This window comes from Folsomia candida, unplaced genomic scaffold (genome assembly GCF_002217175.1).
Source record: "Folsomia candida strain VU population unplaced genomic scaffold, ASM221717v1 Fcan01_Sc046, whole genome shotgun sequence".
NCBI lineage: Eukaryota > Metazoa > Arthropoda > Collembola > Entomobryomorpha > Isotomidae > Folsomia > Folsomia candida.
This window is the reverse complement of record NW_019091238.1, coordinates 702,229-755,014: the sequence shown is the minus strand read 5'-3', so window position 1 is coordinate 755,014 and position 52,786 is coordinate 702,229. Positions and strand designations below refer to the sequence as shown.

General features: G+C 37.4%; 3 protein-coding genes across 6 annotated transcripts; all 3 read right to left on the bottom strand.

The window, feature by feature from the left end:
* Nucleotides 1-8,971: 8,971 nt before the first annotated feature.
* Nucleotides 8,972-12,463, bottom strand: LOC110861876. Of its 2 annotated transcripts, none has more exons than XM_035845062.1 (7): nt 12,296-12,463; nt 12,165-12,219; nt 11,875-11,964; nt 11,698-11,805; nt 10,800-11,156; nt 10,169-10,443; nt 8,972-9,749 (listed from the first exon to the last, which is right to left on the bottom strand). In XM_035845062.1, exons 4-7 carry the CDS (start codon nt 11,773-11,775, stop codon nt 9,119-9,121), a joined length of 1,341 nt encoding a protein of 446 aa, XP_035700955.1. In that variant the 5' UTR covers nt 11,776-11,805; nt 11,875-11,964; nt 12,165-12,219; nt 12,296-12,463; the 3' UTR covers nt 8,972-9,118. The 2 variants fall into 2 exon arrangements, with proteins under 2 accessions (XP_035700955.1, XP_021966703.1); XM_022111011.2 differs by having other exon boundaries at nt 8,975-9,749; nt 11,881-11,964.
* A 6,331-nt stretch (nt 12,464-18,794) lies between these two features.
* LOC110861845 (SEC14-like protein 4) lies at nt 18,795-31,266 on the bottom strand. Of its 3 annotated transcripts, XM_035845065.1 has the most exons (12): nt 30,069-31,265; nt 29,747-29,822; nt 29,613-29,656; nt 29,056-29,100; nt 28,899-28,968; nt 28,611-28,817; nt 26,855-26,935; nt 26,555-26,774; nt 22,852-22,912; nt 22,659-22,769; nt 21,196-21,848; nt 18,797-20,674 (listed from the first exon to the last, which is right to left on the bottom strand). In XM_035845065.1, exons 1-9 carry the CDS (start codon nt 30,192-30,194, stop codon nt 22,894-22,896), a joined length of 888 nt encoding a protein of 295 aa, XP_035700958.1. In that variant the 5' UTR covers nt 30,195-31,265; the 3' UTR covers nt 18,797-20,674; nt 21,196-21,848; nt 22,659-22,769; nt 22,852-22,893. The 3 variants fall into 3 exon arrangements, with proteins under 3 accessions (XP_035700956.1, XP_035700958.1, XP_035700957.1); XM_035845064.1 differs by lacking the exons at nt 18,797-20,674; nt 21,196-21,848; nt 22,659-22,769; nt 22,852-22,912 and adding an exon at nt 25,318-26,294 and having other exon boundaries at nt 30,069-31,266; XM_035845063.1 differs by lacking the exons at nt 26,555-26,774; nt 26,855-26,935; nt 28,611-28,817; ... (3 more) ...; nt 29,747-29,822; nt 30,069-31,265 and adding an exon at nt 23,340-23,578 and having other exon boundaries at nt 18,795-20,674.
* A 5,050-nt stretch (nt 31,267-36,316) lies between these two features.
* On the bottom strand, nt 36,317-39,634 carry LOC118433280. Its single transcript, XM_035845056.1, has 4 exons — nt 39,483-39,634; nt 37,642-38,743; nt 37,205-37,411; nt 36,317-36,830 (listed from the first exon to the last, which is right to left on the bottom strand). Exons 1-4 carry the CDS (start codon nt 39,513-39,515, stop codon nt 36,586-36,588), a joined length of 1,587 nt encoding a protein of 528 aa, XP_035700949.1. The 5' UTR covers nt 39,516-39,634; the 3' UTR covers nt 36,317-36,585.
* Between the last annotated feature and the right edge of the window lie 13,152 nt (nt 39,635-52,786).

The window sequence follows — 52,786 nt, the reverse complement described above, 5'->3', positions numbered from 1 at the left end:
TTCTTGAATTAAATTTCTTCTCCCAACCCAATTCCCGTTTTTCTTTATCTCATGGAAAGTGAATAATCGATAAAAACCGTGAGTTTAAACAGAGACATTAAAGAAGAATTTGAGGTGAAAATATGTTTCGTTTCACGTGATGGCTCTCATTTATTATGTTTCGTGTCAGTAGTACACGAAAGGCTTAAGTACGTAGAATAATTTCCGATATTCCTGTAATTTTGAGACAATCGTCATGTCCTGGACAATTCGGACAGGGCAAATTATAAACATTTTCCCCTCACAAATAACCACTCTTTCACTACAGGGTATATAAATAAATGGCTTTGCCTTGCTTACACAAATTTCATAGGACAGAATATTCATTTCATATCCTGTTTTGAATTTTTGGCATTTAAATTATTTTTAAAATGTGTAAATGTCGTGTAAATTTTGAAATGTTTTGATTTCCAGATATGCATAAAAAAACAACCTGAATTGCATACGTTTTTCCAAAAAATGGGAACTTTGGTATTAAAGTTATTCAAAAAACGTACCAATGTCGTGGAAAACTTTAAATCTTTTAAATATATAAAATAGTCTGAATTTCATACCTTTTAAAAAAATATTCCTAGAAATCTACAGAAAATTTTGGTGTTACTTTAGAAAAGTACAAATGTTGTAGAAAATCTGATTTTTTTCACATATGGTATATCCCGAATTTCATATCGTTCCCCAAAACACGGAAATAAAATCTATTAAAATTTTCTTATACAATTGTTCAAAAAATGTACAAATGACGTTCAAAATGTGCAATTTTTTTTATTTTCCCGTATAAAAAACCTCTCGCATCATTTCACTTTGAACCAATTGAACTAGTCAATTTCTCGCAGAACGCCATTATTTTCCGAATTTCATGTCATTATTTTGTGTCATAAATTGAGTAACGTGATCCTTCCCACTTTCACCACCACGGATGACGAACGCAAAACACACCTCGCTCCCAGTGCCCGCGGAAACTTGAAGGGACAGAGGGACAATGACCCCACGGGTGTTCGATGCCCCCATCATCTGCCCATCTTATATAAACCACTCCCTCCCATATGCTACAATATTAATGTCCCCACGGCTTCCGCGGGCACTGCTCGTTCCCCAACACGAACATCGACACCGTCACGACGGCAAATAAACCTTTCATCCATCCATCACCAGTTCCAACCAGTTTGTACTTTCTCCCCACCAAAGACCAAACCAAATCTCACATCATTTCAGCCCATTTCAAATTTTTCTTTAATTCACCTTTACATGAAAAATGTATCAAAGCTTTTGACTCAAAACTTTCAAACAAAAATCTTATTGTAAAAATTGCCGTCACGAAATTCTTCACAGTTTTTTTCTATTTAATCTTAAAAATCTACCAAACCGTTCAACATAAAATTTTGAATTTTGAATTTCAAATATCACACAAAACTAACACAAGTTTTAGTATTTGGTCTTAAAAATGTATCACAAAAAAACACGTTTTATCATTAAAATTGGTCTCCCTTCATAACAATTTTTGTACAAAGGACGGTATCTACTATGGTGATCGTTTTGGGTCGATTTTTCTCCCTTGCACATTTATTCACCACAGAAATTAAGGGCATTTTTTGGGTGGTGAATAATTAACAATTTCTGAAGAGTTTCCAAGCAAAATATGTTGGTTGTGATGCAAGGACTTCAGTGTCATGTCGTCATGCAGAAACATTGATGATGAAAATATATTAATACTGGCGTATAAGCCCGTCCCCCGGCGGGGGAGAGCTTATTTCATTTTTATGAAAATTGAGTGGGATTGTGCATAATTCCACCGGATTAATTTTTAGGCCTTTTAAGACGGCCTTATAGATTTGTCAAGATGTCTGTCTGTCCGTCCGTCTGTAGGCACGATAACTCTCTTTAAACAAAAGCTATCGATTTGAAATTTTGCATGCTTTATCTTCAGGTAAAAAGTAAGGATGAGTTCGGAGATGGGCGTGATCGGTCAAGTGGTTGGCCGGTGGGGTCTTTTCCACCCAAATGTGTTGGCGTTAACTACCAAGATGGCATTAATGCCATATTAAAAGGCCCCGCAAAGTTGCTTGGAGTAGGTTTTTATTGTATAAATCAATACTATAAGCTATATAATGTTTGACGGTATGGGAAGTGAAGATAAATTTTCTACAACGGAAACGAAAGTGGGTTCTTCCCTCATTATTGCAAAGACAGTATCATCCTGCAATTTCTTCTAGTCTGCGTCCCCATGGGGTGAATTTAATCCACATGGCGTGATAACGACATTTGCTAAATCGAAATTGCAACTTCATTCTTATAAAATCCGGCATGTCCTCATGGATGAAAAATTCGATTGTGGGCCAGAAAAAATGGGGAAATGTATGAAAATTATACTCCTCCATCAGTATCATGTGGCGGAGGGGTTATCCAAATTGAATGTGGGGCACTCATAACCAATCATAACATCATAAAATCATAACCAGTTGGCGAATGTGGACTATTTTTGGACGCTAAAAAAAGCCCGATCCGATTAATACGGATCAGATCGGGCCAAGAATAACCCGAAAAAATGGGCACCCGACTCAACCTGGCTATTCCTCAAGGGACCTTCACAATGTGTGAGTAAGACTTGTGGTAAAATAAGTACAATGATTCAACTCGACGGTTGCAAATCAACTGATGCTTTATTGTTAACTCATAACATGATTATATAGGCATCATGAGTAATAAAATAGATATTAATAAATGTATGGAAAGTAGTTCTTCGCTTCAAACGACACTTTCCAAGTGTCTGACCTGATTCGAAAGGAAGTGTTAAATCCTACTCCCAAGGATGGGAATGTACAGAATTAGCTGACAGAGGTCCAATAAAGTCGGCGCCATCAACATCCGTTATGGAAAAAGGACATTGGAAATATCTAACCTAAATTCCTAATATTAGATCATGCATTTATCCAACAAGACTTAGACTGGTCATGGACACTTCTAGTTACATCTCATAATCTGAGTTGATTAGTATCGATCTTGGGGAAGTCTATGAGGAATTCTTCTCTGTTACAAGTTTTCTTACGGTAAACCATCTTAACTTGCTTCCCTGTTAGCGTCGAGTAAGTCTTTTCAACTTCAATTGAATCCATGTCCTCTTCCAATTTCAAGATTTCATTCTCCAGATGTTCTTTGCATTTCACGAAATTATATGCAAATCATGAATGAGGACTTTCAGCGAATCAACCGCTGCAAACGAAATGCAGTAATGGGGTGAAGGGACACGGTCACGGCACATCACAACCATGCAGAAAATCCCCGTTCAAAACTACGTCAAACAAAACAATTTCGACATTCTCGACTTTGGGGTCGTTTACACGGTCATGGCACTTCAAAACTATTTCTGAAAACTAAACTGATTTCTAAAATCCCCGCCCAAAACTACGTCTAAAAGGATCAAAACAAAAATTCGATATATTTGACCGTTTATCTCATCACCGTGGCGCTATGGCCTACTGACCTGCAACGCCCATCTTCGAAATTATATGTACTTGAAAAATTAGAAACACGTTGGCGAAAACTGCATGTCGAAATTCGAATCCGTTCTAAAGTTACAGTGGATACGGACAGACCGACAGACAAGACAATTTTTATAAAGGGATGCCATCTTAAAAGGCCCCTGCTCGGAGTAGTTTTTTTACATGTCATCAAATGGTGACATGGTTACCTTACTTTAATAGTTTTGATCAAAATGACGACGATTTTCATGATTTTGTGTGCATTTACGTATGTTGCACCCGAACCAGGCATGCCTCTTTCACCAAACTTTGGCAAAATATGCTTACTTAAATAATAATTAATTGTGCAAAGTTTGAAGAAAATCGTTGGAGGTCTTCCATGACTTTGTCCTATCATGATTTTAGTACATGCATTTCTCCCATTTAAATGCATGTAAAAACCCCCACCACTAAAATAATTAGTACGGGAGTTCAAGGCATGCCTCTTTCATGAAATTCACGGAGATGACACTTCGATACTTGCATCACACCATATAAAAAATTTAGCAAAATCGTTGGAGGTCTTCATTGTTTTTATGACCCACCCAAAAAGAGGGGCTACCCGGATTTAATCTTTTACATAGATTTTCGCATTTATGATTATGAGACTTTAATAATTAAATTAATAATTTTCATAATTAAAACATTAAATCAATAATTTGATTTATGATTTTCGCATCCGCAGAGGAGAAATGGACAGTAAATATAGAAAGTGTAAAATTTGTCAACTTTACGGCGCGTTTTCTCCTCTTGGGATGCAAATATCTCCGCCAAACCGTTTGGCTGAGATAGCTGCACTGCAGCTATCTCAGCCAAACGGTTTTAATTTCAATTGTAGCGACACAGTCTGACTGTGTCGCTACAATTGAAATCGCCCGTCCACATGCGTAAATTATTCCCACCAGGATCAAGAGTGGGAACATGGTTTGTACTGTGTCCAATTTTCGCGTGACACGCACCATGTGCAGCCGACCTTTCCCCATGCGAATAAAAAATGGAGGTTTGTATAAAAATGGGTAGTGACTGATGTAAAGTTTTTGAAATAGGACAGCCAGGCTGTAGTGCTTATCCATAATTATTATGAGAAGCTTATCAAAATTCGTGGCTGAATTTTTAATCGTGAGGCGAGCTTTACAGCGACAAGTACAGAATATCCAGCGGTTAGAAAATGTAGTCGCGTCCCTGAAAAAATTTCTATCTTTGAAATTATTTCGTCTTATGTAAACACACATGAAGAGCCCGAGTTATTAACCAAAATGTACCCATAGAAACACATTTATATTTTTAGTTAATTACTCGCAAATCTCAGCGAAAAGCCAGTTGCACAAATTTTAGACTAAATTTTTATGCAAATTTTAAGGGTAGTATGATCAAAATCGGTTAAAAAATGACGAAGTTTTTCCTATAAAAGGTTCAAAAAATGGGATGAAACAACAACGCAATGCCATAAATTTAGTGAGGCAAATACCTAACAACTTAAAAAATTTACTAACAACTTTGTAAGCATGCATTTACCCTACCCCAAACAAGTCGATTTCTCAGCCATTTCTCAACCGATTTTTATGAAATTTTGCACAGCTCATTGCTACGGAATTTAGAAACGATGTACTACTTGACTTGGCAAATTTATGATTTTTACCCGAGTTATGGGCGAAAAAAAAAGTTTCCACTCCTAGTCACGTTTCTGTTTATTGTTCCATTTTGAAGCATCGCATAATCGTAAATTATTTGGAAAAGAATTAGTGGTTCCTTCTGATCATTTTAAGACCAAGTTGACCGAGATCGGTTAAGGAATCACAACGTTATTCAATTTTGAAAACTACACATTTAGTAAAATTGTTCTCGATACAAATACAATGGCCATAGTGCAGTGAGTGTAATAATGTCATTGATAACCCAATTACAAGTTTTAAATAAACAAGGTCCCAAAAATGGACCTGAAACTCCACTTGAAATTCGACTTGAAATTTTTACCACATGTATATCAGCCCAAACGAAAGATCGAGTTCGAAAATGAGTCAAATTGGTCCAGCGGTTGACCGGTGGGGGTCATTTGAATAACACGTGTACGGTTATTCTGCACCAAAGTTTCAAAGTTGGAATTTGGCTTTATTTACCACCAAATATAAAAAATTTCACTCGGTTACAGAAAAGAAATGTTTCGCAAAAAATAACGAAGTAAAAACTTCAAGTTTCATGTTTTCGAAGAATATTGATTTTGGAACTGTCAATTTCAGTTCCAAAATGCAATTTTTCTATTTCACTATCTATTCTATTTTTGTATTTTTGCTATTTGAAATAGTGGGACACTATTTCATTAATTCTGTACTATTGAAATAGGCTAGTCTCTGGTTAGGACCCTGGCTCGGGCTAAGCAAAGCTGTATACGGAGGTTTTGGGACCTTGTTTATGTATTTAAACAAATGCCCACGGCGAGGTAAAATTCTATCAATACGAAATTTTTAAATTTGCTCAATGATCTCGTTTTAAAGTTTTTAGTCGCACCCTCACCGAAGAATGCTGTTTTTTAAATGTAGTTTTATTTATCAAGCAACTCCTCAATTCCTTCATGAAAAGATTGCCCGCGATTGGAAACAAGTTTAAAACCCGGGCAAACTTGGCATCAACTTTCCCCCGGTTAGAAGTCTTGAACATATCGATCAGAATCGTCCGGGAACCTTTTTACTACGAGATCGTATGGATAATAAAACCAGAGTACCTACACAATTTATTACGCATACGCAAACTTCTTAAATGTTACTAATCGCACTCTTCAAAAGTAAAAATACGCATTTAAATTTTATTCCACTGTATTAAACAATTAAAACAATATCAACGCATTCACACAGAGCTCGACAAACAAGCTGGACAATCTCACATTCAGATTTCCATTCACCGACGTAAACACTATGTCCCCCTCACCAATCGGAATTCTCATAACCGACAACCTGCCGACATTCTTCAAGTAAATCTTGTTTTCGTCACGGCGCATGCCCAATAAATATCTACGTCCTTAAAAGATCTCAACAACTTCGAATTTTTGAATGCCCCACCCGTCTTACTCAGCACGGTTTTTGCAAACAAGAACATGCAAACTCCTACAAATACTAAGAAAACTAGCATAGAACCGGACATTAAATGTCCTAATCGTACCGAAACATATGTAATCGTCACCAGGGTAACCCTTGTGACAAGTATTTCCACTAACGCAGTCACCTTATGCATATCCTCCGCGATTTGCACGGCAATTTTGATTATAACGTAGTACATAATACGGCCATGGAACAGCCCAGCTTGAATTTTCTGTCTATTAAGAGTCACAATTTTTGTCAGAAGCTCGACAATCGTGGTGGCAGAATTGATCGTGATATACACGGCTGCACACAAGATGGCCATTACACGTTCGGCATTGTAAAGTGCTACCGTCATGGCGCATAATCAGCCCATCAAGAGACTAACGTGGAGTAGGAGTCGTCTCTTGAAGGTCACCGCGCGAGCAAGAAAGGATATCAATGGATAAGTCCTCATTACGTATTCGACGAAGTAGAATTGTGGATCTAGTCCGTTGACCATCAGTATTACAGAGAGTAGTGGTGTAAGGAAGTATCCGATAAAGAGAAACAGTTTTAGACCGAGGAGGATAAAGTTGTCAAATATGGTATTCTTCTGACCTTCAGGTTGCTTCAATAGTTTGGTCGCTAGAAGTAAGATGCGTCACGTTAATTAGATTTTTTGATTACCGAAGACTTAAGAATTTATGATCTTAATGTTTAGAAAGTTATGTGCCAACATGCACATGCTCCGATGCCATACCCGTGAGAAAACATTGACATATGTACATAAGTAGGTTCCTATGATAGCGTGTTATTTAAATTTACCATTTTTTAAATCCAGTTCAATTTGCAGCATTTGATTCACCACGAAAAGTGTAGTTTGCTTCCCCTTAATAAGCCACAAATAATCGAAACAAATGGAAATGACCGTCATAAATGAATTGATGATGACGATATCGAATGGATATCGTCATCATCAATCTAGACAAACTTTAGTTTTAAATTTAAGGCGATTTGGATAACCGAAATTTGCTTATCTTAAAAATCAATAACTATAATGATAAGCCTCATAGCGCTAATTTTTGAATGAATGTCGTCTTCATGAGAATAATAAGCTGAAGTTTTAAATTTGGGGCCATTTGGATGAACGCGATTTGCTTATCTGAAAAATTAGTTAAGCCCCGTAGCGTTAATTTTCAGGTAGATATCATAATTATAAATTCAGATAAACTTCAGTTACAAATTTTGGGGGATTTGAAACTATTTTATTAATTTCAGTAACTACAATTATTTACATCATTACTTTATAAGCGGCCATAAGTTTGTTACGGCTTTTGCCATATAAACCCCTCCCTCCGAAACTTTGACCTCAAAAATCTCATGGTCCCGGTCATTTTGACTCGGGCAACAAAAGCTGAAAACGTAGCTCTTACCAAGGAGTAAATTCTGGCATTAGGTTGTCAGACTCAAAATGACCGGGACCATGCCTTTTTTAAAGATTTTTATGTAGATCAAAAAACCGCCAATTTTCGAATTTTGAAATTCTTAATGCATCAAAATTTTCGTATTCAAGGGGGAAATCAAATGTCAAATGCAAGTATAGGTCTAATTCTTACATAACCATGTGTACATTTGATTTCTCATTTTTCCCAATTTCTTTCCTGAATTTTTGAAGGGGGAGTGGTCGCATACAAATCAAAAATATATACATATGCTACATTGACGGTTGCATCCGGAATTCTACTAGAAAATTTTTATATTTAATTCGGAGAAATCGATGCGACGTGGAATGGAACATTTCCAGTAATACGTCTCTGATAATATGTATGTATGTAGTGTCTAGACGACAGGTGCTAAGTGCGGGTCTAGAAAATCGAGACTTTTGTATTACATAATTTATGAACGGCCCCTTATTACTCTAGAGTTAATTATTCTTCTGGTCAATTATTTACCAATGTGCCTTTAACCTAGTAACGTTCGGTAATAATTCCTACATAAAAAGATTGCCCACATTCGGGAACAATTTTAAAATCCGGTCAAAGGGGACGTTCATAAACTTCATAACGCAATGAGGGGTGGTCAGGGCCCAATGATATCGTGCCTATGTGACACATGTTAAAGGGGGGTGGGTGGGTGTCCAAAAAACCGAAAATTTGCGTTACGAAGTTTATGAACGTCCCCAAACGTGGAGAAAAATTTTCTCCCCGTTTTCTCGTTAAATAATTGTCATTTTTCATACACGTCCAGTTCCGTGATGCTTTCGGAAGAAATTGGATTTTTGGATGATTTTTAACGCATGTCAACATATTAAACTAAACTACTGGATTGCTAGATAAGTAAATATTTCATTTAATAACTTCTCAAAATTAATTTCAAGAGAAGAATTACAACTTTAAATTTCAAGTCGAAAAAAATATATATAAATCCAAATTTTTATAAATGCTAAATCAGAACTCACTTATATATACATAAATCCTGTAAATTCTACAGACATTATTTAATCCTAGTTAATTACTTATAAACTCCTTTCTTCGCCAAGTAACGCTTCAACTCCTGCATAAAAACATTGTCCGCATTTGGAAACAAGTTTAAAATCCGGGCAAACTTGGCATCAACCCCGTCAAAAGCCTTAAACATATCGATCAGATTGTCATATTCATAAAATTTGAAATTATCCGAAATGTCCAGTCTCTTCACACTTTGACAGATTGCAGCATTCGCATGGAAAAAAGGCTGAAAACAACGCGTCCATCGTCCATCCCATGGAGTGAAGTTTAGCGATTCCAACTTCGGAAATGTCGTGGAATAATTTAAAATTCTGGAACCATCAAATTCAACGGAAAAGCCGTAGCCTTCCAGATCGCTGAGAAAATTTAGTCGTTTTAGGTTCGGAAAAGGTGGAAATTTCCAGTCACATTTGGCTGACAAGCCGAGGTCGAGGTATTCCAAAGTGTGGCGATGCTTGGAAAGGACTTCGTACAAAGAGGGGACCACGTCGACTTCCTCGTCCCAGTCGTCCTCGTCGTCGGAGGGGTTGTGGGCTCGCTCGATGTTTAAATGTTTAAGGGGCTGGGTCAGATTTAGTAATGCGGCGCACTTGGAGCCTGTCATGCCACTAGTGACCCATAATTTTGATAGGAATCTGTAAAAAATAAGAGTTGGTACCGGTTTTTTGTGGAAAAAAACGTGATGGAGGTCTCCCCGCGTATGCTCTCCGATTTTGACGAAATTAGCGTCAGTCGAGCACAACTTTAATTAATGTTTAAATTTTCAAAAAGGCTTATGTTCACGCTTGACGGAGATGGATATTTGCATTCGAGAAGATAAAACGCACAGGAAATTTGCAAAGTGTGAAACTTGTCAATTTTAAGACGGATTTTCTCATATCGGTGCCAAATATGACCATAACCTCTGAAAGATATTATATTTGAAAATTTCATATTAATTAAATTAAATTTTGGCCAAAATCGGAGAGCGTATTAATTACGCTAGAAGATTACCTCTCCATTAGTGTTAGGATTAATTAATATTAAAAAAGCTGAATCTATTTAAATAACTTGCCTTGGGGATGAACCCCTCTCCACGAACAGAACTGGGAGCAGCTCCGCACTAACCCGTAGTTCCTCGATATTTGGAAAAGCGGCCAAAATTTGTGGTACCCTGACCGTCCCGAGCGACCAATTCGTGGCGGAAAACGGAAGTTCCAGCCTTTTCACCGTGGCGAATATCTTCCCGCCACAAAATTCAATGAAAGGGTCTTCGCCTTTCATTAAATGGCCATAAACATAAAGACCCAGCTCGACCTGGACCAAGTTGGGGGAGGCATTGACGAGAATCTGTGCAAAAAAATATTTATTCATTTAAAAATTCATTTGATTTAAAAATTTTGAGAAATTATTACTTCAGTATTCACTTAAATATTGAAAATTTGTATATACATTTTGATATTTGCAGATGTATTTCGTATTAAGTATAACTTCAAAAATGAAAAATGAATAAAATTAGTCACTCATTCTATTTGAGTATATAATGAAATGAAGAACTATATTCATTCAGAAATCTTCAACAAATTATTCACTCACTATTCATATTCCTGAATTTATTGAATAATGAATCAATAATTTGTTAATTTACTCATTTTCTTTTGAATTAATGAATACGAACAGGCATGAATTAGTTAAGAAGCACCAACCTGTTCCAAAAACTGGGACATCCAGATCGAACTGATTTGCGAGGATATCCCCAACTTTTGCACGGAGAGGTCCTTCGTGAAAAACTTGACATGGTCGAGGTAAAGTTTACTCTTGAAGTCGACTATGGCGAATTCGTCGAGGGAAATGTCCACGTGGTTGAGGGGTCGTCCGAAGGAGGCCATTTCTCTCTTGAACTTTGCATTTCGAGCAGTTTCGCCCTTATGGAAGGAGCATTCCAGGTTGATAACACTTTTCTGCTTGAGGATAGGTTTCGCGGCGACGTTCCAAGTTCGGGACACGAGGCGACAGTTTTTCACGTCTGGGACCGGAAGCCAAGAACAGATGGAGGAAATTACCTGTGGAAATTGGATAATGCGTTATTTCTAAGGCACATGGGTTCGAGATACATGTTTTTTTAGAAAAAAATCCCACATATTCCCACTATGCATATTTAAACACAGCCGCAAAAAATGTCAAAAAATTACGAATTAGTAATTGTCTCGCTGCTTTCATGTTCAAAGTTTGCATCACAGTTCGAACCCTTATCGTCAAAATCAAAACCAGCACATTTTTTACACTCCTGCTTGAAGGATTTATTTAAAAATTCAGGACAACGAATTTGTAAAGCGGATTTGTTCCTGCCATTTAAAAAATATAGGCTCCCTATTTTGAAAGTTTTTGAAGGAGTAGATTTCAAGTTTAGGAAACAGTAGTAGCTGTTTCCTAAACTCAGTAGCTGGCTTAAAAATCCCACAACCCTTTCATTAATCAAGTTACGAACTGGCGACAAATCTGTCGTCCTGAATATTAAAATGACGAAGTGTTAAATATGTGCTGATTTTTGTGAAGTAATTCTACGTTAAAAATTACGATTTTTTTTGTTTGGCTTGATCTTACGTCTGTGTTAAGCGTGGGAAGAATTTCGACGTTCGAAGTGGGGACCGATTTTTGTCCCGATTTCTTCTTTCGTGGCATGCTTAAAATCCTGTTTTCTCAGGCAAATATCTGATAACGAAAATGTTATGTTTGTTATTTCGAAAATTTAGAAATTATTTTTGTTTAATATGTACATACGTGTACCTGTACCAAATCGCCTTTACTAAAATTTTTGAACTTTTCGCGAGCTTTTTATAGTTTTATGTGTCGTTTTTACTTCGTTAATATCTGAAACATACAAATTATGCATAAATATCAAATCTAATCTTTTGATATTTAAAATACAATGCATATGTACAAATAAATTATTTAATTGTTTCGAATCGAATCATTACGCAACGCAATAAATAATTTATTTTAGAGCAGAGCATAGTCAAATAAGTGAAATAAATACATTCGTCACAACACAATTCTGCATTTCTTCTTACCTGCTGCGCCTTTGGTAAGTCTGTTTCAGCCAGATAAATAATAATCCCAATAATTCTGTAGTTTCCAAAGTATAAAAACATCTGTATTTGCTAAAATACTTAAATGAAAAAAGGATAATTGTTCCACTTACAGATTCCTTGAAGTTGAAAAAAATACGTTTAAACCGCTTAACTTTGTTCAATTTATGTATTTTAACAAAAATTGAAGCCCGTTTTTTTAAGAAACAAATTCTGTAATATTTATGTAAACAAATTCTGCGTAGTTGACAAATGCAGCCGGCTGTTTTTGTTGTGGAAAGGACGAGGAACCCGGTTCACTCGAAGTTGATTGAGAAAATTTGAGACTGATGCAAGCGCACGGGAACGTCCATATATTACGTCATCAATTTAGTGAGTGGGTGATTTAGGTCCTCCTATCTTTCCCATGTTAAAATTCCCTATCCCTTAATGGAAGTAATTAAGTAAAAAAAATATTTAAATCCAATTTTAACTGCTTAATTAAATCGTGAAAAGTCTACAGATACGAAGTCGTTAATTACATAAATATTTACGTATATCTGCCTTTTTCAAAATTATCTTCAAAGTATAATTCTTTTTTATTTAGACTTTAATTTGACATTGATAAAATATATTGATATTAATCAAAATTGATAAGTCAAGAGCCGATAAGTTATCAGTTCTTATCAGTACATAAATTCGAATTATTTACAAATGCGTTTCTTCTTAACCAAATATTTCCTCAACTCCTGCATAAATAGGTTATCCGCATTAGGAAACAATTTCAAAATCCGGCCAAACTTGGCGTCAATTCCCCACCCCCCCCCCGCTTTCACTCTTGGATAACATGTCGGTATAATTGTCCGGTTCAAACTCGTCCGAAATTTTCCGTCTCGTCACAGTTTGACAAATTTCCGCCCTCGCGGGAAAATAAAAGATTTGTAACAAGGCATCCAATCTCCATCCCATGGAGTGAACCCGAGCGATTCCAGGTTTGGAAATGTTTCCGAATAATTTATGATTTCCGAGCCCTCGAACGTCACCACAGAGTAAATGTCGCCCATAAAATTAAATCGCTTCAAGTTCGGGAGTTTCCAAACACTCGATTTGTCTACATCTAGATCAAGGTATTCCAGTGTGTGACGATGCTTGGAGAGGACGTCGTGCAGCGCAGGTGCCACGTCGACGTCGTCGATACCCTCGCCATATTTGGCGCCGCGTGGGTTGAAGGCTCTCCCGATGTGTAAATGCTTAAGGGGCTGGGTCAGATTCGGAGGGCGGCGCACTGGGAGCCTGACATGTCCTCGGTGACCCAAGGCTTGGACAAAAATCTGTAAGCAGGAGAGGATTAAAAAAAGATGTATATAGGGTGTACATAAAATCAAAGAACACCAAAAAAATCTTCGCTGTGGTAAATAAGTTAGTAGGATATCCGACTTAACCGTATTAATCCAATCCGAATCCGGCAGACTCGGATTGGATTGGATGTTTTATGACTCGACGAAGTCGGATCGGATTGATTATTTGTACGACCCTACCAAGTCGGATTGAATTTCAAAAACATCGATCCGGACGGACTCTCGATATAGCTATACAAGCCGAATCCATGACATTTTTTTATTTGAAAGTCGATAGCGGGAATAGGTTGGAAATTAATTTAAAAAATCGCAAAAATATTTTTTTTTCGAATTGCCCCACCCCCTCGCCCCCAGGGGGTAATTTAGCTTCCCCCAGATTTTTCTTGGCCCCCAAAAGCGACAAATTCTCCAAACTTGTCATGACCTATCATTTGGGGTCGGTCTACGTGTGCGCAAAAATCAAGTCCCTAGGTCAAAGGTTGTAATGCCCTTTACCTGAAAATTTTGACCTTTTTTTCGTTTTTCCGACATATTGTCCATGTTTATGAAATGTTAACTTCCCCACTTCAAAACCGTACAGAAACCATATATTCTGCGTCGAATACCGGTAGCTTGGACCTCCTAGGTCAAAAACCAAGGGTACTTTGTACCACGCCCCTTGACAGGACTTATTTTCGGGTGTCCAAACGTAACGCGCAAGGTACTTTGCTGTCCTTGACTTGCGACCCAGACCTTTTCAGCGGTCCAATTGACGGTCAGGTGGATGCTACTAATTGTTGTGAACAAAATAAGCCCAACCACATTCACATGCATTGGGGATCTGGCTCGAAAAAAATTGGTCAAAATCGAGCAAAACATCGAAAACTCATCCATGTGCTGTTGGTATCAGTCCGGTCGGTTGTCAGACATTATTGCGACAGGATCGGGTTTCACTCTCGAGCAGTTATCAGATATCAAAGCCTGATATCAGAGGGACTGATCGGTTATCATCATTATCGGCTGCCACCCTTGCGGATATCAGACTCTTAATATTTTTAATGCCCTCTCACCCCCTTTAGGGGTGGGGTATACCCTGCCTCAGATTACCCCAATGCTTGTCTCACATTACCCCTAAAGTTTCTTAAATCACCCCATAACTAGTCTCATGTTACCCCTAAACATTCTCATATCTTTTTAAACACCGTCTCCGGTCGCCCATGACGCATTTCGCGTTAGCCGAAAACTTTTTCGTATCACACCTCAGAAGTTGGCAGTGACGAACTAATTAATAAGTGAGGAGAGAATGTCGTCGCAATGGGACACATTTCACAGGGGAGAGCGGAGAAAGTCGCGTTCCGTGGGATGAGAGGCGGGTGAAAAGCGCACTTTCCCTTCCCACTCCCTTCGGAAAAATAGCATACGTTTATCACGCAAATGCATGCTATTTTGAGCAAATGAGCATACAAATGAGCAAACATTGTACACAAAATGTGCAATCCATATTAATTTGATTTTGGTGAGAGGTCCGACAATGTAACAGTTGGGACTAATGATGATGATGATTACTTAAATTTTGCAGGTAAAAATTGCAATGTGAGAAAGGTGATTCATAATTTGTCCATGGTTTTTAATTAAGTGTTAAGAGTAGAGTGCGAAGAAGAGGGCTAACCTCTCAACCAAGATGCCGCCCCAGCAGCTACTTGTTTTTATTAGGATTAATTCACTGAAAATATGATTGTATTTGCAGATATTTCGATGGATTGATACTGGGAAATACCATAGTAAGTACTAATACCCGGTATAATCGTTTTCAAGGACAGTTATTACCGGGTATTGAGAAAATATTAGGAGTTCATGATCTAACAACGGGAATGGAAGAAGTGGAGTTGGACCATCTTTGAGTGGAAGGGTTCGGTTGTGCTGCATTCCCATCGGAAAGACGTAATATTAGATTACCGTGTGAGGGGAAAATCATTAAAAATCGCACATTCCCATCAAGCGGGTCCATCTCTCCAATCTCCATACGTTGTTGGGAGAATGGGGATGAACTAAGAGGTGATGGGGGATGTGTAGTTCATCAGATGACGAAGTATCACTCTGCTATTATTTAAAATATTTATTAGCATTAAAATATTTAATTGCAAATCATTGAACTGCACGGTCGGGCACTGTCCCAGCCTCGTAAGACCAACGAAAACGCAAACAGATGTGAGAATTAATGTATTCATTACAAAGTGCGTCTCCTCCTCGTTTGTTGTTCGTGGTGTCGGTGTTAAGGTGGGTTCGCCTCTGCAGCATCTTTCCCTTCGTCGTCGTCATACTTGCATGCGATATTTTCTTTGTATAGAATTCTTGAAGGTCTTCTGCTCATATGTTAGACAGAGGTATATTAGATACGATTATTTGCATCAATAAATTCTTACCTGTTTACTGATGTACAATCCAATCGATTACAAATAGCGTCCTTAATGGTCGCATATCGGGAAAGATTCGTCGCCGAAGCCACGCACAGAAACTCGGGTGAGGAATAATGTCCAAACTACAACATGCGAGGAAATATTTTTCTCGACAACACTACATAACTAATACGACTATTCACAATTTTAACGTTAACATTTACACATTGTGTTGATATATTAGTACAGCTAGAACTAAAAACATACGTATATAAATTCATAATTACAATTATAAGTATTTTGTTAGCCATTTTGGGCTGCATTATTAGTTATGTAAAACAAAATGTGCAATTTTTCTCAAATAATTTTTTTAAATAGCAAGTTCGACCAGCTTTTAATACTGTTCTGCCACGGCTACTATTCTGCACGTAGAATTTAATAACTTTCCTGTCTTTGGCTAACCTGTTTGTTATTAATTATTTTTGTGGTTGTGATGATGGTGGTTCTAATTATCGGCCAATCTCGTTAATTGCCACGGGTCTCAAACTCCTCACATCAATAATATCACGACGCCTCCAAAAATGGAGCAGACACGAGGGGAAAATCTCGGAATACCAAACTGGATTTAAGGAAGGAGTTGGGACCCAGGAGCAAATTTTCGGCTTGACTACCCTCATTCATTCGCAGCTCAAAGACAATGGAGGTAAACTATTTGTTGCATTCCTGGATTTACGATCAGCCTTAGATTGCCCTCCGCAGCACAAGCTTTGGTCAAAGCTGCGACACATTGGAATTGGAAATAAAGTACTCAGACTTTTTCAAAATATCTATGCCCATGCAAATGGCAAAATCAAATGTTACAGGGTGAAAGTGCGTCGCCAATATTGTTTACTTCTTCATTGACCTCGTCGTGGATGACCTCTACACGTGCAACACCCCAGCAATATCTCTCGGTTCGAGCCTGGTACATATACTGCTCTTTGCTGATGATCAAGCTCTAGCCGCCGGATCTGCACATCGTCTTCAAGAAAAACTAGACATTGTGGCCTTAACTTTCCGTAACCTTAGCCTTGACCTAAACATCCCTAAAACCAAAATCGTTATTTTTCAGAAAAAGATAAATACCAAAACAAGCTACAAATTTACTTGGGAAAGAAAGGAAATCGAGATACTGGATCAATTCACCTATCTAGGCGTCGCCTTCCATAGAAACGGACACTTTCACAAAGCTACCAGATTCTTCTCAGCAAAAGCCACTGCTGCTTCCCTAGAAGTCAACCAGATATACAGAAGAGCAAAAATCCCACCTATAGAGACCCACCGGAAGTTATTTTCATCACTGGCCAAGTCCGTCCTTCTCCCCTACCTAGGGGCCTGCCTCCTGCCACTAATCTTTTACATATATTCTCTCGTGGATCGAAATAGTTATTTGGCAAAAAATTGTAATCAAATGAAGATCTTGTGAGTAGAACAAAAATTTCCCAGCGAGGTACTTTACAGTGTGCAAACGAGGGGAAACATTGTTTAATAAATAAATAAATGCAATTATTATACTTATAACACCAAATTACTCACAAAGAACTGCCAACAGTTCAAATTTATATCACAACATGACGGTATAACTTGATTTGCGACGACCTAAACCTACATTTATTGTGGCTAGGCTAGGAGACTGCATTGCGAATAACGTGAGGCGGTGTTTGGGGTGAAATAAGGTTTTCGGGCAAGGGGAGACTAGTTTTGGGATGATTTGACAAAGTTTAGTGGTAATGCGATACGAGTTTTGGGGTAACCTGAGTTGGGGTATACCCGACCCCAGCGGGCGGAGGGCATCAGAAATGTTGGTAGTCCGATATCCGCCAGGGTGACAGATAAGGGTGATAACCGATCAGTCTGATATCTGATAACTGCTCGAGGATGACAACCGAACATATCGCAGTGATATCTGACAACCGACGGGTCTGAAACCGACAACACGTGGATGACCCTCCGTAGGATTTCGTTCTTTTTTTGGTGAACGTCACTTATGATTGGTTTATACCTGAAAAATTAAAAAATTCATTTTATTATATGCCACACGCAGAAATGAATATATAATCAGTTAACTAATGTATTTTAGAATCAATTATTCAAAGTACTTTAACATTAATTACACATTTCTTCTTACCTGCGCATTTACACTTGGTCAAGTTTATTTATGTTAAGAACAATTTAACCGAGGTTTTGAAGTAATGGATAAATACGTATGTAAATGTTTCAAGCTAAATAAGTTAAACTTTTATTTTGAAATGCATGAATCATATTTACATCAATATTTAAAGGATAAATTATTTAAAAATCCAATTAATTTACTAATTAATTCAATTCATTAATTTAGGTTTTAACGTAAATTAGCAAAACTCATTTTAAAGTGAACATCCTTTTTAACATGAGTTACTATTATAATTACAATTATAAATTATAATTATAACTATAAATTATAATTATAATTATAAATTATAATATAACTATAAATTATAATTATAATTATAATTATAATTATAACTATAAATTATAATTATAATTATAACTATAAATTATAATTATAATTATAAATTATAATATAACTATAAATTATAATTATAATTATAATTATAATTATAACTATAAATTATAATTATAATTATAAATTATAATATAACTATAAATTATAATTATAATTATAATTATAATTATAACTATAAATTATAATTATAATTATAAATTATAATATAACTATAAATTATAATTATAATTATAATTATAATTATAACTATAAATTATAATTATAATTATAAATTATAATATAACTATAAATTATAATTATAATTATAAATTACAATTACAATTTACATTTACATTTTATGCAAAATATTCAAATTAAACTTTATTTTTTGAATTGACATCTACAAATACAAATCATACCTGTTCACTTTCATAAATCTGACTGATTAGGGGCGTTCATAAATTATGTAACGCAAAAATCGAGTTTTCAGACTCCCCCCTTCTCTGTCACACTAGTGTAACGCAAGACCACTACTCCCCCTCCCCCTGTGGAACGTAACGAAAATCTCATTTTCCCGAAAATGTAAGGGATAAAGATTTAAAAAATGAAAGGTCGAATAGTGGTTGCTACCGTCATTTCTGCATGTTTTTGAACATACAGAATGCTGTAAAATTGTATCAATTGATTTAATCGAATTACTTAATTAAAGTTGTATACATCGTAAAATTGCAACAAGTTCCCTTCGTCGGAAGAACTCAAATTATGTATGCATATTTTGTGGTGGTTGAGTTTCCTATCGTATATCCGTAAGTGTAAATCTTTTCCCAAATTTCAATCTTTTACAGCGAAGGGTTGACATTTTAATACGACACTGCGTATGGTTTCGAAATTTTCAATTTTTATATCAGTTATTTGCTATCTTTATTGAATTATCGTGCAAACGCAAGACGAAAAGTTTCCGGGAATTTTCGAGAATTTTTGGAAATTTTAAAACAATTTGGAAGATTTTGAAAGTTTCCGAGCATTTTGAACAAATTCTCGAATAATTGTTAATTTGAATTTGAGTGACGTAACGCAGGACTCTGACCCCCCACCCCCCTTATCACATCCTGTAACGCAAGTCTGAAGACCCCACCCCCCTTCTCTAGCGTTACATAATTTATGAACGTCATTTCAGATGAGTGACTGTGAATGAAAGGATTTCTAACTCCTTTCATTTTTCACCCATGAAAAAGTATACATCTCAGAACATAAACCTATCAATACATGGGACGAGTTAGAAATGAGGTCAGGTGAAGTGAAATGAAATGCGTTTGAAAAAAAAAGATGAATATGAATGAAAATCTCCAGGCAGAAATCAGGATGACACAACCTTGACTGAAAAAAGTTTTTTTGAACAGGTACATATGATACCAATTCGTTAATTACGAATGTGCAAATTTGCATGTAATTTTAGTCTCAAATTCGGACTTATCAGTTACATAAGTCAAGCCGATACAAATTTGGCCAGGGGTCGTCCATAAATTACGCTTGCGCGAAAATCTCGATTTTTTAGGCACCTGTCCCCGATTTCATTGGCGCCTTAGACACTCTCTCTCGCCTTACGTAATTTCTGTCCGGCCCCCACCCACCATTTATTTAAGAATGAGTTTCTTCCGTGTCAAGTACCGCTTCAATCTCTGCATAAAAAGATGGTCCGCGTTTGGAAAAAATTTCAAAATCCGGCCAAATCTGGCATCAATTCTCCCCTCCTCGTCTTCCTCATCGCTCGAACTGTCCGGTTCTAGCCACTCCGAAATGTGGAATTTCCTCACACTTTGACAAATTCCAGCCCTGGCGGGGAAAAAGGACTGGAAACATGGCGTCCAATCCCCATCCCACTCAGCAAACCGGAGTGATTCCAGCCTTGGAAATGTTTCCGAATGATTTATACTTCGCGACTCGAAAGTAACCGCCTCTTCGCAGCCGCTCAGACAATTGAATCGTTTCAAGTTTGGAAAATTTGGAAGTTTCCAAACGCTCCGCCGGCACAGTTCGTCCAATCCGAGGGCAAGGTATTCCAAAGTGTGGCGATGCCGGGAGAGGACGTTGTACAAAACGGGGGCCACGTCGATGTCGACCTTCTCGTCCCAATCGTCGCTGGGTGGGTTGAAGGCGGCCTGGATGTATAAGCTCTTAAGGGGCTGGGTCAGATTTAGGAGGGCGGCGCACTGGGAGCCAGTCATGTCCTCCGTGACCCGTAGTGTGGATAAGAAGCTGTAATTATGTAGTATAAAAAATATGTAAATATGTACTCCAAATCCACACGGAAATTTTATTGGGTTTTAATAGATTGTAGGTAATAAACACGGCAAAAAATTCTACCACTATGGAAAATCCAACAAGTTCCAACCATTTTCAAATCCTCCTTGTCCATAAAATAGATTGTATATGGGTTCAGAAATAATTTTTTTGTAGTACTGGACGGTAGGGGATTTTTCTTATTGTTGATATTTTCCGTGTTCTCAAAAACTACGATACATATTAATGGCAAACAGATTAGCTTGATATAACGTGTGGGAGTTGGTTCCAACTTCTACAAGGCAAAATACGTACGGATAAAACTCAAACGAATTAAAACCCAAACTAAATCCACTTAGCATGGTAAATTAAATACTAATTAAATACTAAATTAAATACTAAATGCATTTAGTTTTATTCATTTACAGCCCACTAAAACCCAAAAAAGCAACCCAATAAAACCCTTTGTAGGAATACCCTGGTCGCATCGAACTTACCTTGGACACAAACTTCCCTCACGAAACACAAGCCGAAGCAGGCCAGCATCAACCCATAGATCCAAAATGTTTGGAAAAGCCGCCAAAATTTGTCCTACTCTGATCGCCGACACTTCAAACTCTTCTTCCGCGTAAAACGAAAGGACCAGCTTTTTCACCGTGTTGAAGATCTTCCCGCCACAAAATTCTCTTCTAAGGTCATCCCCTTTAATTGCATCTTCATCAATACTCATCTTAATCTCGACTTGGACCAAGTCGGAGGAACACGAGAGGAGAATATTTTCAATAAATTGGAACATAGAGGGCCACCCGAGATGTCCCGTTATGCACAAATTTTGCACGGAGAGATATTTCGTGAAAAAATGGACGTTATCGAGGTAAGCTGGAGTCTTCTGGGAGTCATCGTTATTGGCGGGACTAATTTCCTCTGGGCAAATTTCAATGACCACGTGGTGCAGGGGTCTCCCGAAAAAGGCCATTTCCCTCTGAAACTTTGCATTTCGAGCGATTTCGTCCTTAACGAACAAACAGGTGAGACGAATACAGCTTTTCTTCCGGAGGATTGGTTTCGCAGCGGAGTTCCAAGTTCGGGAAACGAGGCGACAGTTTTTCACGTCTCGGAGGGGAAGCCAGGAACAAATGGGGGTAATTACCTGAAATTAATACGTAAATTTGGGTAAGCAAAATCCCGCGGGTTTTGCTATTGAAACCCTGGGAGAAGATTTCGTGTCTATGTATAAGACATTTGTTAAAGGGGGGAGGTGTGGTTAGAGATCTAAAAAATCGCGATTTTTAATTTTTGAACGCTCCATCATTATTTCCCGCACCATGAAACCTCTCCATAATGGAGACCTTAAAACTGTGGCCGCGGGCAGGGTTCGGAAAACCCCGGGGTTTTCTAGAAAAACCCAACCCCGGGGGTTTTTCCGGGGTTTTTGGGGTTTTTGTGGGTTTTTGTTGGTTTTTGGGTTTTTGTGGGTTTTTGTGGGTTTTTGTAGATTTTGGGGCAGGTTAAACCAAAATTCCAAAAATTATATATTAAGCAAAAACTTATTTAATACACGAATTTATTCTGCAATTTTAAGCGCTATCATTGACTTGGACTGTTAAATCGAAAATTCATGTTTAACTTGTCAACCTGGAAATATGCAATGATACTTGGAAATTCAAGTGGCACATAAAAATTCTCAAAACTTCATGATGAATCTGAGAATGTAATTAGCATTGATCTAAAGTTTAAGGGATTTTGTTTCAATCTGCCTTAGAATCTTACAAAAACCCGCAAAAACCCCAACAACCCCAACCCACAAAAACCCCAAAAACCCCAACCCACAAAAACCCCAAAAACCCCAACCCACCCTGGCCGTGGGTGACTCCCAAAAGAGCGTATAAATATATACATGATCTTCAAAATTACAGGGTTCTGCCACATATGTAAATAGATATGTATGATTTGGACTTACATCTTCGATAAGCGAGGACACATTTTGTCAGAGGTGGGGCCGCCTAATTGCTGAACGGATTCCATCCCTCGTGGAATGTTTTCAAATCGTTACTCTTAACGAGGAAATTACCTGGCAATGAAAATTGATGTACGTGAGTATGGCTACGCAAGAAGTGTTATTTAGTTCCCGCAAAATTAATTTGTAACCGTACCCATCCACTTCAGTAAGATATCGCTGTTTTGGTACGTTATTTCTATCTTAGCTTGGTTTGTCTGAAAAATAAATAAAAAATATCATGTGACAATACATGATTACATATCGTCGTACTAATTCATAAAAGACCTAAGTGCAAGCGATGCTTACTTCAGAAAAGACCTAAGTGTATAGGAAAAGTAAAAAAAGACCTAGGTGTAAGTATATATGTACTTATTTATGGCTAAATCGCGCGATATATGAAGAATGATTCAGGCAAGATATAGCCATAAGTAAATACATGCTTGCACATAGGTCTTTTCTTACTTTTTTCTATGCACTTAGGTCTTTTCTGAATTAAGCATCACGTGCACTTAGGTCTTTTCTGAATTAGTACGACGATATAAAATCTGATTAATATTATTTTTTTAGAATCGAGTCAAATTAAGTAAATAATTTTATCATGCAGCAATTAATTATAGACCTCTTCTTACATATCTGCGTTACCTTTTCATCAGATCGAGTAACCCAGTAATTTTCAAATTTGTCACTTTACATACTTACTAGGTGAGAACAATGTTCTCAAAACATTTTATACAGGATTATTTATTATACATGCTTAAAGTTCTCTTAAGTTACAAGAAATTTTAAACGTAAAGTTTTTATGTTGTCCAATTTATGTATGTATTTTGAACAGAATTTTTAAAGGAATAAATGATCGACCGTTGGTGGGATACAAAAATCGTGCCCAGTTTACACATACGGACGGTTCTTTTGTTAAAATGGAGGAGGGTGAAAGTACATAAAGAGACCTTTTATCATCTCATACAGAGTGACTGGCTCCACGAAGGGTACCAAATTGGGACACATGAAAATAGGGGACGTCCATATATTTCGTCATGAAAAACGCCAATTTTACACTACCCTCCCCCTTTAAATTAATTTCCTGCTCATGATACATAAGCTTGACGAGTAAGATATTTAGGCTCCCCAAATCACCCACCCTGCTTTTTAATGACGTAATGTATGAACGTTGCCATATTGGGACTCGAGTAATACATAAATACGTACAGTATGCAAATGCAGTACACGGAAGTTTTGAAGTAATGTGAGAATGTTTCTGTGAAATTAACCGTTGATACACAAAAATCAATAAATCCTGCTTAGTTTTTGCAGCCGGTCGTTTTGTTCACAAAAAGGGAAAAAGTCACAGCGACCTTTTCCATTCATATACACAGAGACTGGCGGATTAAAGATATCGGGATTAAGGATTGAGATTAGGATTAAATTTTGAAATCTTGGGATTGAGATTGAGGATTAAATTTTGAAATCTTGGGATTGAGATTGAGGATTAAATTTTGAAATCTTGGGATTGAGATTGAGGATTAAATTTTGAAATCTTGGGATTGAGATTGAGGATTAAGGATTAATTTTAAAATTTTGGGATTAAGGATTAGGATAAGGGATTGAATTTAATCTGGGATTGGGATTAATACAGGATTAAATTTTGGGTAGTTTTCTGGGATTGGGAATAAATTTAGTCCTGGATTAATAGTTTGCATTAAATTTCATTATGCAAGATTTTTAAATTAATTAAGTGAATCTGAACTTCGGAAAAAGAAATATTTTGAACATTTTCCATGCAAAATTTTGATCGTTTAGGAATACAAATATTTTTTGCACTAAAAATTATATACGGAAAAAATGCTAATTTTACTCTGGGTACTATTTTTAACGCAAAGCTTTGACCAGAATTTGGGCAGAGCACTCACATTTCTTTATAAGCTCACGCCAATTTTGAAAATTGTGCATTGAGGATGCCACGCTTCGAGTAGTTTTGCAAAATTTTAAGCAGTATTTTTAAATATATGATAAAAATGAACGAAATTCAATCAGTTTTCAAAAAGGGAGCGATCTTAAGAGACGTTTGGCTTTTCTAGTTTTCAGTCATTGCAAATTTAATCCCATTTTAATCCCATTCTAATCCAACTTTAGGATTAAACTTGACATAGTGGGATTAGGGATTAAGGATTAGAATTCTAGAACTTGGGATTAAAGATTGAGATTGAGGATTAATTAATCCCCAATCCTAATCTCAATCCCCAATCCCCAATCCTTAATCCGGGATTGACCAGTCTCTGCATATACATAAAGTCAGACAGAGGGTCCTCCTAAATTGGGAAAAGTTCTGAGAATATGGAACGTCATCAAAAAAATGCAAATTTTTAGACCACGTCTTCATTATCCTACTTACAGTAAGCTTACTGCGAACAATGTAGATAGACGCTCCAAACCCACCTTTTTGTTGAAGTTATGTATGCATGGACATTCTCATATTGAATAAAGCGTGCACATGCAGCGCTCGCATCTAGCAAAGTTTGCGTATACATATTTGAAGGCTGGAATTAAGTAAGTTGTAAATTTTAGTGGAGAAAATGCAATTTGAAAACACACACAGAATACAAAATACAGATATGCACATATATGTACTACTTATGTATATTTAATTTACATTTCAAATAGGATAGTTACAACTCTGGCATAAATTTCTCTAACTCCATAATTTCTTAAAACAATATTTGGTTGGTATTTTGTAGCAAAATTGGATTGAAATTTTTTGTAATTATGAAATTTTTTCCCTACTAACAATGAAGGTCTCCAGATTTGGACCAAACTAGTCCCAATCGGTTACGAATTCAAGTAGTATGAAATTTGCAAATGGCACTATCTGCCAATGCTCAAGTTTAGCGGAGATATTTGCATAGAAAGTGGAGAAAACGCACCCCAAGGCTGGCAAACTTTTTGTTTTCCAAATATGCTGCGCATTTTCCCCACTTCGGATTCAAATATCTGCGCCAAACTTGCGCATTGGCAGATAGTTCCATTTGCAAATTTCATACTAATTACATTTGTGATCGATTGACACTAGTTGGGTCCAAATCTGTGAGCATACGTTGTGTGGGGAAGAGAAGTAGTGGAATTTGGTAGTGGAGAAAAAGGAGAGCAAGAGTATGAAGAGGGGCTGGTTAGCCTAGTGGTAGGGTGCTTGTCTGGATAACGTGAGACGCGTGGTTCGATTCCACGCACCACTCTACAAAACATATTTTTGCTCTCTCCACGTGCTCTACAACTACCAGCAATCCCACAGTTGGGAGACCTCCATTGTAAATAACTATCGATATGGTGCAAAATCTTTTTGCTCACACTGTATTATTCTCAATATTCTCATACCAATCCCAACTTGATGCATATCATCGCTCCGACATTTTTGGCGAAGGGAGACTGAGATTGGTATAAATAATCGTTATTATATGCTCTCATACGCATTTAGTTTGATTCTTTCGATTCTCAACACAATTTAATATAAATCGATCGGTATTTAAAGATAATTACGATTTATTTAATTTAATTAAAATCTTCTCATCTCAACTTTCACTTGTCCCCTCCCGAATCATCGATAAGCTACAAATTCAAAATTACAGGCAGTTTCCTCCCACACTCTTAAAAATGATATAACCCTTTCAATAAAGTAAATGCACTCGCAATACTAAATTCAGTTAACTATTTTAAATCCAAAGGCACGTTAACTTGATCAGGAGTAAAGTTTACTAAGGATTTTATGAATTTGGACTTCAGAGTGTATTTACGTTTCAAAAGAATAGCACTATTTTTAAGAGTGCAAAATAAATTGAAGGCTGAATCATACGTATTTAAATAAATACCTGGAACACTCGAGGTTAGGTAATTTTCTAATTTCTTCCATCGAATATCCTTCATCGTTCAGTCCACCGAATTCTTTAGTGAGCTGGGAAGCATCGATATCTTTCAAGAGTGCAGTTTTCCATTCACTTTTGTCCTTTCCGTACAGCTTTATGGCATCTTTTGTCGTTGGGGAGAGAAATTCTCGTATGATTTGCCACAACGAGAGAAATATCGGTGGGCCTAAAATATTTGGTAAATTAGGAAAATTTACTTTGAAATTTCAAAATAACTTGGAAGCAAATACATATGTTTTCACGCACAATTTACAAGTTTGATGGAATTCATAGTTCCAGGGTAATGATTTTCATATGAGAGGAAATGATTCACGTAGACAGGAATGCCTGTGGGAATTTAATGAAAAACACAGGTTAACAAAATCAGCACGTTTTTGATAATTTCTCAGCTATGGAAATTTATTCTAAAATGCTGGACAACAGATTTGTACGTGTCTACTGTTTGGTTTTCGCGGAGTTCTTAAAACGCGGATAGAGTTTTACAAGGGAACTGGCCAAGGTGTACAGCTGCTCCTCCCATACTGGATGGAACCAAGGACCAACCTTTGGTTTAGATGTGAGAGAAATAGTTGAGTCTCAAATGGAGCGACGGTGGCGCACATACCTATCTATGTATTAAGTTGCCCGAGACAACAGCCCGTGGCGCTAGTGTGCAGTACCCGCCAGTGTATTATTTAGTTGGTGAATGTCCATAGACGGCGCTCATAAGGTGGCTACTATCGCTCGTCCACTACGCCTTCTAGATTTACTATATAGTATACTTCTGGAGTTCCTCTTTGGCTTCCTCCTGTGCAACACGTATCTCTCTCTCGCTCCTGCAACTGGATCTCTTCCATCTGGGTCGCGGGTGTGCCAGGGCTAGTAAAGTGTGTCCCAAGGCCTTATCGCTAAGTGAGCCTCGTCCACTCACACCCCCACCTGCGTGCCTGGTGACACCCCCTGCCACACCCGTCCCAGCAACGACAAGCTGGCCATCAGGCGAAGAATGGATTCGGCGGACCCAGTGCACAGGAGGATCTACGCCCTGGAGGACTCCCCCAGGTGAGACCTTCGTTTGATATATTGGGGTGGTAAGCATGTGGGGGTGGTCGGGGGAAGAGTGAGTGTGCGCGGTGCTGGTGGGGGCGGCTGGGCTGGGTCTACGGGGTTCCCATGACTTCGTCATGTGCTGCGATGGGAGGTTAGTTTGTGGGGTGTACCGTGGCCCCTTTATGGGGTCACTTAGGCCGAGCCCTGGAATGGGTAATCGGTTAGTTTGTGGTCCATGGATGCTCCGCTCCAGCCAAAACCCGTCGTGCCCCCGCCAGCACGGCGCCTACTCATTTGGATATCACCACCTTTCCCGATATGTAAATCGCCTATAATCTCTGTCTTACGTTGGTCAAACCTGGGTTTTTCAGGTAGTCAGGGCCGAATGGTGAACTGGGCAACCTTCCTAGTTCAGGTAGAGGTTTTCCAGACTGACCACCATAGTCTGGTTTTCCCTCTACTCCCCTGACTACTATCACAATTATTCATTATTTTAATCTAAAAAAATTTGACTAAAACTTTATAACTAACTATGTGATTGTGACTTGCAAGAGCTACTGGCTATATATGCAATAAAGATACATATAGTATACTTCTGTGGATGGAACTTCGATTACATTACCCGAGTCAGCCGAATTATTTTATTATTTCACAGCACTTATTTGTATTTTAGCGTCGAAGTCATACAAAATTGTTTACGTTAAAATAGGGAATTTTAACATGGGAAAGACCTAAACCACCCACTCACTAAAATAATGACGTAATATATGAACGTTCCCATTAAAGAGGCTCCAGAAAAGTTGGAAGGCCTCGAAACAAAATCAACTTCCTGACTACAAATTTGTGATCCAGAATTTTGCTATGAACTCCTAGAGGCAGGAAGTAATGAAAAATGTGTGGATTTGGACGATGAGTCGTCAAATTCTATTAATTATTGAAAATTTCGAAATTCATATTTTAAAAAAAAACTCACACAACGGACAAGCTTGTATTCGCAAATTATAATTGGCCATGTCCATAATGTGGTTAAATCGGGTCATGTTTTCCCCACTTTGTTGTGCTACCCGGATTAACGTGGTTACTTCCTCGAGGAGCTTGTCGAAATATCGGATCAGTTTATCACTCTGCCCGGCAAGGACGGCACGTCTAACGTCCCAATCGCCAACGGGGATTGACACGACTTCAAATTTTAAAAAAATATATTTTGAAGTGTATTTTTTTACAAAAGAAAAATTAAGAAATTTAAGCCCTAATTTTTTACCAGGCCTTCCTTCCTTGTCACAACCTTGAATTTCGAAACGAAACTCTTGCTCAAAATCTGACCAGTCTTCCTGTAAAATATGAAATTAGTGGTTACCTTGATCAATTCCATTTAGATTATCTTGACATGAAGTCACTTGTATAAAGTACATATTTACCTTTAGAATATTGTCCATATTATGTACTTTTCTCCATTTTAAATTCTACATAATTTGAAATACGTAAATAATTGCAAGATCGTAAACGCTAAAAAATAGTGTTACCCTTTTGAAAAGTAAATGCACTCTGAATTCAGTGTAACAGGGACTTGATAAAGTGTAAAATTTTACCCTGGATTTCGTACAGTGTACTTAATATAGAATTTATGTAGAGCGCATCTACTTTTCAAAATGGTAACCCAGGTGAAAATCGTATGTCGAATGTGACATAATTCGACACAAGTAGTTTATGCAGGAAAAGTAGGAACGATTCTGCATAAAACTTCTGACAGGTATATTCTGCCGAAAGGTTTAGCATACTTATGCATAATTCGGCATATTTTCTGCACAAATTGTTTCGGCATAAATTTTTCTGCATAAAATCCAGCCAATTCTCTGCATAAAACCCATCCAAATTTATGCATAAAACCCCTAAAATGTTTCGCCCGGGAACTTTAGTTTTTAAAGTACATTCCATCAAGCTTAAATTTTTACATATATTACATAAAAATAATTACCTCCATCAGCATGTTTTCAGCAGCAGGAATGTCAAATTTTTTTGCTGGTAAGGATTAAAGTAATATATAAAATCTGGCAGTCAAGCAACCAATTTTACTTATTTATTTGTGCTTCATTTTCATGAATTAATTACCTCTCAACCACGTAATCAAATAAATATCTTGGTTCATATACTCATGTGGAAGTCGAGGTTTTACCAATTCCCTAAACTTTAATGGGATAAATTGAATCGTGAATTAAATAATTATAAACACTTAAAAATAATGTTGCCCTTTTGAAAAGTAGTAAATGCAGTCTGAAAACGTAAACTTTATACTTTATGAAGTTACTATTCCGCTAGATTACTTAATTTAGAATTCAAAGTGCCCATACTTTTCAAAAGGGTAATATTATCCTTAAAAGTGAAACTTTACAGATTGATGAAGTATTTTCAATGTACAACATATTTACTTTACCTTGTTTAATATTTCCAACTCTGTCTGTGTTAAGGTTAAATCTTCCTGTAATGAGGTTTGATTTGATGATGTGGGGAACAATATCGTAACGAGAATAAAATAAACGACATTAAAACCCAAAATCATTGCTGAATTTATTCTTTTAATGAATAAGTCACAGTTTATTTGACAAAGTAGGAAGTTGAAGTGAAGGAAAAATCGACAAATATTGCGTAACAACGGCAGCCAGGGAATTGTTTATTGCATGTCTTTTGACTAGTTTTTTCCCAGATTGCGTCATAGGCATTACATATGCCTGATTAGGTCAATGAAATGATATTGAACTTGAACATGGTTGGACAAGGAAGTTGAGTAGATTACGTTTTTTTGCACTCTTAAAAGTATGGATAAACCTAGACAAAGGCATGAACCTCAGACCTTATCTGTAATGACATGACCTTGAAATCTGACGTCTGACCTTGAAATCAAGGCAAGGTAATCAAGGTTGCCCCTTATTCAAATTCCATAACGAAGAGTGCCCCTTTTTTCAAAATCTGTGTCAGGATTTTGTAGCGTGTTCTACATATGGAAAAATCAAGCCAAAAATGACGAATCTGATGACACCTTTTATCTTTCTGTTGATTTGCATCTTTTTTAAGAAAAATATTTCCAGCATAGTTCACACATTCGGATTCGTTGTCACCACTTGGAGGAAAAAGCAAGAGAAAAATTACTCAAAAATTGAACTTTGCCGCCAAAGTATTTTTCTTCAAAGGGGCAATTCATCGGAAAGATGAGTGTCACGTGATTCCTAACGTTTGGCTTGATTTTTTGATGTATGTAAGTAACTTTCTAGGCAATTCAGGCGAAGCTTTAAAAAAGGTGTTAATATCCCATAACCAGGGTAAATATGCTACCCCGGGTTTTTGGGGTATTGGGGTTTTGCGGGTATTGGTGGATTTTGGGGTGGCAAAAATGAGTAATACCCACGGGTAGTCGGGATGGTCGGGGTTTTCTAATTTAATAAGTATGATAACAGGGCTTTACCAACAATTGCACAATTTACAGTACAGTACAGTACAATTTAAGAAGTTATTAATATTCAATTAATAAGCAGCTTTGCCGCGAAATTGCTGAAAAAGCGGACTGTCTTCACACCCTACTACATGGGGTCGTGACTCAGTTTGCCCCCAAAACCCCGACTACGCCGACTACCCGCAAAACCCAGGTAAACCCCTTGGGTATGAGTTTTCAATAGCAAAACCCCGGGGGTTTCCTTACCCTGCCCATAACAAAATTTTGCAACCATCCTTATAAGTTAAGACCATAAAGTTATTTTTTAACTTTATGCGAAATTATTAAATTGCTAATGATGATGGTCTCCTTAATGCAGAATTCAGAGTACGTTTGCTTTTCATTAGGGTAAAATGATTTTTAAGAGTGTAAATACACGTCGCGCAGTCATATTTGCAAATACACATAAATTGAGACATTACATACACACACAAGGACGGCAGGTACCGACAACATTTTTTAGCCTTTCGACCGTGAGACAATCCATGGAGTACATAATTTATAATATGTACGTGTGTGTTTGTTTAAGCAGTGTGCAGGTTATCTAATCATCCCTTCTTGCATAATATGCACAGAGACAAATGAGTATGTATCTGAGCACCAACTTTATGTTAGCTTCATGTACTATTGCGCAGTGTTGGAGGAAGTAAATGTAAAAATTGGAGAATCAAGTTAAAACTGCTTTAACTCTGGATGTGAAAATAAATAAATAGGTGCGAGGGGAAAGGCAAATATGTGCATGTGTGTACGTATGAATGTATTTATGTATTTACATTATAATGCACTTAAGCTCATATTCATACAAATATTGGTACCATGGACATGGGTAAAATCTGAGGCGCAGGATTTTAGCATATGTGGTTTTGGATTTTGGGCTTTTTATATGTAGGTAGGTTTGCATGGTTTTAAAAGAATATGTAAAACACAATGGGTTTTAATGGATTTTAGTTGGGTTATTGTGGTGTTTAAAACTGTGTTTTAAAATTTGTAACCATCTTTTAGAAGAGAGTAGTAGTTACCTCAATACGTACGTAAATGGAACGTATTTAATTAATATCATGATTTTCGAAAATCCGAAGTAAATCGAAAATTGACATCGTTATTTATGTGTTAATAGTTCACAGTTTACAAAACTGCAGTTTTGTTAATAAGGTAGTAATGAATCATTACCATTCGGAATGACGATGCGTCTCTACCACGTCGGTTACGATTTGTCGCAGAAATCGTAATAATAAGTTCAGAGAGATTCAAATTTAATATATAATGGTATTCACTTCCTTAATATTTGGTAATGAATTTGAATTTTCCTGAACTTATTATTACGATTTCTGCGACAAATCGTAACCGACGTGGTAGAGACGCATAGTCATGCCGAATGGTAATGATTCATTACTACCTTATTTTGAGTGTGGTAACTATTAACTCGTGAATAAAGGTCTAAATCAAGTTAAATCAAAGCAAATTGTTACATGTACCCAAATATGTACATTCACGTGTACATACATAGTTATGATAGGCTAATGTATGATACAAAAAATGAAAATTTTCGAATCGAAATTTTTCATGCTTAAATACGTACATTAGATTATTAGCTCACCCTGCGTAGCACGGGAGCTATTGAATTCCCCTTGTCCGTCCGTCTGTCTGTCTGTCTGTCTGTTAGCGAGTTTTTTCCATCAATTGATGCTAGCTAATAAGTCCCATGACTATTTTAACCGTCATTAGTAGCACAACTCGCAGCAAACAATCGTTAACGCAAAATGGTGCGAAATAATTGGGGGAATTGATGTATTCTGCACCAATGGTTAAGATTAATTGAAAGTTCTAGTTAGCCTTGGCTGACCTGACTTAACCTCGAAATCATGTCAAACATGTCAGTTCTGCACACACGAGTTTTTATGTAACTCAACAAGTCACTAAAACTGTTACTATAATCGACTCACAAATGGCAAACACGTAATATATTTAATAACTCGGCTTGCACCCACTCAATATATTGTCTCTTTGACAAATAACTCATGAATTTATTACTACATAAAGTATCTTTACAATATTGGAAACTGGGAATTATTTTAACGGAATTTAGAGATTGGACTTGAATGATTGAATCTATATATATATATTTTTATGGAGAGAGGGAGTCGGGAGAAGATGGCGACTACTGGAGAGCGTGGTCGTCACCAAATTATGAATGAGAGGAGGATATATTTTAGAGATGTTGAGTGTTCCTTGGTTCCTCCGCGACTGGCTATTCTCGGCCGGAACCCGAGAATATATTTTCTCATGGAAAGGACGCAGGACGAAAGAGTACGTGATGCCCTCGGGCTCGGTTGGGTGGGGGACCAGCGAAGATGGGACGAGTATAACTCGTCCCACACGAAGAATCGCGATTCATGGATCAATAAAAGAGATCAACAAGCATTTCGATGTTTTAATTAAGTAGCATGTTTTTGAGATGCGTAATTAATTATGCATGTAAATTTTATGGCTTCAGTTGAGAATTTAAGTTTGCATACGTATCTACAGGTTAGAAAGCCTAGTAATAAATTTGAATTTGAGGATTTGAACGTTTTCATGAATGCTTTCACGATGCATTCAAATTTTTGGATTATAAGGACATGTACGACACATCTACATATTCATACGAGAATAAATTCTGGCTGTTGATCGTAAAACGACTTGCCTGATCAGCATTTTTCGAAATTTTTAGTGAAGTTGCCTGGTTACCGTAAAAAAACAGCGTAAATTCTTGCAAAAATGCATTATGATGAGTGCATTTAAAAGTTATTGATAGACCGGCATAATTTTACGAAATCATTTATAAAACCTATCAGTACAGCTTTGTTTAGCCCGAACCAGGATTTATTACTAAACTCATGTTTCTCAGAATTTTCTATTTAAAAATTTCGAAATTCGACCCGCCTAAATTCTAATCGTAAGTTATTTTTAGGCCTTTTAAGATGGCCTTATAGATTTGCCAGGATGTCTGTCTGTCCGTCCGTGTGTCTGTCTGTGCGCACGATAACTTTCTTTAAACACAAGCTATCGACTTGAAATTTTGCCAGCTTCATCTTTGGGTTAAAAGTAAGGATGAGTTCAAAGATGGGCATGATCGGTCAGGTGGTTAGTCGGTGGGGGTCATTTCCACCCAAATCTGTTGCCATCGACTACCAAGATGGTATTATTGCCATCTAAAAAGGCCCCACAAAGTTGCTTGGAGTAGGTTTTTGACTTTATGCTAAATTTGAGCTGAATGTATAAACTTTTAGAAATCGGTGTTGGTCATCTCTTAGTACCTCTGATTACTTTTTGTTTATACTCTTTCAAAAGGGTTCCTATACACAAAAATTTTACCAATTTCACTTCATATTCCTCCATCAGGGGTCAGTACCAACCTCTACGTCAAATTTCAGCCAGATTGGATGATTTTGAAAAATCGGCATGGATCACCCCCATAGGCTACCTCCGGTTGAAAAGTTTTCCAATTTCACTTTATATTCTTTTATTAGGAGCCATTAGCAACCTCTCTGCCAAATTTCAGCTTTCTATCACAATTTTGAAATTTTGATGCATAATACCCCACCCTCTTATATGACCCCCACCGGTCCAAATCTTTTCTGATTTAACCCATTTTCGAACTGGGTCGTTGCATTGCCCAGATGCATCCCTGTACCAAATTTGGTAAAAATCTGTCAACTCATTCGAGAGCTATCGAAAGACAGACGGACAGACGGACATGACAATAACATAAGCCCTGGTTCGGGCTAAAACTTCAGAAACAACGAAATTTTCTATGTTTCTATGTCAAAATTTCGAAAAATACTGATCAGGGAAGTCGTTTCACGATCAACAGCCAGAATTATTTTTTTGTAAAAAAAATTGTATCGACATTCAATCAGTTCAATATCTAAACTGGTTTAGGAAATATAAATTACGCTTGGATATGATGTCGGAAATCGAGTTATTGAACAGAACAATAATCTATTTTCCAGATTGGTAACTACGCTTGGAATTTTTCGAGTTTGAAAATAATGATGTTTGTTTTGGTTCCGTTTTAACCTTAACCTTGACCCTGACCAGCATATCAATTATGCACGTAAAATTATACCATATTTAAGTTTGGAGATGGTTACAATTAACACCTTGCCAGATTCAGTCCGGCATGGAAAAAGTGACTGATTGCAAAAACCGTGTGAATACTTTCCGAATACTTTTCTTATCGAAGCCCAAATTCGTGTCAATATTGGCGTAAGCTTGAAAAAGTATTCTGATCGTGAACAGTCAGTTAATTGGAGTGTAATTGTGTAATAGAATAAAAAATACATCCTCATTAAAAATGCATTATCATTTTGTGGGGCACAATATCTGAATACAAATTTGCCTAAAGCAATTTAAATTAACGTAATGCAATAAATTGGTAACCTGTGGAAATATATGCTTTTGATAAAAATTGGTCACCAATCTCAAGGCATTTTTTTGCTAAAAATATTTTTATACTCATGTGTTAATAATGACCACGATTAACTGACATCGTTTCTCTGGGGTGGTGCCCCATACGGTTGCGACAAATGAATTATTCGAAAACTAAAACGTTTATTTTGAAGTAAATCTCCAAAATATACGTTTTTCAGTAATTTCACAGCCAATTTTTATTTCACAAAATTCTATAATATAGACCAAAGTGATCGTATCATCTAGACCGATCGATTGACTCCCCACTGGAGCGTGTGAGATGACTTGGCCCGGATTTGACCTAGGGGTTCATCTCAATCTCCAACTTAGCAACGGTCCGCTCCCACCATTTTTTTAGTGCATGATAATTAAACTTTAATTTCTTGAAAAAAAATGAAATTTGTGTTGGAAACAATTCATTTGTCGCAACATGTATAGAATGATAAAGTGTCAAGCAATATTGAATAATGATGTTGTGTTCATAATTTCAATTTATTGCCATAATTTAAATGAAAAACTTAACAATGCAAAATATTGTAGCATGAAATACATATATAACCATATAATTTAACTATATAAATTATATATATAATAATAATTATATAATAATATAATAAAAATAGCAATATATATATAACAATATATAATAATAATATATAACATATATAATTATATTATAAACATAAACATATTTAAACACTATTTTTTTATTTTTTAGAGATTTTCATTGTTTTAATGCGGAGTTTAACACGCATATTTTAAGACTAATTGAAAAAATCATGTTATTTAACTAACTTACATAATGAATAATGGTTTACATAACAAGGTAAACGCTATACAAAAATTTGACGTTGATAAGATTGACAAGTTTTGTAAAAATATACTCGATCATATTATTTTTAACAGTGCAATCCATGTTGGTTGCATGCAACGAGGAATACAATACGTTTTACATAAATTAGTAAAACCCGGGTTAAAAAGACGAAGAGTAATTTTTCCCGGCCTAATTATTTTACTTCCATGGTAATTCACTCTGGAATGGGGAGCCTTTCCGAAAAACGAGGCCCTTTTGAAGGCGGGCGATATCCACGCCGGTGATTTCGGTTAATTCCCGACACCCCAAAAGTGCGGGAACCAGGGAGCGAAATCGGCGCATTTGTTTGGCGTCAACTTCGGCGGGGACGTAAAACCGCTGGAACGGGCCGTCCTCTGTCCACTCGTCGCACGTGCAGTGCTCCAGGCGCACCTCGCTCACATCTGTTAATAAAGATAAGAATTAATGACTCAAGACGCATACGTATAAATCAAGGAATCACGTGTGCATCACATCACATGTGCGGACCTTTTTTTAGAAGGTTGCCAATTTGACAATGAAGAAATCAATTAATCAGGGAATCCGTGCGTTTGGTATAATAACTTTACACACTTTTACAAACCAAAGAGACGCCCTTGATATGATTAAGTTTACACAAATTTGTAACTAATTTTCCTTCCCAATATTTATAACATTTTGTAAGCTTCCGTAAATAAGTTTTCATAATTTACGGACTTTACTTACAATGTTATCAAGGACTGCGTCAATTGTCTCAATTTCTAAGTACACTTTGTTTCGAAATCTGGGAAATTCTCACCTTGAAAAGATGTCGCCAAATATTCCAGGAAGTCGACAAATCCGGAAAATCTGGTGGGAAAGGGAGCCCCCACGGAAATGTGGGTCAACGCCTTGATGGAAGCCAACCTTTCGAAAATCATTCGCAGGAAAATGTTCAACTCGCCCCGGTTGACGTTCCAGAGCCGAACGTTGATATTTAGTCGCCTCAGAGACGGGAACGATGGACCTGTGTCGGTTTAAAATAAATATTAGACAGAAACTAATGTTTATGGGGAAGGGGCAGTTTACAAATAATTCGGTTGCAAAAACTTAAAAATTGCCAAGGATAAAATTTGCTTTAGTTTTCATGAAAAAATCAGCGAAAAAATTACGATTTTTAGATCGACCTTTCCTCCACAATAATTTATGAACGATCCTTAATTAAAATTAATCCCGTCAAAAACCCTCCAAACTCACCAATTTTCTCCAGCAACTCAAGATCCTCAATCCAACACAGTTTCAAATTCGTAACTCCCCCCCAACACGCCTTATTCCTCTTTAAAATATTCCCCATATAAACATTCGCCTTTTGCAAAACCTCATTCGGAATCTCGCACAAGTCCAAATGCTGTAATTTCCCCATTTTCTCCAAATCCCGCACTCCACACTTGAAAATCCGCATGGCCCCGTTCTCAAACCATTTCAAGTTTTTAATCCCGTCCGCCGGAAAACGAAACTCGCCGCTAAACTGGGCAAAATCGTACGACCTCCGAGACCCCGTAAAACCCACGGTTAACTGCAACCGCTCCAAGGAAACTTTCACAATTTCCAGAAACTTATTCAAATTTCGCAACGTTACCATATCCGGCGTATTATCCAATCTAATATTCCAAGTAAACCTGAACTCTGACAAGTTTCCAAGAATGGCGGGAAGTTCCGAAAAATAGTCATCCTTAACTCGTAAACTTTCTAAATTCGGCGTCACGGCTAGCAAAAAACCTAAAAACTTCTGCTGCTCTTCCGACACGTCGGAACCCAGGAAAACTTTGGATTCTACGATGTATTGAATTTTGAGGAGTTTAGGTTTTTCGGAAATTTCTGGGTTGGACACTTCCGGCAAGGTGACATCGTCGCGGTAGCGGCGCTGGTAGGTGTGCACTCTTTCTTCATCGAGGACGACCCGCAAATTTTTGAGGTTTTCGAATTCGCATTTTGCGAAAATATGGTGCACAAATTTCCCCACGGAGGCGCCCCCCAGGACGGAAAGGTGTTGGATGTGGGGACTGACTTTGGCGTGGGCGAGGAGGTCGATCGCTTGGGGGAGGATGGCGTCGTGGTCGGGGTGCGCGATGAGGGCGACGGATTTGAGGAGTTTTTGCGGGAAGGAGGATAACTTGCGGCGGCTGATGAAGGGGCCCTGGGCGACCTGGCCGCGCCATGGGACGACCCGGTTGAGGTGGACGGTGACCCGGGGGGGCGAGTTGAAGGAGAGGATGACTTCGTTCCAGAGGGTGGACACGAGCCGAAACTGGATAATGTCGGAGGGGTCGGGACAACGTTTGAGGATGGCATCGACGATCTGTGGAAATATGAAATGGGAAACTTATTATGAAAATTGTAATGAGGAAACGTTTGTAACGGAGTAAACGTTTTACGAATTTTTATATATATTTTTGAGGAAATTTGATCTCTGAACTTTTACGAAATGCATAAATACGTTTCGTAAAAGTTCATACACGGAAACGTTTGTAACCTTCGTAACTGTGTAAGGTTTGTAATTAAAATGTGACACTTGACTTGACACGATTTGGTCAGCTTATATATTGCGATATTTCGTAATCTGGTGGAAACTTAGGAGAAATTCCAAAATTTCTTGTTATGTACTCAGCCGTATTTTGTTATCTGAAGTGAAAAGTCAAATATTACAACTTGTGCATTATCAATTATAGAGTTTATACAAAAGTACCAAATATCGGAAAAACTGATTACCTACATTTTACTCGCCGAGCAATGAGACAATTCACGCAGTACTTGGTAACTTCGTAAAATCCGTAAATTGTGTAACATGATTTTGAAAAACGTTTTCGAAATAAAAAAGACGCCCATGCTCTGATAAAAAATTACACCAATTTCTACGCTATTCAACAATTCCTACGAAATATTTGTAAATGTTTACAGATTTTACAAAGTTTTTAAAGACTGCGTGAATTACCTTGGTATAAATACCAAACAAAAAATTAAAAATCACGCCAAAATGTTAAGTGATTTTTAATTTTTCGACTTTTTTAAAATTTTAAATCAGTATTTTTATGTATTACCAGTGCATTCGTTAGGGCTTCTGCGGCTGCCATTTTGTGCAAAGTTTCACGATAATTTAGTTCCCAACTTTATTAAGATTCAAAAAAAACCTCCGTCCAAATTTTGTACTTTATTTGACGAAATATTTAATTTATTTTCGAAGAGGCAGGCACTTTTCAACTGTGGGTTTGGAAATCGAGGGAAACCTGGCCAGCCCAGAGATGCACGCGCAGTGAGCCAGAAGAGGGTGTTGCAACACAACGTGCCAAATTTCATCCACATTTTGCATGCATATTTTCATGCAAAATCTCATGCACAATTTCATGGAGATTTCTTGCTCTTCATATCGAATCATACGTAACCATTCTTGGGCTGAACTTTTGATTACTTTTGTACTTAATTACTTACTTACTTATCGAACTTGAAGTAATTGGTAATTGATAATTGACTTCAATTACTCCAGTATTTTTCAAAGTACATAAGTATTTTAAGGACCTGGAGTAATTAAAATTCGAAGTACTTAATTACTGTAGTAATTAGTAATTGAATACTCGATTACTTTGATCAATTACTTAATCTCGCTTGTCAGAGTCAGGAAAAATACAATAGATAGAAATGTACGCACTAACAATTCTAATGTTGTAATTAGAAAATAACATTATCTATCTAGAGTAAAGATCCACAACAATTTAAAACTGCTTTTGAACTGTTTGTTGTACCAAGATATTTATAAAAGTTTTATCCTATTTCGAAATGACTCTTTTGGTCGAAAAAAGTTAGCCATATATAGCGTTTAATTAATTTTAAGTATGAGGATTAAATAATTAGTAATTAAGTAATTAGTAATGAAGTAATTACTAATTAAGTAATTAGCAATTAGTAATTAAGTAATTAGTAACTAAGTAATTGACTTTCAATTACTAATTGGTAACTGGTAATTGAACATCAATTAAATGTAATTGTAATTGATAATTAAGTTCAATTACTGGACAAAGACGCTTGTAATTGGTACTTAACTCCAATTTTCGCAGACGGAGTAATTAAGAATTAATTACTTCCATTTGTAATTGAACATCTCTGCACTTTAGTGTGCCACCCGTGCGATATTTGGTAATACGATATGTCTGGTATTATTATTATCACTTTAATACTTGCTTTTTTACCAGCAGAATGGAAAAATATGGTGGAATTTTACAAAGAAACGTTAATAATATGTGTATAATGAGTATATTAAATGCGTGTAATTTAAAAAGAGATTATAACACTTCCAGATCGCAAGCTATTTGTTTCGCTAAATCAAATCTTTCAAATCTCTTTCATCTTTCAAATCAGAATTGTTGCGAGATTTATTTCAAACATGAGAAAATGCAAGATCGGGAAGAATGTAAGAAATAAATTAAAATTGCCTGGTCATGCACAAAAGCAATTACCAATGTACAAATCCGGTAAGAAGTTAATACAAACTTGGTAGTACAAACTTGATTTATTTCTGAGTGGTAAATTTTGCGTGATCACAACATTTCTAAACGGTAATTCCCATTATTATCATACCGGTAGCGTCAGACATATATTTACGAACCCGTGTCAGTTATGATTTAATACCAGATTTCTAAGAGTGCAAGGATTATTTTCGCTCCAAATTATTATCGTTCATCCAGAAAGTCCTGAGCAAGGGAATTCTCGGGAGGTTAATTGGCGGACCCCTCCATAAGTAATAACATGTAAAGTTTCGAAATTAATTGCACGGCCATTTCTCGATGGATTTTCAAGATGGCGTACATTTTGGAAACCTTGGACCCTTGGGAAAAATATTCATTTTCAGAATTTTCAAATTCGACCCCACCCCCTCGAAATCCAGGTCATAAGGTCAAAAAACAAGTGACACTTCTCTCTCGGATTTTAAAATTCTACGACGGGATTCAACGGACCTGGGTATAAATTCTTTGCGGCACTAGCCAGGTCATCATATTCAGGGACTAATAGACCACACCCCCTGCTTTGGAGTCATCGTGGGGGTGGTCAAATATCAAATTAGCACATTTCATGTAGAAAAAATAACCCCCCACCGTAGTTTCCGAAATTCAACGTCGCGAATAAACGTAGTCTTACCAAGGCCCCCTGTGTGAATGACATTCCATTGTAGTAGACCCCATGGCGACAGGGGGTGTGGTTATCAGCGCTTCTGCCAATACATTACCAATGCACGCCATGCGACATATCATTCTTCTCAGGACGGTAAGGAGATTTCAATGGCATACTTAAAATTTAAATATGCCACACCCCTTGTGGGTGTGGCCGTCACTGTGCAATGAATCGAGATAAACCTGGTCATGCGACATATCAATTTTCTCAGCTCGCCGAGGGGGTTTAAGTGACGTAGTTTAAATTTAATAAACCACACCCCCTGTGGGTGTGGCTGTCGCTATTCAGTGAATGTACCTAAACCTGGTCATGCGACATATCAATTTTCTCAGCTCGCCGAGGGGGTTTAAGTGACGTAGTTTAAATTTAATAAACCACACCCCCTGTGGGTGTGGCTGACGCTATCCAGTGAATCGAAGTAAACCTGGTCAAGCGACATATCAATTTTCTTACGACGTTAAGTAGATTTCCGTGGTATCGGTAGAATTTAAAATGCCACACCCCCTGTGGGTGTGGCTGTAGCTATTCAGTTATTCGAAGTAAACCAGGTCATGCGACATATCAATTTTCTTAGGATGTTAATTAGATTTCCGTGACATCGTTAAAATTTAATAAACCACACCCCCTGTGGGTGCGGCTGTCGCTAACCAGTGAATCAAAGTAAACCTGGTCACACGACATATCAATTTTCTTACGACGTTAAGTAGATTTCAGTGGTATCAACAGACAATACCAACGTATGTCAAAAATCGTTTTTCTAATTTGGACTGAAGGTTCGCCATCATTATAGAGAATAATTAAAGTTCTGGAAATACGCCCCTGGCTGTGTTGATAACAACGACATGTGGAGTTTGAAGGAACCATTCCGGATAACTGGTAAGGACGCGCCATTTTTATACCTCCTTGGGTATGGCTTCTGAGCAAATTTGACCCCGAAGTCACTGAATTCCGACTGAAAAATCGCTGTTCATGGTAGCAATGTTGAAGGCAGCAAAAAAACTAACAATCGCAGTTGATCGCGTCAAATGAGTTTACAGAAGGGGGTACAATGAAGCACTATTTCCGGAACGTATTTCCTGAACTTTAATTATTAGCTCACCCTGCGTAGCACGGGAGCTATTGAATTCCTCTTGTCCGTCTGTCTGTCTGTCCGTCTGTCTGTTAATGTGTTTTTGGCATCCATTGATGCTAATTAAATAGGACCATGGCCATTTTTTAGGAAATTCGTGGCACCATTCGTGTCCAACAAGCGATAAGGCATAACGGTGCCAAACAATTGGGCTAATTGATTTCATACGCCCCAAAAGTGCAGACAAATCAGCAGAAAGTCATCCCCATGGTTGTGGCTGAAATGGTAGAAATTATGCGAAATTTATGGATCAATTTTCCTCGCTTATTTTCCACTATTGGTGCAAAATAATATAAACCATTTGTATGTATCTTAGCCGTTTATTCTGCACCATTTGTGCAGAATTGTATACAAACCGTGGATTAAGTTTTTCGGGTTACTCCGCATCTTTGGTGCAAAGTTATTACAGGGTCAGCTACTTCTAACGTTACTACGGTTTATTCTGTATAATGATGGCGAACCTTTAGTCCAAATTAGAAAAACGATTTTTGACGTACGTTGGTATTGTCTGTTGATATCACTGAAATCTACTTAACGTCCTAAATTTATATGTCGCTTGACCAGGTTTACTTCGATTCACTGGATAGCGACAGCCACACCCACAGGGGGTGTGGTTTATTAAATTTAAACTACGTCACTTAAACCCCCTCGGCGAGCTGAGAAAATTGATATGTCGCATGACCAGGTTTAGGTACATTCACTGAATAGCGACAGCCACACCCACAGGGGGTGTGGTTTATTAAATTTAAACTACGTCACTTAAACCCCCTCGGCGAGCTGAGAAAATTGATATGTCGCATGACCAGGTTTATCTCGATTCATTGCACAGTGACGGCCACACCCACAAGGGGTGTGGCATATTTAAATTTTAAGTATGCCATTGAAATCTCCTTACCGTCCTGAGAAGAATGATATGTCGCATGGCGTGCATTGGTAATGTATTGGCAGAAGCGCTGATAACCACACCCCCTGTCGCCATGGGGTCTACTACAATGGAATGTCATTCACACAGGGGGCCTTGGTAAGACTACGTTTATTCGCGACGTTGAATTTCGGAAACTACGGTGGGGGGTTATTTTTTCTACATGAAATGTGCTAATTTGATATTTGACCACCCCCACGATGACTCCAAAGCAGGGGGTGTGGTCTATTAGTCCCTGAATATGATGACCTGGCTAGTGCCGCAAAGAATTTATACCCAGGTCCGTTGAATCCCGTCGTAGAATTTTAAAATCCGAGAGAGAAGTGTCACTTGTTTTTTGACCTTATGACCTGGATTTCGAGGGGGTGGGGTCGAATTTGAAAATTCTGAAAATGAATATTTTTCCCAAGGGTCCAAGGTTTCCAAAATGTACGCCATCTTGAAAATCCATCGAGAAATGGCCGTGCAATTAATTTCGAAACTTTACATGTTATTACTTATGGAGAGGTCGGCCATTTAGCCTTTTAGTATTATTAACATTGGCCGATGCTCAGGACTTTCTGGATGGACCATAAGTAGGCTTGACTTCAAGTCGATATATGTAAATTGATGTGTATGTATTTCACTTATTTAGTAGCCACCCAGCGTTTCGTATTTTCGTATTTTGGTATTCAATATTTTTTCTATTGTTAGGAAACCAGTATCAAATCGTTTCTGACCGGAGTAATGACTCCCCCGGCATTGGTAACAACGGGTATTACCGTTGTGTAATGTTGTTATGGCGAACAGTTTTCCGTTCGAAACAAACAACTTACTCCAATTCGCTGGGAAGTTGTAACCAAACCACTACCAGTACGAGTACATATTCTACAAGATATTTAGCAGTCAACGATTTTTTAAATCACCGATCTTTACATAAATATGAGTAAAACAGCGAGTTCACACTCTATCAAACGCCACCTTAAACTGGGTGATTATTTTCCCGCCACGTTTGTAACATGGGATGAAAACCTGGGCAAAATAAAGTTAATTACAAAACTCAATAGTAAAATTGTTCATGTCGGAACGATTCTGCAGCTGGCCGTGATTACGATACAGATCTGGTCCGTCGTCACCAAGGCGACCTGTCTTATCCAACGTGGCATGGGTATCGCGATAATGACCCTAACGGTGATCCCGTTTCTGCTTCGATTCGAACTATCGGCGGATTATGTCCCGCTGCAAATTTCTGAATTTCATCTTTTCCACGACAGGTGCATAAACATGTTTTTATGAAAAAGCAAGTACTACTAAAGAATTATCGATGATTGGTTTCCGGACTACGCCATACCTGTTCAAAAATTTTTTCATTCAAAGTCCCCTCATTTCAGACTAAAGATTTCAGTCATTTTCGCTCAAACTCATTTCATTTCATTTCATTGATCTGACTTCATTTCTTACTTGGCCCCATGTACTCTGCATGGGGTGAAAAATGAAAAGGGTGAAAAATCTTTCATTCACACTCGCTCATCGGTAATGTCTGAATCTTTCACTCATCTTCATTCAAATCACAGGAAATTCATTTTAATTCTCTATCATAATCAGTCACATGAATGAAAGTGAACAGGTATAGACCGGACGGGATGATTACTAGTGGTACTTGATGGTACACCCCTTTCATAGTCACCGGCCGGGGATAATTCGGATGATCAAATTTCCTAAAACTATTTATATTTTTCCAAATTTTTCTTCCAGACATTGCCTACACTCGAAAGGAGAAGATGATTCTAACCTTCGCTCGCCTCTTCCTGGACGCCCTGATGGTTTCAAGCTGCACAGTGTCTCTGACTTACGGCATCCTCCCCCTCGTTCTACCGTCAACCGGGAGTCGTCAGCTCGATCGTGTGTCGAGAAGACGCCGTCCTGGAATTTTGTTCCGTTGGGAAGGCATGCATCCACATCCAGTTCGCACTTTTAGAGTTTGGCGTCTACATGCAGGTATGTAGGGCTTTCTAATTAATTATATAATTAATTAGAAAGCCCTACAAATTCGCTCAATATCGCTCACAAGAATTCGAAATGAATACCTTCAATATATTGAAGGTATTCATTTCGAATTCGCATCGTTATCATCGTTCGCAAAACAATTTGGCTTGAAAATTGATTTGCGAACTTGCGCATCTTCAAGGTTCGTATTTAGTTCGCAAAATAGTCAATTTTTCAATGGGGAAGCTCCATAAATCTCTGTTAGTTAGGGAAGTTTGGGCTTTTGAATTTTTGAAATTTCTTATTTGGTAAATTTCAACTTTGGCAAACTTCGGTAACTAATGGTAAGTTACAAATTTTTCTCATTACAAAATTCGAGACATTTAAATAAAAATTTTCATCTGCGAATAGTTTTCATTTCGTTGCTTCGCAAAATTCGCCTTTTCGAAAAAGTTATGTTGCGATACGAAAATACGAACTTATAGTGAATGCCCTACTTAATTTGTAATTAGAAGGATAAGATTTTGAACTTTCGAACGGGGCTATTTAATTTGGTAATTTATAGGAAAATTCCCTGATCAAATAATTAACGATTTTTCTCATAATTGAATTCAGTCGCTATTTAAGCTAAAATTAATTGATAGTTTTTTTAGATTTTGTAATTAAATACTAATTAATTAGTCTCTGTGGTACTAATTAATTAGTCTCTGTGGTACTAATTAATTATATTCAATTGGTAATCAAAATCAAGCATACTCTTTGTCTGGCTAATAAATTAGATAACTGTGATCTCTCAGATCGCCCTTGGCTCGACGTACTATGTTGTCACCGTGCTCCTAACCGGGGTCATCTCTCTGTGGATTGAATGTCAAACATTTATCCGGAAATGTGAAGCAGGATTAATCTCTCAAATCGAATACAGGAAAGTGCAAATGTTCGAGAAGATCTTGAACGCCTGCACGAGAAACACAATTTTATTGAAGACGGCCCGTCATTGCAAATCTTCGTGTCCTTCGCGGTCATCACGATGCACCTGTCGAACCAGGTATATACATGTCGGCATTATTGTACATACCTGTTCACAATAGGGAATGAATAAATTACTCATTCAACAAATTCACTAAGAAACAGGGTTTCCAAAATTTTGTAATGAACAAAAATTGAATGAATTCGCCTCATATTTATGAAGAATGAAGGAACAATTTCGATTGTTATTCATTTTACACTCTATGCTTGATTCATGGGGTGTGTTGAGAAATCCACGTACACCATAATGACAATTTGAGACGATACGAATGCAAAGTGCAAAATTATTTATTCCCCAATTTTGAGTAAAAGAATAATTTTTTCGAATGTTTAAATTGAATGAATTTTGAATATTTTTTGAACAGGTTGATTCCCTTGTAACGGCCATGTTCTTGCTGATATATCTTTTTGACTTGGCTTTTACCCTGCAAATCTTCTCTTCAGCGGCAAAGGTGAACACTGCTAGCAGAAAGTGGATTAAGTCGTGCAAAGGAAAGAATACGAAGAAATTTCAGAGAAAGATTCACAAATCGCTGGCCCCGTTGAGGTTAATGTCTGGCAACAACTTTGTCGACGTGTTGACACCTCTGGTAGGTGTTCTGGTAGCGGTATTACCGACACCACGTAGTGCAGGAATTCTGCGTGACACAGATGATCTCCTTTCTGCTAATAATGAGGAATTAGACTACTGGTTTAATAAATTGTAGACACGTATTAACTCATGAGCATAGCCTATAGTCGATACTTATTGGCAAAATTATCGCAAATGTTATGCAGAACCACTCACAAGGGAACCTTCTGAGGTGCCGGTCGTACCCAGGGTACCCACCATGTTTTTTTGAATCTAGTGGGAGCCTAGATTAAGGATCCACTGATATTTACGTGCAAAACTCATATTTGGCGCCGAGCCGTGGGGCCAAACTTAAAAATTCTCATTATCGACCAATTTGAAGCCTAAATACCTTTTACAGTTTCCGTAGGATTTTCATAATTTTGTACTTAAAATGATCACAAAAGTCGAAGTTTTAAGAAAAAAAATAAGAAATCAAAAATTTTGTATTCTTGAGAAATTTTTATAATTTTTTCGACGAACCCCCATTTCTAAGAGAATTGTGAAATTTTGCAAAAACTTTAAACCGGAAAAATTTCGTGACATATGAAAGTTGAACCCGTTGTCAGGATTTTTGTCACAAATTTTAAAAATCCGTCCAAAATTTCAAAAGTTATGGCGGTTTTACAAATAAAAACATTCAATTTTAGCGAATTTGGCGCCACGTCACGGCGCCAAATATAAGTTTTGCACGTAAATATGAGGTGATCCTTCATCTAGGATCCTAGTAGATTCTAAAAAACATAGTGCGTACCCTAGGTACGACCGGCACCTCAGAAGGTTCCCTGTCAGTGTATGTATGTTTGCAATATGAACTTCCTCAATAATTAAATGTCACCATACAGAGTCGTCAAATTTACTCTAGATTGAGTATACATCATACCTGTTCACTTTCACTCATGTGATTGATTATGATAGAGAATGATAGTGAACGCAAATAAGTTTCCTGTCATTTGAATGAAAATGAGTGAAAGATTCAGTCATTTCGGATGAGTCATTGTGAATGAAAAATTTTTCACGCCTTTCATTTTTCACACTCTATGCTTAACACATGGGGCTAGGACATGCAATACCGGTAGTATTTTCCAAAACCTGTATTCGGTATTTTCGGTATTGGGACCTTCGGTAATAGCGGTATTACCGACACCATATGTTAAATATGAAATAACCTATGAAAATGATCATATGAGTCAACGCATACACGGTAAAAAATCTGCAAGACATTAAATGCTGATGCGCAATCATATTGTTACTAAAATGAACATGCATATTTAACAAAAAAGGCTAGTCATAGAGCTCATTACAAATGAAATTATAGAGGTTCGAAGCTACAAGTTTCGTGAGGACAAACCATTATGTACATACGGTTAAAATTTTTAACTACGAATTATTTGATATGCTCATTATGCTCCAGCTCGTGATGACCTGATCAATGTTGCAACTTTTGCAAATTCATCAATTTTTTTACATTCATACATATGTATGTAAAGAAGTATGTATTTCTTCAAGCGATAATTTCTAAAACCTCTTAAATTGTAACATGACCTAAAAAAGCATTTTTGGGGTTGATATCGTCCTGACAATAGTAATTCGGCTATTTACAATTTTATATTTTCTCATATGACTTCTACATATACGCGATCGGTTACGAGTCTCGTACACGTGAAATGCTTTATCCGAATCGTTTGAGCTTTTCAGAAATTTTCCTACACGACAATCTGCCTGAATAAATGTCTTATTTGATATTGAGCATTTCTCCGCCAATTTCTTGAGCCCAATTGCCTAAACATTTTGTTTCCAAATTTTTGAACCTTTATAAATGAATGTCTATATGTAAGTGTTCAAGAATATTCAAAACTAAACTGAAATATATGTTGGGTGTGGGCGAAAAATTAATATCAGTCAAAAATTTGAATTTTGGGGTTGAATAAGTGGAATTTGCTTGACTGAAAGATGGTATAAATATGTCAAATTTTTAACATGAATACCGGTATTGAGCTTTTCAATATCGCTATTCGGTATTCGGTAATACCGGTGAATACCGGTACTCCAATACCGGTATTGCATGCCCTACATGGGGCGAAGTAAGGAATGAAGTCAGATTAAGTGAGATGAAATGAGTTTGAAAGAAAATGACTGAAAATCTTTAGTCAGAAATCGGGTTGACTGAGCTTTGAATGAAAAATGTTTTTTGAACACTTAAAGGGGTTAAATGGGATATTACATGCTGAAAAAAGATTGTAGAACTAATTTGATTGTAATAATTTGATTGTAACAATTTGATTGTAAAAATAATTTGCACCCATACCCACCCACCAGAATGTTTACTAAGCCAGTAACAGACTGATCAATTTATCCATACAATACTCCCAAATAGTAAATGCTGTCCCCTTATCGAAGAAGGATCCGTCCCCCATCCCCACCGCGAGGGGGGCCAAGGATTTCTCAAATTTTACAACCCACCCCGACCTCTTTCTTGTCCAGCGCGCCATTACCCCACGAAACTGTTCAGATTCCAAATATGGGAGTCGTAACGTGTGGAATAAGATGTGAATCGTGAGGAACATCTCGATACTGAGGAGGCCAAAGAAGAGCGTGGCCTGAATCGGAATTTTGGCGGAGGACGACATGACCATGTACAACGAGACAATCTCGGCCACCATGACGCCCGCCATGACGAATTGCAAGACTGGGAAGGAGTACAAGTCGTTGACGAGGTTCAGGAGGACTTGGAGGTTTCGGTATTTTCGGATGGTAACCTCAATCCCGGCGCGGTTCAGATTTCTTGAAAATTTGGGAAGAATTAATTAATTTTAATCTTTCACAAATTTAACGACATGAAAGAAACTATCTCTCATGAATTGAAAACTAGAAAGTTAATCTGATATCTATTGACGTTAAAGGATTCTTATCTTTTCTCAATCTCAGGTTTGACAGAAACATGTACATCCAAAGTGGATAAAACGCTCCTTAAAGTTGGAAAATCGTACAAATTGACCGTGGGGTTTCTCCTCTTCGACTGCAAATACTTATCTCTGTCAAACGTGCATTGGGAGATCGTGTATTTTATAAAGTTCAAATTAATTAAATTGATGATAAATTTCTCAAACTTAGAATTTAATCGCTCTGAAACCTCAATTAAAAGTAAGGTGTGCAGTTATCTTATCTGAATTTGCGTAAAGGGTGGTGAGGCAACTTGATACTAAATAATTTGTACAAGTTTTTAAAAACCGCGTAAATTTGTAGTTACCTTGCGACCACGTCGAAGTATATTTTACAAAGCCCGGCCGGGTATGAATTCAGGGTTAGAATGGTCATGACCGTGCCTGCCTGAAGCCACCACATGTGCCCAGACATCAGACCAGCGGTCAACCTCATCCAGAGGGGGACAGGTCCACCCACATAGTTCCACTGGGAACACTGCGGAATAACGGAAGTGACGGCTTGAGGGAGGCAGGGGTACGCCCATGAAAATAGAAAGGCTCCAGGAGGAAGGGTAAATATTGCGAGGTACACGGCCCCGATGACGATGATGAACTTCCACTCGACGTAACGAGCAGCTCCTGCATGTTAATTAATTGCCTTACAATGGAGGTGTTTCAGATGTAAAACGCAGGATCAGATTTATGCACATGGGACCAATTCTATTTTATTGCCCAGGGCAAAGGAGGATGTCCATATTTTTGTTATTATTTTTCATAATTTGAGCTCGAAGTTCGAATTCTAATCCAGCCTCGGATTTTCAAAATACTGCCTATTATAGTGCGAATTATAAACTCGAGGACTATTTAGTCTCTTCAAATTGATTTGTGTGACTCAAAAAACCTCCTGTCATACTATTTATTTGTGAATTTAAAAGCTCATAGGAATTTATAGATTTTCAAAACTGACCAAAAATTCTTAAACTCAAGCACTTCGAACGAAACATGTTATCTAATTTGTTGGTATTTTTCTGGGGTCAAAATTTCATACTAATCCCACAGTATCAAATACTAGAGTATCAGCCCGTCTCCTGCGGAGGGGGAGAGTGGCTGTGATTCTCTAAATTCCACAAATTGACGTTATTTCTTTCTCTTCCGTCACGCAAAATTACTTTTACTTCCGATTCCTACATACATTTCGAGCATATACTTTAGCGAGATGACCGTTTACCTTCTCTCAAAGCTAGTAGTTCCACACGGCAATTCATCTCCATCAAGGCTGCGACTTCATCCTCTCTCGAATAGAGGATTAAAGAACCCCAAAATATGAGCCAGCCCACAATTAAGAAGTACCACATCATGGTCGATTTCCACTCATTCTCGACCTCCCCGCTGTATCGGTAAACATGGATGGAATCCGTGGTCACGTGGGAGGCCAGGTTGGCCAAACCCAGGACAAAAAAGACCGTTTGAAGGCGGTGATGCCTCGTGTGTGCGGTGGGTATGCCTGTCCCATCTTTCGAAGTGGTGACCACCACGTGCAAAATGTGCGACCACGTGGTCAATCGCAAGATGGAACTTATGTCGTAAATATAATTTGGAATGGTATATTTTCCTTTGAAGAAAAGGCGGATATTTCGAAGTATGTGATAACGCAAAGTTCGGGTTATATCGGAACCAATTTTACGTAGTTTGTAATCCTTCTGTGGGAAAAGATTCGTTTCCGAAAGCGACATTAGGATAAGACGACCGTAATTGGTAAGGTGGTGATTGTTTAACTAGTAGAAAAATGGTGTAAAATCTTTACAGATCGAAGTATGATGTACTTACAAGACTCTGGTAATCTCGGAAATTACCGGATAGTAATATGGTAATGAACAATTTGCATATATACCACCGAGAAACAAACTGTTAATTGAGTACCAAATCAATACCTGCACGAAGCATGTTTGAGACTACCAGACTTTCAGCTGTGTCCAGGACGTAGCCAAATATCGTACTTACTACATTTTCAACTTTAAATCACGAATTCGTTTCCAGTTGGAAGACTTTTAACAAATGAAAAGATAATTTTAATCAAATTTTTTAAACTTTGATCTGTTGTTTTCTTATTACTTTATAATCACGCAGTATGTATGAAGGGATTTTTCATTTTAGAAAAACCAATTTTATATACCTAGGGAACGTCCATATATTAAGAAATCAGGAAAAGCCCAGTTTCGGACTACACGTTAACCCCTCCCTTGTCCTACTCATGTTAAGCTTATCACGATTAAGATAAGCAACTCAAAACTACCCCCCCCCCACCTTTTTGTCGACGTAATATATGGACGTTCAATTACCGTTATCAATAAAAAAGTCGATATTTCATTAAATATTTTTGTATAAATAAGCACAGAAATATGTATGAATTTAGACAAATACTTGCAAATTAACTCAGACCATCGGACCGATGTTATGAAAAATAATAAGAGTGACGCAACACCAGATTCTCTTTATAACTCATCATTTAATATGTATGAACTGAACACAGGAAATTAAAACCATATGGACAAACGAGGTTGTAAAATAAACCGTCCTAAAGGAGTAGCTTCAGTCTTAAGGGACTC

Bases quoted from the DNA above. Each gene is read 5' to 3' on its own strand.
- LOC110861876 (XM_035845062.1), bottom strand. From the start codon at position 11,775: ATGCCACGAAAGAAGAAATCGGGACAAAAATCGGTCCCCACTTCGAAC. The intron at 11,157-11,697 runs GTAAGATCAAGC...CAATTTCCACAG, and splicing joins TTCCCACGCTTAACACAGAC to GTAATTTCCTCCATCTGTTC. The intron at 10,444-10,799 runs GTTGGTGCTTCT...TTTTTTGCACAG, and splicing joins TGTCCCAGTTTTTGGAACAG to ATTCTCGTCAATGCCTCCCC.
- LOC110861845 (XM_035845063.1), bottom strand. From the start codon at position 21,674: ATGGCCTTTTTCGGGAGACCCCTGCACCACGTGGTCATTGAAATTTGC. The intron at 20,675-21,195 runs GTAAGTTCGATG...ACATAATTACAG, and splicing joins GAGGGAAGTTTGTGTCCAAG to CTTCTTATCCACACTACGGG.
- LOC118433280 (XM_035845056.1), bottom strand. From the start codon at position 39,515: ATGGCAGCCGCAGAAGCCCTAACGAATGCACTG. The intron at 38,744-39,482 runs GTAATACATAAA...ATATTTCCACAG, and splicing joins AAGCCCTAACGAATGCACTG to ATCGTCGATGCCATCCTCAA. The intron at 36,831-37,204 runs GTGAGAATTTCC...CTTTATTAACAG, and splicing joins TTTGGCGACATCTTTTCAAG to ATGTGAGCGAGGTGCGCCTG.